Genomic DNA, 71,655 nt, shown 5'->3' on the forward strand with positions numbered 1-71,655 from the left:
CTAGACAGAGTGTTAACCTTTGTGATTCAGAGTGAGAACCAACTAGTCTGATAGGGTTAGACTGCAAGGGCAGTTCATACCAAGTCATTCCTCACCTGGCCAGGGTCAGAGATGATGCTAGAAACATGATCCAACAGCAATTCTGATGCTTCAGAGACCTACTGTTGGTGTTCAGACCAACGTGCAGGCATTTTGGCTTCACTGGTGGCAAGGTTAGCCCCTCTGCCCTCACCTCCAAGCACAAGTAAATCTAGTTGCAAGCACACACAATACCCCCATCACAAAGAGGGTCAACATGCACAGTAAGCAGTGTCCCAAGTAATCTACCCTAGAAGCTGAGGCTGAGCTTACGTCTCTCTTCATAACCCTGGGTCCACAGCCCAGGGCATTCACTTAAGTCATAGAAAGTAGAGTTGAAGGAAGCACAGGAGGTCACATCTAGTCCAACACCCTGCTCAAAGCAGGACCAGCCCCAACTACATCATCCCAATCAAGACTTTGTCTACCCGGGTCTTAAAAATCTCTATGCTGGTCATGATCTACTCCTCACCCAACCAAATCCTTAAAAAGCCACCAGCCATGAATACAGATAAATAAGTGTCCAGCACTGATGGCAGCTTAATGTACTTCAAGAATTTCTTCCTTCAGCATCTCAGGCATTTGTAAAAGCAAGCTAGACTGACTACCAGCCATCGTTGAATCTCAAATACTATAGAGTACCACCAAATAGGTTTAAAGCCATAGTTTCTTCCTCAACCTGCTCCAGAGTCACCAAGTTGGAAAGTCTTTATTCTGCAAAGATTAACAGTTCATTAGCAAATTGGCCCACAACTCCTTGTTTACCAAGGATGGGCTTTCAACATGCATATAGACAGCTTCATCCTCAGTTTTCCTCTCTGCTGTGATCAAGCATGGTGCAAAGATGGACCTGTTTTGAAGTCCAGTTCTCTTGGTGCAAATGCACAGAATTAGCAAATACCACTGAAGCAGAGAGCAGTTTCTAACAAGAGGTAAGTCCGTTCTAGTCCAAACTCTGTTCAGATTGCCATAAAAAGCCAGTGCAACCTGGAAGTGCAGCATCTTTCCTCTTACTTACGTTCAGGATCCAATCTCTGTGGGACTAGTTCCTAAAAAAATAAAAAATTGTGACATTTCCAGGATCATCTGAATTCGAAATTTCTATTCTACATTCTCAGATTGGCTGTAGCTCCAGATGCCTCCAGAGATCTTTTGAAAGTTAGATCTACCAATGACACAGGCAACATCACTAACCATTGAGGAACCTCAAGAAATGCAATTGGGCACCCAGGATCCTGGATGTCTACCTGAGCTAGCCAAGACTTTGATCTGCAAGATTGGGGTATGCAGTCTCAGTAGAAATCACCTTTGCTTCTGGAAGTTGCTTCTCGCATCAAAATGCAAGCCTCTCTGAAAGGGATTCAGCATGCCATCGGCAGAGCACTACACAGAAGCCAGAGCAGTCAGACAAAAGAGCCAGGACTTGCATACAACCCACCTTGGATAGCAGAGGGTTCTTGTTCATCCCGAGACCACGAGTCTCCCTGAAAACATTACAAGATAGAGTCAGAAAAAACAAAGTCTCTTCTGCATTCATCCCATTCATTGCATTTAAAAAGAAAAATGTTACACTCACCAGAGGTTCTTGTGGGTTGAAATAAGTCTCTTGAACCCTGGTAACAAATGCTCTCCCCTTTGACTGCAGCAGAAACTCGCACCTAAGGAGAAGGCAGCAAATAAATTCAACCTGGCACTCCCACCCCCACGCCCAACTGGCAGCAGAACTTGTCTGGGATCCAGCTAGGCTTCTGGATGCAGTGATCCATGCACATTGATGGGGGATGTTTTTGCATACACAGCTAAGAGGAACGTTTCACAGGAGTGGGAGGTTCCTCCATCTGCTTTACAAAGCCTTCCAGTTCTAGCAGGAAGAACAGCGGTGGTCTAAGATGCCCAATCCTCCCACAACAGCAAGCGTCATCTCACATTTCCCTAACAGCCTCAGTTGGAGAGCCTTTTGGCCCAAGATTGGCTCAGTGAAAGACAAATAAGCACAGTCCCATGGCTCCTGTAACACAAAACCGCTACACTATATCTTTCTGTTTACACAAGACCAAAAGAATCCAAGGGCTGCTCCACTTCCAGGGACGACTCAAGGGCAGTGTTAAGGTTAAAACTAAAACTAATAGTTTTATTTCTCAGAGAGGAAGCCAGACTTTGCCATCTGTCCACTCAACAGGGGTTCAGGTCTATTCGCTGCTCAGGCTCAACTAGTTTAAGTCAACAGACATGACATTTGAGAGCCGTGTCACTCGACGGGATCTACATCCACTAGGACTTTGCTCTAGAAGATCCCCGTGTCCCAGGTGAAGCACCAAGTGGAGATTCTGCATGCTATTGCCAGTTAAATATAGGATCCGGTTTCAATCCAGCCAGAAGCAATGGTGAACAGAAAGCGGTCTTTAGGATATAAGGCTATATAAAGGGAGTCTGGTGGTTTCAGTCTTAATATCCATGAACCGTCATTGAAATCTGCAGCTACCTTGGCATTGTGTAAGTGCCCAAGGGAGAAGGAGCTCTTCTGAAGACAACGGCACAAGTAGCAGTTCAAAATGTTTCAATGGCTGGAGGATTTCAGCTTGTAGGCAGATCATTTGATTGGGATAATCCTTTACAAGCACAACAGTACACATAAGAAAGATGACTGTTGGACTGGAGGAATAAACCCCCACTCCAAGGAACTGAACACATGCAAAAGGGTGCGGGCGCACACAGACCACAGTCTGCACGCCGACTTTCCTTTTGTGCTTTCAGGAGATGGAGGCCAAGCTGCTTGTGCTCAAAGCAAGAATCTGCATGCTTTTAAGAGCTGCCATCCCAACGTAACAGGTTGCACCGACACCGATGCAGGCCTTGTTATCCCTTTATGCAGAATTCAATGTAGGTCCTCCCACAAGGCCATAGTCAGTTAAGGCTTCATTATACTAGTCCTGCTACAAACAACTATTAGGATACCCTGAATTACCTTGGAAACCATTTAGCATGTTCCTTCCAGGGGTCATCTCCAAGCATCCAGTCCCTCATGGTACCATCACAGTAAAAACATTTTACAGTGTCACCGTGACCTGAAAAAAAAGTGAGGAGACCAGATGTTAAGCAGTAAATACACACGCAATTACTCACAAACCCAGGGGCAAGGATGTGGCTACTGGCAGAAGTGGGGGACGCACAATACATCACTCTCTCACCATAACTAGCCAACAGGACAAGTGGCAAAGCACCTGCACTGGAACAGTTCAACAGTTCTGGGTCATGAGGATTAGGACTTCTCGTCCAAAAGCAGGATGTCAAGTTAAGAGTTAGTGTTCATAAACATTGGGTCTGACTAGGTTGATCAACTGCAGCTGTTCCAGTAATGAGCCACCTGGATGGGAGTTTCCCCAAAGTCTTGACTGCGTGTTGGGTTGGGGGAAGCACATGTGTTCACACTCGCTCTTTCCACAGTTCTACATTCAAATTCTACCTGTGCATGACTTCTTATGAAGTTGTACTACACAAAGCACACACCTCTCTGCTTGTGGAAACAGTCAGATGCTCAACTTTTGAGCACAACTAAATCCCAGTGCATGATACTGTATCCTGTTCTGGCTTCCTTAGCAAGGAGGGTTGTCACCCCGAAGCATTCGGAGACAGAATAGCCCATGATCAATATATGCCCAATACAGTAGACACTTCTAGATAAAGGTCCACCCTCCTTTTCAGCAGAGCTGTCCATTCTAGACAAATTCCTGGGACTCTGTAGGATTTTTCACCCCCAAGTTTGGCCCTTTAAAGGAAACTAAAGCAATCTCCACTGAGCAGTCGCATCCAGAATCACTGAGCATTCAGATGCCGCCGAGTAAGGGAAATGTTTGGACCAGCTAGGCTGGGCTATTCTGGAGCATGACTGGTCAAATGACCTGTGGGTTTGCCACATTGTTGGATTGCTTCCTGACTGGTACCCTGCTGAAAGACCGGCACTTGGACTTTTCAACAGGGGCTCAGCAGGTGGATAATAAATCCCAAAGGGAAAGAAAAAAATACACAAAAGCTTTCAAACTACAGTCACTGCCTTCTAGTCTGTTCTGTTTTCTGGACCTGGCTGATTTAAAGAGAGACCAACAAAAGGAGACAAAAGCAGAGAAGAGCTTTGCACATCATGATTGAACTGGGACCTGTTTGTATGCATACATACCCAGACTTGTATACATGTGTGCAATTTGCATTATTTGTTGGATTTACAGCAAGATCCATTTCTCATTTGGCCAAGACCCCAGATGACTTCCTGTCCCTGGGGCAGGGGGCTGGACTTGATGATCTTCGAGATCCCTTCCAGCCCTAATGTCTATGAGATCTATGAAGACCTTGCACAGGTGAGAATAGAAGAGCAAGTGTGCAGAGGACCCAACTAGCCCTTTTAAAACTAACACATCTCATGAATGCAAGGCCAGCTATATAGACAGCCCCACAAATGCACAGGCCTCAGGGGTGAGCAGCAATACAGCTAAACCAGCACCAGCTTTGTAGGACAAGGATGCCTTTTCCACTTAGTTTCCTCTGCACACCATACTTAACAGAGCACAGGACACTGGTAGTCTGTTGTCAAATAATTTAGTGCAAGAGCACCAGGACTTCAGTGCTATTCTTATCTCTATTGCTAACTGGCTTTGGGCCTCAGTTATTGTGCAGACTGGCATTTGCCATTCAAGTGTGCTCCACTATCTAGGATTACAGAAGAGCTCGGTGGTTTTACAGCCAAGGAACACACTGCAGGGATGGTTTCATTTCAGACTTCTCAGCCGTAATAACGATCCTCTGCAACATATGCAACAAAGCCTTTCCAAAGAAAACAATAGATTAGAGTACATTCATGCTCACGTGCATGCCGTACATAAAGAACATCCCATGTTTGTTTGCACAAGGCTAACGTGCCTCTAGTTTCATATTAACAATCCAAATGCCTTTAGGGATACAAGCAGTAACAAACCAGCACCACTCAGTGCTCAAATTTGGGGTTTAACACACAGATTTAACTAGATCAATGGTTCTCGGCCTTTTTGGAGGCACCTCTCCATAAGTTGCGAGTTGAGTGGCACCCAATTTCAAGACCCTCCTTACACGGGGGCTGGGCAATAGGGATGGGGGATCATCCAGAAAGGGATAAGCCTGGTTTACCTGCTGATCTTCTCATTTCTTGCAGCATCCTTCAAACTTTCTGGTGCCCTGGCACCTTGGTTGAGAATCACTGAAGTGGATTTGGGGCAGGGGCAAGAGGATGTATAAAACTGTGCATAGAGCTTAAGTAAGGAAGTCTTAGAGCTAAGAGATCCTTTCAAGTGTGCCACTCATGTTAGTGTTAGGTGTGCAACACTTGCATACAATTCACAAGATAAATCCAGTGATTTCAAAAAGGAATCCACGGTGTCAAAAAAATCTTCTGGCCTGTTGTGGTCCAAGTTCCTTAGAGCACAAATAATTGCTGGACTGTTTTTCCATAGTCCAAAGACTGAAAGCCAAGAACTGGTATTTTCTAATGAGTACCTTGAATCCAAGAAGGCCAAGGACCCCTCTTGGACAAGTCCTTGTTTCTGGTCTGCCCTATAACTCCTTTAAGCACCCATAGCTTTTAGTTTAATGGAGTGATGAATAGAGATTCAGTGCATGTGCAAAGCATGGAGAAAAGCTCAGCCTGACCAGGAGACCCCACTAGCACCATGCAGCTGTGCAGTGTGCACTGGTTAGGAAAAATCAAGAATTAAAAAAGGATAGGTAGCAATCAATGACCTGAACAGAAGTCCCCTCCTCACCCTCCCTCCTGCTCCAAGGGCAATGTTTGCCCTTCAAGAGTACCTTTCTGTAGCCCCCTGGAAAGAAAGAAACCCACCATGCACTCAAAGCATCTAGGAGCATTCAAACACAGACAGGAATACTGAAGTGCAGAGCTGCTTTCAAAGTCTAGCTTGTGCCATTCGAGGAATAGTCTTGGAAACTCCTAAATTTTAACTTTAGTTGTTGAACCTCGGGAGGTTCCTTTGAATCACTGAGTCGGAGGCTGTTCCAGGGCACTTGCCTTCTCTATCCATGATTACAAAGCTAGCTCAGCTTCTGAAGAGACAATGGCCTTGGACGGTCAGCTCTCCTCAAAAGACATTCCCCACCTCATTTCTGCACATGCATTGGTTGGGGGCTGGGACATTGAACCACGGCCTCAGAGTACTGAAAACTCAGTACCATCCAACACATGCACATCGTCTACATAATGCCTCCCTCACCTTTACCCTTACCTGCACCTTGTTACACCCAATTGAAGTATGAACTGCAAACACTTCAGGACAGGGACTTTCCACCACAGCTTGGTACAGATTTGGTTGCAAACCATATTTGTGCAGCTGGGGCTCCCAGATACGAAAGCAATATAAACAAATCCATTGACTTATTTCAGGCTTTTGCAACTATGCTACACTTACAGGCACTAAATGCAAAGGGGGAAAACCTCAAAAGCCAAATTCAGGTGCTAATGGTTAACAGCTCCAGTTTCTCCGAGAGCCCGACATACCGTTCAGGAAGGTGCTCTGAACAGGTCGTGCTGGCATCTCATGTCCAGCAGGCGATAGTCACCTTCTGCCTCTGGTGGAGAGTTTTAATCTCCTAATCCTGCATTTAGCATCTGGATCAGGTGCAGTATAAAGACCTAGATAGCCCCACATAAAAGGAGGTCTTCCTTCCTCGACATACCTGTGTAAAAAAACCCTGCACGGGCCAGCTGCTCCGGGTACATCTCATTATAGGGTGGCCAGTTATGGAAAGTGGCCAGTCGCATCTCCTCCATCCTCATCTCTGGGTATTCTGGATGGCTGGGTAGGGCAGTCTCCTCTGTGTCCAGCCTCTGCAAGAGGCTGAAGATCTGCCCATCCACACAGTCCAAGATGTCCCGAATAGGGAGCATCTCCTGCTCCTGCAGAGATAACGCCTGCTCGTTCCCAACCTCTTTGCCACAGGCAAATCTGCAGGAAGGGAAGAACTTCAGGTGTTCGAGCATGGGGACGTCCCCAGCTTCCCAGCTTCTTAGGATCCCTCCACAGCAGAAGCACTGCACTCTGTCCCCAGGGCCCAGGAAGAAGAACCCAGCCTTGGCTAGGTCAGGGGCAGAGACAGGATTGCTGTCAGGCCAGTGCTGGAAAGTCCTCAATCTCCTCTCCTCACACCACATGCTGGATTTGAAGAGTGGCAAACTCCTTGGCTCAGCTTCAGTGTCCTCTGCTGGAAAGATGTCCTCCATGCTCCAGCACTGAAAGAGAAAAGGAGCCCCGAGGGGAGTGAGCCGAGCGCTGGATGTCAGGCAGCCCCCGATCGAACTGCCAGCCTGCATTTCTGCATCCCTGCCGCCAGTTCTGGAAAGCTCCTGGCCTCAACAAAGCCAAGTATGTTCCTGAATGGCAGCCAAACCAGAGATCCAGCTTTTCTAAGCCCTGCTGCTTTCCCCTGCCCTTTTGCAGAGTCCCCGCTGGTGTCCGCGGGGAAGAAAACAGCAGTTTCTCCCTCCTCCTGTCAAGTTACAGGAAACCCTAAGCGCTTTGCAAGGACAGAGGAAACAAGGCAAAGCCTGTTCAATGTGTTTGGCTAAGTCACCCCAGCTTCAGGCTCTCATCTAATTCTTAGTCATGTCCCTGGCCTTTAAACAAAAAGTTAAAAGATTCAGTCTTTCGGCATTTTTCTAAATTAAAAGGCAGCTATTTCAACATGCCAGAAGGCTGCAAAATAGAGAAGACCCAAGCACCCCTGTTTCTTCTTGATGTCCACTTAAAACAAAGAAAGCTTCCAGTTAGAAACTATTCACTCCTCTTCCAATTATACCTATACAATTTGGTACTTAATTAGCATTGTAGCCTGGGCCATCTGAAGAGGCAGCTTGCATCTTCTCTTCCCAATATCACAGCAGCAGTATTGCAAGAAACTGTCTAAAGTTTCACACACACTTCCCTGCGATGATTTTCTTGTGTCGTTGGCAATGAGACTAAAAATGTTCTGTTTTTCTGGTCCTAGAGGAGAGGAAGATTGAAGTGAAAGAAGGTGGAAGGGGGAGGGAGAGGAAAAGGCAATCACCCCAAATACCCCAGCTTTACCACCTTGCTGTAGAACGCGTTTCTTTCTTTAACCCTTGTGGACTGTATGGCACCATTATACCCATATAGCACCTTGTGTGCCACCCATTACAATTGGCATCACTGCTACAGAGATGCCAAAGAGAAAGAGTATTTGGAGACCTAGCTAGTCTAGTAAATCTTGCAGAGTAAGGGGTGCAAAAAAATATTGTTCCCACATAGACAAGTTGACCATGGCATTGCTAAGGAGTGAATGGGCTCAGTCTCCATTGTGAATCCAGGGTTTTGTGGATGCTAAGTACCCACTGATATTTAAAATGAAGGACAGTCTTGATCAGTGAGAGCCTGCTCAGCTCCCAGAGAAGGGAGACCAGGTACACCCAGTATTAGCAGGACAACTAGCATTTCCTTCCATAGCTATAGAGAGAGATGGAGAGCAAGAGAGATCCCCCATCTCTGTATTAAATAGGGTGTTTGTGCTTAACGTTTTATTTTTTTCAGACTGCTAAAGAACATATATTCAATCTGCCAAGCAAGATACCAAAGCAACTATTCAAGAACATCACCACAATTCGTGTAACCTATGCAGAACAGCTGGAGTCAGCAATAGGTAGAGGGGTTTAGAGAACAAGTGCTGCTTAGTGAAGTTAAGTGCCTGGGGCTGCTCTAACCTACTTCCTGGGCTTCTCTTGGGAGAGCTGCAGTGACTTGCTTGTATGGGGCAGTTCTGCAGCACTAGGGTTATTTTAGTCCTGGCAGAGCAAGACAATCATCCATGTCAAACTAACAAGTATTGTTATGCAGGAGAAACTCAATAAGACTCACCAGGTGCTTACCTAATGCACAGCAGAACAAGTTTGTCAGTAGAAGAGAGAGGAAAATGGTGCAAGATTACAGTCTTGTTATATTCTTATTTGTTGGGGGAAAAGGAGTTATTCACCTAGCAGGGGATGCATCGTATGCTTTTCATTGTTTGTTTAAGTCTAGGACAACAGGAACCACCCAGATCATGATTTCATGCTCACCTTGTCTCAGAATCACCACCTTTGTATTAGATAACTATTAGCTGCTAGCCTTCATAGGATCCAAATTCCCAAAACCAGATTGATATTTCAAGTGATCACATAGGGATTAGAAGCCAGGCCTCCTTCCCACCACCACCCAGCACACTTTACTGTGCTTTCTTGAAAGCAATTACCCAAGCCCAACTCACTGAAAGCTGAGGTTAAGCATCCTGTTTAGCAGGGTCCTTATTTTAAAGAGAGGCTCCAGTTACACTCAAAACTTCATCCTGCTCCACATACAATTCATTCAAGAAGGGGGAAAGCCACTTACCAGCCGTCAGACCCTACACTATGGGAGCATTTCAAAATGGATCCAAACCAGGACCTCCAAGACAAAACAACTTGCCTTTCCAACCCTTTTTAAGACTACAAGACTCAACTGCTTTGCCCTGTGGCTGAAGCAGGATAACCTCAGCCCTCTTTTTTTAAAGACAATACTGATGCCTTTCTGGAGAAGGTGGTCTTTCTAATAGCACTAGAGTGATTTCACCTGCTAGGAAGGTCCCTTCCTATTACTGCTTTTCCCCAGTGCTGAAGTCTTTATTAGTCATGCTGGCCTGTATCTGAGACTGCCCACCAGAGAAGGGAGCAGTATGTCTGTCCAGCTGTGTCTCCTAATATCCCATCAGTAAATACATGTTCAGGCAGCCAGCCTTGTGCTGTGGTATTTAATTCATCCCATCTGGACTCCCTTCAGGTAGGTGCTCATTAAGAGCCCCACTACTTTATCTAGTGGCTGGATCAAGGTTACTTGAAGGATGCTTTAACATTATTTTCTGGAGGATTTCTGCTGAAGAATGGTTATTAACCCCTGCTAGGAGGTCTCTTATTGGTTAGCAGGTATAACGAAGACGTGGATCATCTGACCTTATATTTATCTGCATGGAAAAATGCACTTGACAGAAAATATTAGAGAAGTGCAAGTAATTACCCAGAAAACCAAACTGATTCCTTAGTTCAGCTGAATATTTATGTGCAAGTAGTGCACTCCTCATACTAGGAGCTGGATTCATTTTATTTTATTTTTTCATGGAAATAAGGTCCAGATCCCACAGACACGACTGCTCCCAAAAACATTCCTTGGGTACATAAAGTTAAGCATAAGTGTTCATAGGTTCCCACCTATGAAAAATCCCTTTACATTGGTTGCCCAATCTAAAATGGTAAAATTAAACAGTTTTTGATTCATAGGCATGTTAGGAGAGTACGTTCTTTAGGGCCTAATTCTCCACTGTACAAAAGTCCCTGTAGATTGCTCTGGCAAGGTAAAGGGACTCAAAATTGAATGAAATAGCACGTTAATCCAATTTAAAACCACCTGGCACTGGTGTGAAGTGAACCTTGATGGAAATTGGAGTCAGGCCCATGTATCTGTGTTTCACTTGGATGCTTTGGTGAGGGGGGTGGCATGTACAGGTCAAAAGCATTTCTCCATAAGATACTGCACTGTTCCCTTTGGGTCAGCGTGAGAAATTTTGGCAGGCAGCATGATGCTGAAACTGTAACTATCTTTATTACATTGAACAAATGCAGGTTTCTCTGTAGGACCATTGTTTCTCTGGGTGGTTACGTTTCTGAAATTAGTACTTTCTTTCTTTTAATTTCTGCTGGTATGACCTCCTATTGCATACTTCTATTCTATGTCTTCTTGTTTCCTATTAAATGTATGGTAAAATAAACCTGTGATGAGAGAGGCAGAAACACAGGCTGACATGGTGAGGGCTTATTCAAAGAGATTTGAATGGTTTGCTTCAGCTATCTTTTAACAGAACGGAGCGACTCTAGCACCTCTGCGGTTTTTCACCTTTCTCTTCATTTTCCTCTGGTCACGAATCAAAAAGAATGATTTTAAGCTGGGTTTTCAATGGAGCAAGTCTATGAACACCTGTCTCTTCCCTGCTACATTTTTCTATATTGGAAAACAGAGCATGCTGCCACTCATCTTACAGCAAAAAAAGCTGTCGAAACATGCCTAGCCCCTCATTAACCCAACAATATGGCAAGTATTTAATGTCTTGTAAAAATAGTGTCTCGTTAGACTGCTTCTTTCCATAAGAGGGGGGAGAGGGAAAGAAAACTTGGCTTTCCTCTTTCCAAAGAAGTCCTATAAAACCAGTTGTATGTTTTTTAAAACCCAGAATATCTGTATAAACATTGGAGGTTATAATCTGTCATTGTGTGCTTTATTTTTTAAATATGCTTTAATTAAAACCTTGACATGAAAGCATAATGACACGCTATGAACGGTAGGGGACACTGTTTTATTTCCAATGCTGTCCACAGCATACTGATGAAAAATACCTCCTTTAAAAAAAAAAGAAATCCCAGGTTGATGCATATAACCTCTTCTGCTCCACCAGACCTCTTCTCTACAGGTTTGTGTGTTTTACAGAATGTAACTTAAAAATACAAGCAAAGCTACTCTGAACAATTCCCATTAAAGGGGTATTTGGGGGAGCTACTGGTGCCCAATAGCAAGGCACCTTCTATTAAATAACAGATTAGCAACAAAACTTCATTCACATGAAGCATCTTACAGCCAACCCTCTGGCTCAGCAACAGCTGGATTTAGTATATCTATTTCACAGAAGGGGAAACTGAGGCACAGGAAGATTAAGTGATGTGTCCAGGCTCATACAGCAACTTGGGCCAGAGCCAAGAACAGGCCCAGGTCTCATGATTTCTAGGTGCCCAATTTAACGAACAGATTTGTGAGAGAGGAGGAAAATATCCTCGAATGAGCTGGGAATCAGAGTTTAAGGGCCACAAAGCGAGGCTGTTTTTTATGTGAATAGTTGCTATATTCACATCTTCCTAATGGTACCTTATCTGTGTAACCCCCCTGCCACTGATTTCCCAACCTACCACCTCGCAGCCTCGTCCATCATCTCAGTAAATATCGAAGAGCAGAGAAGTCTCTAATTACCGAGGCTTTATTACTATTACAAAATGTGTTGTAATACATGTGTGCTAAAAAATGAAATCTATGAGAAGTGTTCACATGAATCATAAAACTGCTACCAGTGCTGTAAGCCACAACCATCCCAATATGGGAACAAAGTACATGCACTACCTTCCATTTTTGTCCAGTCTGCTGGTTGTAGCTATGGCTTCATTTCTCACTTTGTGTCATCTCTTCACTCTGGTGGTCCATGTTACTGGCTGCATTCACATTAATAATCAGGACTCACAGTAGAGGTGATACCTTTTAATAGACCAGCTAGATTTTTGCAAAAAAAAAAAATCACATTAATAATGTCCTTTAGCTGCCTCCAGTTCTGAGGCCAGGTGCTGCCCCTTGTACAGAGCACTTGTACTGTTCCTAGGGGTGCTACTGCAACCATCTCTCTTACAATCTTTGGAGGATGTCTGCCTCTTACAGTGCCAACAAAGCCTGTCAGCCAGGAGAGAGGGCCTAATGCACTTGGTTCTCTGATGGAAAACTCCAAGACATCCATGTAAGGTCTCTGCAGTGGAAAGTTACAGTCTTCACCAGAGTAGAGCTTTCTATTTACACTGCCCAAAGGATCTCTTCTTTTTTTAAAATGTCATTATAATGCATGTTGCCACACAGGTAAAGAGCTTTCCCCTTTGGCTATTAATGCTTCCCCTGGAACGCTTTCTCCCAGAAAGCTATTTTTTTTTAATTCCTCATTGAATTTGTCAATTATAATGAAATTGCAAAGCTAGCATATTACTAATGATTCACAAAAGAAAATCAATTGTCCAGCTCAGAATTTCACAGTCCTTTACAAATAATAATTAAACCTAAAATCTCCTCTCTGAAGCCGGAATATATTATGATAACCAATTTACAGGTAGGTAAACTGAGGCACAGATTTGTGATTTACAAAGGATTTGCGATTCTCAGCCTCTCGCGCTCACACTGCTTCTCAGACTTTCTTTTCTTTTGAGAGATTTATGGCTTGAATTAATGTAGCATCTGAATGGCCTGTAATTTTGAATGTAGTTAATGCATTTTTAATACCATATTTTCCTGTATACAATACACACCTGCCCCAAAACTAGCCCCCCAAATTGGAGTGCCTGTATTAAGCAGGGACGCTGATTTTCTGAATGGGATAGAAGCATCCTGCTCTGATTCCTGCTCCACAATGCATCACCTGCTGCATGACTATTCAGGTAGCTCACTGTTCTTCACTCCAGAGGTACTGAAGATTGTCTCTTCTTTTTAATGGTCTCAATGTCCCATTAATCAAGCTAACCTTTGCTAGGGTGATTTTGCTGCCTGCTAGCTCCTCCTGGTATCTCTCCACCTATTTCACAGCCTTGGAGACAATTTAGCTCTTTTCAAAATCATAGCTCCACCCATGGGGCGCATCTAGATGAGTGTGCATGTGCCTCTTGCCCCGCCTCAAACCCCTTTGAGGCGGGGAAAGAGGCACATGCAGGAACAAAAAAATGTTCCCCACACTGCAAACTTGCAGCGTGGGGAGAAAATTAGACCCCTGGTGTCTAAAATCCCACTTCGCAATAGAGCACAGCAAGGCATGGTTTGAGACCATGTCCGGAGCCAGCAAGGAGTCGGTCCTCCAAAAGAGACACTCTGGTTTTGGGTGTGCGTGGGTGAGGGGTGGCAGGGGGGTATGGGGGGGGTTGGGGAGTGGCAGGGGGGGTGTTCCCGGGGCTGTGGGGGGTGAGGACCTGGCCCAGATCCCTGCGGCTTGCTAGTCTGGCTTTGCACCGGAGCAGGTTGCACATCTCCGGGAGGCGCACGCAGGAGCCGTGCCACCCAGAGCCGTGTGACCTGCTTCGGTGCAAAGCCGGACTAGAGAGCCACGTGGTCCAGAGTGGGGCAGAGGCAGGAGCCAGCAGGAGCTGAGTGGCACGAGCAGCCCCAGGGCCAGCAGGACCCGACTGGGCTTGGTGCACGGTCCCCCCGCTGCTGCTGTGAAAGGTAGGTTACGGGCCCTGGGCGGGGGGGCTGGGGCCCTCCAGCGTGGAGCTGGGACCCTGGGCAGGGGGGCTGGGGCCCTCCAGGTGGGAGCTGGGACCCTGGGTGGGCAGGGGGGCATTCTATGTGCTGGGAGGGGGCTGTACCCTGTGGGGGCCAAGGGACCCACCCCTCCTGAGCAGCGCCTCCCCACACACCCACAGTCCCTCCAGCAATTGCCCCACACCTACCCACAGACCAACCCACATCCCTTCACACACACACACACCACCACCCACCTTCCCCCACACCCCTTCTAACCTTCTTCCTGCAAACACCACATCCCCCCATTACACACTCATCATGTGCAAAGAAAACCAAAAGCACACATCAACACAGGTAGGCATTTAGAACGTATTGTACCACGATGATAGAGACACTGGTAGGCTTCCACATTGCTTTAACATTGTAAATATACCAATAAAGCATTGCCCAACTGATCGCTGTCTCTCTCTCTCTCGGGGTGTGTGTGTGTGTGTGTGTGTGTGTGTAGAGTGGTTTTTTGTTTTAACTGTGGAAGAACATGGATTTTTGGGTATTTTTAAAAATGGATTTGGGATGCAGTAGTCCAGCTGGCACAAGGAGTAGTGTCCCAGGTTCCAAGTGGCTGGGCCCCAGAAGCTCCTGAGAGCAAGTAGCCCTGAGCTACTTGCCAGGGCAGCTTTTTGTACGGATAAGGCCAGGACAGGGCAGCTTTTTATACTGCTGGGGACAGCACAGGTGCTGCCCCGGGCTCTACCTTGGCTGCAGATCCGGGAGGAGCCAGGCAGGGTTATTTTGCCCTAAGTAGCACAATTTGCTCCACAACAAAGTACATGTCCTAGTACATGCGCTGAGGCAAAAAGCCCCTGCTCAGATTTGCACTGCTTCTAGTTGAGCTGCTGCAAGCACATGTGCTTGCATCTGTGGACACACCCATGGAGACCAGTCTTCAACAGCAGCTAGGGTTTAAGCTCTAGTTAATCGGGAAAGGGAGAGCGAGTTAGTTGAAGGTTAGGCTCAGTCACAGTGGTAACTCTAGAAAAAATCTCTTTTTCTTCATTCTGCCTTTCAAAAACAAGGTGCATATTAGCTTCCAGGATGAGCTGCATGCGACAAAATACAGTTTTTGCCATGGCAAAGATGTAGCAGATGGTGTTAACACTCAGGATCTGGTATTATTAGCTGCTACCTTATACACATGGAACACAGTATTTAACCGAGTGTGAAAACTGCACTACTATCAGAACCACTGATACAGGATCTGACTGTGACTTTGGAGAACAGGAAACAGGCATGCTCAATTCCAAAGACTAGGATAAGTCCAATAATAATAATCCCAAATCTTAACATTACCATACAGAAATAGAAGAGGAAGCGTGCCTAGATGTCTATCGCGTTGAAATCACAAGCATTTGTTGAATTGCAAGGACCTTTATTAAGAGTCTAGACCCTCCATTTTATCATGAGAAGAAAGCTGGTCAAATCCCTCATAAGTAGCAAAAGGAAATTTAGGGCATGAAAGTTCCCTGGACATTGCCTGGGAACAAATCCTCCCGGTTAATCGGCTTCAGGTTCAGATGCTATGAGAACAAGCCAGGGATTGTGCCCAGTCTGAACTTTGCACTTCTGTTCAAACACAGAGCCTCCTCCGATGGTAGAGCATGAGCTTTCGGTTGTTTCCTAGTGAGGTTCCTCATTCCCACTTCTATTTGTCCGGTACCCATATCTAAAAATGTTTATCAAGTTAAAGTAAATCGAGAAAAGAAAACTTTATCCTATGTGATCAGAAACTATGTCTTTCTTGAGGTTGAGCCAAAAGCTGATCTCCTTATCAATCTGAGTAGCTTTGTTTTTACTCAGAAGGATAGTTAATATTCAAATACAATTAATGAAATGGTTTAAAAAAATCAGAGGAAGAGCCCAAAGTCCCAGTATCCACCATGTACAAACACGTTTAATGGCTCAGAGCTTGGCACAGGGACCTTCTCTTCCTCAGAAGGTAGATCTCCTTTTATGAATGAAATTGTGATAGGATCAGAAGTATCATGGGAAAAAATGCACCTTCCTCTTCTTCACACTTACCTCCCTTTTAAAGAACATTTTTGTCACGTGGAAAACTTTAGAAAGACACAATGGGGTGTTAATCCTGGCCAGTTTCCATTTTGAGTAACTGCAATCTGTCTACCCTTTAATTCTTGGTATCTCTCAGCAACATATGGTACTTTTATCATTTCCTGTCCCTAAAGTATTGGGCTATGCTGATATGTAGAGATGAATGGCTACCATTTTTTATCCACCCTGGCCTATTGTCTACAATTTCTGCAAACAAGACCAAAATGGAAATATAAACATTGAGTTAGCTTCCAAACCTGGCAAAGTTGGGAGTTTCCTTTTATTGAATTTGGGGTTTTTTTGCATGCATCTTTCCTTGTTTGTTCTCCCTTCTTTTTACCCTGCAGCCCAGTTTTGCCATACAATATGAGGAAAGGAAAAAGAGAGAGAAAAATGGAGGGATTAGGGGAGGACCAAATTCCACAACTTAGTTTTTACCCCCCCTCAAATCTGCAATTTGTTTTCATGCAAAAAAATTCAGCCTCCTCAAGCTTTCAAAATGTTCCATGCAAGATGCTTAATGTTTTACAGGCAATTCAAAAAAGAAAAAAGAGAAAAACAGTACACAGAAAAAAACTGAAGAAACCCTGAGGTCTTCAAAGTTTTTCTTGAGACACCTTGACACTTGCAATGACAGCCTCCCCTCCCTGCTGCAATTCGGATGGCGAGAAGTGACAGCATGCCCGAGTCATTTAGCTTTAGGAGGTTTCATGTCAGCTAGGACTCGGTCAGTTTGGAAAAAGGGTTGAGAATAAGGATTGGGAATGACAGGTGGAGTGAGACGCTGGGGCCGGGCAGCTAAGAATGACTCTTGGAGCTAGCAACAAGGAGTGGTGGTTGAGAGAGACTTTCATCCTTTTTCCCCTCTCTGAGCAGGATTTGGTTGATGTCTTCATGGAGGAAGTTAACAAGACATCATAATCTCTCCCTAATCATCTCCTACTCCTGTCTCTGACATTGGGCTCTCTCACAGCTCCTCTGCTTCCGTCCCTCTATGTCCCCGTGTGCCTGATAGAGGGAAAATAGGGGGGAAATGAATTTTAGAAAATACACATGCTAGAATGGCATGCTCATAAGTATATATTACAGGGCAGAGTTAAGGCTGTGTTTGGGGCCCTTGCCTGTACAGTTAGCATGTTTAAGTGGCTTTAACTTGGAGTTCTCTGGGCTTGTAATATTTGAGTTTTTGAATGATTACAACATCCTTGAAATGGTTTTTGCCTGTAAGTTACTGAGACAAACTGTCATTCCATCTTAATGGAGGTTTGGGTTGGTTTTTTTTACTAGGATTAGCTAGAATAGGGCATTTGTGGAAAGGGGTAGCTGGGGAATTCTGGAACTGATGTGCACATGGTATTTTGAAGTGGACACGTGGTGGAGGGAGGAAGAAAGTCGCAGAGTGGATGGAGTAAGAGCAGCACAAACCTCTCAAGGCAGTGGCAGGCTAGGACTAGTCAGAGCTGAGAAGTTAATAGGGATAGCAGAGCAGGCCCCAGGATAAAGGCAGTCTTAGGGAAGCAAAAGAAACAAGAAGCAAAGAAAAGAGATGAAGCCAGAAAAAGGATCTGCTGCAGCAGGTTGGAGTGAGAGCAGAGGAAGAATATCAGAGACCACCATATCCCCCAGAACATAGCTCCTGGATCCCTCTCTCTCTGAGAGTATGCTTAGTATGAAAGGAGTAAGACGATGCATTTTGATTTTAGTATCAGAAAATAGGAATCGCTCATCTACATGAGTGCACAAAGCAAGAGAAAACGTAAGGGATGAATTCCTAGCTCCATGGAAGTCAGTGGGAATTGACTTTTCTGAAGTCAAAATTTCACCCAATCAATTTTCTTCATTCTTTGCTGAAGGGTTATCCATAAAGTCAGGGGTATGCCGATTTGGGATAGCAACCTTGATTTGCTAGAAAAGGGAATGCCATGCCGTCCACTGTTACTCCAATCAGTGCCTTTTTAAACAGATTTCTATAAAATGTATCCAGCCAAGAGAAAAATGCATATTTTGCTTTCTGATTTTTCTCTCTTCTGCCACACCTTAAACACATAGTGCATCTACTCTAGTCTAAATAGCATTTATTTAAACAAAAAATACCTAATGACATTCAACAGAACTGCCATTGTCTCATGGCTCACGTGAGCTCTATTACTCTGCCATTAATTTCTGTTAAAAAAGGATTTGTCAGGCATTGTGATAAATCTAATGGGGCTCATCCTGCTTTCTAATCGGTGGAAAATCGGTCATCAAGAAACATGGAACGTCCAATTTTCCAATTAAACCTTGCTGTAGCTTGGAGCTTGTTTATTTTTCGTGGAGATGTGTCCAGCTGCCTGAATGGCATTTGCATGAATGGCAAGGAGGCATATGCTTGGGCTGTTTAGATTAGCAGGTGTCTATTTTTTCTCCCAAATGAATTCAGAGCAAGTTTCATATGATAGAATAGATATTGGACAAGAGAGATGAGGATGAAAGAGAAAGTAATATAGAAGACCACCCTGAAGGACACGTGGAAAAATATATGGAAACAGATGGAAAATGACCGGCTCTGCCCTAAGACGTGAACAGAGATGAACGGTCCTCCCAATTTAATGGAAACAAGCAGATGATGGCAACAAAAACCACCAATAACAAACACGGAGAAACGGGGTGGTAATTTGTAGCGGTCATCCACCATCCAGCTGAGCATCTTCTGTTACGGCATCACGATGAGGCTGTCTTACCATGAGCAGCATGCGGGTGCTGGGGTGATTATATTTAACAGGTCACGCTTTTCATACGAGGTTTCAGTCCTTCCATGTGAATTCGCAGGACAGCATGACAATGCCATGTAGACAGGGGAGGGGAAAAGAAGAAAGGAAACCATGTAGCCATGTTCCCATGGAATTCACTTCTATTTCTTTTTGACATCAAGTTATGGATACCCAAGTCAGGCTCATTTCTTTGTCACATCCCATCAAAAAAAATGCAGAACAAAGTCTTCCGTGCAGTGCTGTTTGATTTCTGGGAATTTACACACAGACTCTCTGAGATAGAAGAGAGTTTTAATAGAGAAGGGGAAAATATCCTTAATCCTTGCTTAGGACATGTGTACTCCCTTGTTTCTCTATGCTGTTTTCTCAGAGAAACTGTGTTACTTCCCACCGTGCTGAAGCAGCTGAAGTGAAGACATATATCACTACTCTCCGTTCTGCATCTTGCTGGTATTTCCTTATCTGACAATGATCATGGTGCATGAATCATATTATTTTTAAAATTTATTTCCATCTTAGGCTGAACTTCCACCCTAGCTTTCCACAGTTTGATGGTTCCTTTGCACAAGGGCCTGTTTTTCTGCTGTGCTGCATAACCATCAGCCACACAGAGTATACTGAGAGAAAGGAGTGAAAGGGAGGATCCAATCCTGTTTGTCTACGTTGGTTGCAATAGTCTCCTGCTTATTCAAATCTGGATTTCTCCCCTAATAAAAAAAAAAAATCCTAAATTTACAGTACAGGTTTCCCTCATTTTATGCTGTACATGCACTCCTGGAAAATGGTGTATAATTCATATTTGCATAAAGGAAACCCACTTGACAATGTAACAAATAGGGATACGTTGCAAGACCTCGACTGTACTGACCCCCAGATCCATTTCTACCACTTTTACAACAGCAGACAGTGCACACAAGCACAAGGCGCTATCATAATGGGCATGGCAACTGCAGAAACACGTGTTACCGATCATGAGCGAGGAGCACAGATCTGTGCAGGAGACTATGTTGGTGCGTGTCACTCCCACCATGCACCGCACAAAGCAGCGGACTGCGGGCTTCCACCACATCGATCATATAAGAGTGAATTTACCTCTCATATGGCAAATTTTTTGGTATAAAAAGGGTCATCACATAAGAGCGAATTCTTACATAGAAAACCCGCATAAAGCAAGGGAAACTTGTAATCACCAATAACAGTGAAAAGTGGTATCTTTCATTACTGTATCTTGTAATCATTTTTTATGATTCATCCCCAAATTCATTTTTCAATTGCTCTTTTAGCCACAGTTTATTGAAGGAAGTGACATTCATGAACCCTAGAATAGGTTAAGGAAAAGGAAAGGGGCATTTTTCTTTCCTTTTGGGAAATTTTTGGGCCTATTGCTTTCTTTATTTTCCGCAATTAGATTTTTTTCTCCCAACTACTAGCTTTAATCTCACAATTCTGTCCTTTTTGCCTTGTACTTTTGGGTCGTATTCCTTCTGTTTAATTCCAGAGATTATCCAGGGCATAGACTGACAACTAATAATAATAGGCATCTGTCTGTCTCATGAGACAATAGATTTGTGCCAAGTGAGGCATCAGCTCGTTGAACGTCTGTAAGCATGGCTCTAAAGCCCAATCCTTGAATGGCAGTCCTTTCTGCACTTATCATATGTGAAGTTTGTATCTAAAGGTAGTGAAGGTAGTCCTGAATGAGATGCGGGGTTCTTTCAGAGGCTTTTCTATAGACTTAGTGCCAACTATGTTGTATGTTAAGGACAAAGACAAAGGGAATTGGGATGGACCAATTCTTACTTGCAAACCAATTGTTACTTGGAAACTAAGACAGAATTAGAGCTCAGACATCCACAAGTGACAAGCTGTTGCACTGATCCCCTACCTTTCTCATCTCTCCTTTGATTACTGGTGGAAAAGAGGACATGAAAAGACTGGATCATTCAACTTGGAGGAACAGAGGATTCATTTTGATCTCTAGCAGCAGACAAATCCAACTACCTGATCATAACCAAAACCTAGCCCTAAGTGGGTTGCAACTTTTAAGGATAGGGAAACTGTCACTATTGCTGTCTGCATCATAATTGTAGCTGATCTAAGGACAAGGTTATTAATATTTAGCCCGTCACTCTTCCTAAGCATTGATATATACTACTTCTAAAAAATCTAACAATAGAGTGCATGCATATAAGATTTACAGTAACTATCTGCCGATACACAGAAAGCTTGACCGGTGTTACCAGAACGCTGAACATCCGTGTTACATAACGGTGAGACTGATTACTGACACCACACGGTTTGGTTCTTGGCAGAGCTTGTGCACATCTCAGGTGACAGAAGTCCTCTGCCACCCCGTTGCTCTGAGCAGCAAAATATCCTGTTGCAAAATATTAGAAATCAGTTCCATGAGCGAATTCTTCCCTAAAGCAGGACTGTGATATAACTTGGAGATCCCCAACCAGCAGCCCCAGCTTTCTTTTGGAGAAATATGCAGCACTGTGGCAATCATTTCTTTTGTTGTTTTCAAATAAAACAATGGGCTAATATAAAACGTAGTGCGGTATTCTGTAGCAGATTATAAGCCATGTGTTAGCTCCAGCAGTTGCACATTATGTTAAATAGGCCTCAACAGTCTGTTCTTTTTATTTTCTTTAGTGCTTTGTTGTATCACTCATATCCTATAACAGCAGATGCTGTATGTGTGTGTCAGGGAACCAATCAAAAAGAGTCAGGTTCAAGCTAAAAAAGAGACTATGGTCATAGAAAAACCCTGAGTGCTGTATGATACCTCTGAAGGGAAGTCAGGTTTCTGGGCATGCATAGCCATGCATTATACAGATGCTCTTTTCAAATATAAGCCTCCTTTATTCCCATTCTCCAGGCAGATGACGGGCACTTGTATTAGGTGATAAGCTACGTGGACCACTGAGCTACCAGAGCATTTGTGGTGCATATTCGACAGCTATGCAATATGCCTGCTTTAGACAGGAGTGGGAGAGAAGAGTCTACGAGCTTTGTACGGTCAACCTCACCGTTTGTTTGCGTGCACAGGGACCAGCAGGTTTTGTCATGGTGTTACAGGCTCCCAGGGCAGTAGAGTATTTGGGTTCTATATTTGGATAGACTTTCTGACCTGCAAGCACATTGCCACTGTTGGAAGCGCCGCATGACTTTAGATTGGCAGTTTCTGCCCAGAAAAGCTTGCATTCACTGGTTGCACAGTGGGGCCTCTGACCCAGCGGAGGTCTTTGAGCACTAACACCAAATAAATGTTAATATAACAATGGCACATGCAGATTCTTCACCGTCATATCAACAAAGAGCATGGTTTGGCTCTGAAATTTTAAAATAAAAACATTAGGATATATCCTATTAGGACAGAAAACATATTAACTTAGACCTTTTGCATTATAATAATAAGCAATTAAAAGTCTGTAAGCTGTCTGGGACAGGGATTGTTTTTGTTCTTTGTGCAGCACCTATCACAGCGTAGCCCTAATCCATGATCGGGGCTCTGCTCTGGGGCATTGCTGCAATACAAATAACAATGAATCTGGTTGCTAAACACTCTACCCATTCCTAAAGCACCGTTATCTACAGGGAGAAGCAGAGCTACAGCGGCTAACAAGTTGGGATTCAGCTGCTAGGACTAAAAGGGCACTGCTTTCAATAATTTTGATCTCATTAGAGAAATGCCAGGCCTTTCTCTAAAGCTACAGGGCTTCAACTCTGACATGGTTTCAGCAGGAACAGACACCTTGCTCCAGCAATATCGGTTTGATTTCTCCACGTACCAGTACTACACACAGGTGAATGACGACGCTCCCTGAAATGTATAGGTTGAAAACCTGGTCCTACTGAAATCAATGGTAGCTTTGCTAATGGGGCTAGTTTTTCCAAGCTAGGAATTTGCATATTATTGTGCCGGAAAACAAAATACATGAGTCAGATCAAAAATTGTCACCATGGTGCTAATGACTGGTCATAAAGGGGTCTCTACAAAGCAAAGGGAAAGGGCGAGATCTGCTAGGCCACAATATCACCTGACATTTATATTCTGTTAAACAGTAAGGTCAGGATTTTTTTGGGTGCTCTCTTTTACTGGACCAGTAACGTCGTTGGGTTAGAGTTAGACAAGCTTTCGACTGCAAGACGTTCTTCGTAGGGTCAAATGACGGCGAGCGGAGCGAGAGAGAAAAGAAAGGAAGCTACTGCTTATGGATCAATAAAGTTCCTGATGCGAGGTTTGCCTAAGGCAGGTAAAATACATCACCGAAGAGATGCATGACAAGCAATCTGATCCCAAAGTGGGTGGCGCTCGCTGAGAACTGCAGCGGCTGCATTTCACTGCAAGGGTAGAGGCTGCATGGACAGCATCCAATCCCAGGGGTGGGGGAACCAGTTTGACCCTTGCAAAAACCTCCCCCCAAAAAAAGGATTGCAAAATTTTAGGGCCCCCAAAAGCTACTCTTCAGCCCAGTTAAAAAAGGATTAAATCAGCCCTAAAAAAAAAAGGATTGCAAAAGTTTAGGGCCCCCAAAAGCTGCTCTTCAGCCCAGTTGAAAAAGGATTAAATCAGCCCTTAAAAAAAAAAAAAAAGGATTGCAAAAGTTTAGGGCCCCCAAAAGCTGCTCTTCAGCCCAGTTGAAAAAGGATTAAATCAGCCCTTAAAAAAAAAAAAAAAGGATTGCAAAAGTTTAGGGCCCCCAAAAGCTGCTCTTCAGCCCAGTTAAAAAAGGATTAAATCAGCCCTAAAAAAAAAAGGATTGCAAAAGTTTAGGGCCCCCAAAAGCTACTCTTCAGCCCAGTTAAAAAAAGGATTAAATCAGCCCTAAAAAAAAAAGGATTGCAAAAGTTTAGGGCCCCCAAAAGCTGCTCTTCAGCCCAGTTGAAAAAGGATTAAATCAGCCCTTAAAAAAAAAAAAAATTGCAAAATGTTAAGGCCCCCAAAAGCATCAGGCATTTGCCCTCCCAAGAGCCACTACTGCTATCCTGGGCTGTGTCATCCCCATGCATGGGGGGCACTGGGACGCATGCGCAGAGCCCAACCCCGTGCGCCCCCTGTCGGGCCGCGAGCGCCTGCAGCCTCCTCCCCCCGCCTGCCCACTAGAGAGTCGCGCATGCGCGCCAGGTTCTGCACTCCCCCACCTCCCAGCCCGGCCCGGCCATATTTTCCCGGCCTGCCCCGCGCGCGCTCCGGCGTTGACGTCACCGCAGCCCGGTCCCCGCCGCCATTGGACTTGGAGGCTCGCGCTGCATCGCGGCCGCGGGCCCCGCACCTCCCCGCGCCCCCCCCCGCACCCCCCCGCCCGGCCTCAGGGGGCGCCTCTCCCCCCCGCACGGGCCCCGCGCCCGCCGCCCGCCCCCCCCGGGCCCTACATGAAGTATGTCTGCCACCAGCGTCGACCCTCAGGTGAGCCCCCCTCCCCCACCCTCCTCCCGTCTGTGTCCGTCCATCCCTCCCTCTCCTTCCCTGTATTCCCACCCCAACACCAGCTCCAGGTAAGGCCAAATCAGCCCCCCCCCCCCCCCACACACACACACACGTGTCTGTGCGTGGTATGAAATCTCAAACCTAATAGGGTGGGGGGAGGAGGGGGGGGGGTCATTCTCCACCTCAAACTTTTGGGTTGTGCAAAAACATTTCACAAAATTGATTAGTTTTCTTCTCTTTCTCCCCCCCTCCCCCGCCACCTCCTCTTCTCCGGGCATCGCAGAGACCGAAAGGACAGGAAAATAAAGGTATGAAGGGGGGGGGGGGGGAATTTTAAGGGGGGGGTATGCATCTTTCTATTTGCATCTTATTTAAATGTCGGAGCAAGCAGGTCGGTGATACGGTGGTTTCTCATCATCGGGAGCTGAGCTTGGTGTCTTGCACGCACGCTGTGTAAAGGATGGGATTCCTGGCACGCGGGTGTTTTGAGCGTTTTTGTTTCGATGTTTCATCCCTGTGAGGCTGCTTGATTACAAACACACACTCCTCTCTTGTAAAGATGCCTTCAATAAGGCTACAAATGCAGCGTGGAAGAGTCTTTAAAAGACCAATTAAAAACACAAACGCGCACCCAAGGTTGCTTCTGTTATATCATTATTTTTCTGTCGTTGGGCTGGATTTGGCCGGTGTGTTACAACTCTTTTCCTACAAGTCGTTTTAATCGAACGATACAAATACCCGTAATAAGCCGGTATGACAACGCGTATGACCTCCTTTATCAAATATTTAACTTTGCCAGCAAGTTGTCTCGTGAGTTAACTAGCCTAGTTGTAAGTCAGTTATGTTACTGTAATATTATTGGTGAATAATTACATACTCGTTAGCATGGAAGCAGGTCCCCTATTAGTTTACATAGGCGTAGGTCTGCCATACAAATGTCTTTCAGATTTCATTTTTCATGGTTTTTCAAACTGCTGTAGTCTTAACAAGTTTCAGATTATTTCCTCTGCTCTATAAATGCATTAATTTATGTTACAGGGGTGTCGGTTGTAGCCATGTTGGTCTAAGGACATAGGCAGACAAGGTTCCTTGCGTGAATTTGATATCTTTTATTAGACCAACCCAAATAGTTGGAGAATAGTTATTAAGAAAGCTTTTGGGTTCAAAAAACCTTTCGTCAGGCTAAGGAAGTTTTAGCAGTTGGTATGTGCTCTTCCTGGTATCTCTCCACTTGTGTATATATATAACATAACTTATGTTATGCATACTACATTTCCTGGAGATATATATATATATATATATATATATATATATATATATAACTTATGTTATGCATATATCTCCAGGAAATGCAGTATGCATAACATAAGTTATGTTTATATATATGTTATACATACTGTTCTATTTTCCTTGACAGCTTTTCCTGAACTTATTTTACTTTTGCATACCCATTTTAAGTCACTATTTTTGTCATCTTTGAAAAGAATTGTATTTGCATTTTTCTTTTCTCTGGCATTGTTTTTAGTTTAGCCTTTCTATGAAACTGCTGGATTACTTAGCAAAGACTTAATGCATGCTGCTTGCTTTATGCTTCACAATAACTGGCAGAAATAAAGTGTGATGCAATTTAAATAACCATTTTGCATTTTTTATATAGCACCTTCTCAATGTGCCTTTTAGAGAGCTTTGCTGATGTTTAGCCTGAAATGTCCCTTTGTTTTAGCTAGGTATTTCCATTTTACAGGTGAGGGAAGTGAAGCTTAAGATAGCATTTTGTTGGCTTTTCCAAGCAATACACACCCAACAGCCATTATTTTATCACTGCTGACACAACTTTTTAAAGAACTCAGTATGAACAGCAGATGTTTGCTATTTGTATTGTCATAGGCATGGAGTAGGGACACCTGTTATTGCTATGTCCTCTAGTCATATTCACACATTCTTCTCAAGAAATGCCTTTCTGTGATTCTAACATTTCCTGGAGATAACGTGCATGTTCACCCTTGTTAAAATTGCAGGTTCTTCATTTGACTATAACTTGCAAGCTGTAGGAAAAAATTGAGTATAAGATGTTCTGAAATTGTCATTCAAATTAGTTTTGGAAGCAGTAATGATTTTCAGAGTGCACTGGGAAACTTTCATTTTAGAGAAATTTGACCCCTTTCCTTGTCAAGGATTAATGACAATGTCACAAGAAGGATTTACTGTACTCTATTTTTTTCTACAGTTAATTTAGGATGAGGTTCTTCATTGAAATGTTATTAAACAATGTAATAACATGTTGCAATGTTTTGTTTTAGTACAAAATGGTTCATTACATCAGAAGGATACAGTTCATGATAACGACTTTGAACCTTACCTTTCTGGACAGTCAAATCAGGTTAGTGTATCTTTTGTTAATTTACCTTTGTTTCTAAGGTATAGATTGGGCATAGTAAGGTATATGGCAAACACTACTATGACTCTCCTATGCTCATAGCTCCCAAAGTCTGTGAGGCTTTAAAAGGGAAATAGCCAAAGAAACAGCTCCAGTGCATTAAGTATTACTGAGTACTGTTACTAGCACTTTAGCTCAGCTTTGTCACAAGTGAAAATGAAGATAATGGTCCAGGTCTAGCTTGTATACTTTCCACATCAAAGTATTATTGTAAAATCTCACATAGTTGCTTCTTGGTAAGGCCTTGGTTTTGCAGTTCTTCAGTAGTCAGAGCACCTGTTACAGTCACTGAGAGATTCTGCTTTTAGATGGACTTGGTAACGATTGTGATTTGAAGTTTGCACAGTAGCTCTATTTGCTTACTACCTTTCAGCAAATATCATTTCTTCACATACATAATCTGATTTTTTGTTAGAGTTCATGTTTTTATTTATTCAGTTAATGTGCCACTGTTCCCAACAAAGGCTCAGGATGGCTTACAAAAAGAAAACAGAAACAGCTTAGCATGGAAATATAATTTAAAATACTAAATTAAACATGTGCACCAGAGTAAGGCAATGTGATGTAAGACTCAAATATTACTGCTTCCTGCTAATATGTATTGATACAGTGCCTATGACTTGTAGAATACTTTCCAGGAGAATGTTCTTTTATTTTAAACAGAAGCAGTGCTGCTTAAGATGGTTTTAAATGAGAGCAGAGAAAATGAGATGCATCAGAACTAGAGGTGTGAAAATTATTGGATTAGATCCTTCCCTATATTCCTCAAATGCAGAGCAGTGTGCCTCTTGGTCCATAATTGTTCTGTTGCTCCTTTATGAGAAGGGCTGAACAGATATTTAAGGAGAGCATAATACAGTGGTCTCTGTAACTGATGTACAGTATACACTAGCTAAATATCTCCAACATCTTGGATTGGGTTCTCTTATTCTTGTTTAAAGAACCTTCTTTAAAACTATGCATAGCAACATACTAGTATTCTTACAAGTGAAAGTAGCTATTTAATCTTAATGTTTGGCTTGTTTTGAAGCTTGCAAAATGAATTTTGCATTTTTGTGTCTAAAAGTGTTGTTTTTCACTGGCCAATTAAACAGGCTGATCTTCAGTGAGATCAGGTAGGACAGATAAGGTCTGTAGCAGCAACCTGTTGCAGGGTTGTGCTGGCACTGCAGAATTCAGCATAGAGTAGAGGTACCTGAACTAGCTCAGGTACTGGAAGCAGTTTGGTTGCAGCAGCAAATTAATGAGTCCTTACTGTTCACTGAGTTGTTGTAGCTTACCTTGCTGTTGCAGATTATTCCATCATAGTATGTGATCTAGATAAAGAGTAGAATTTACTTAAAAATATGCCTGAATAACTAAAACATATTGTGAAATTAAAGTATATTAGACTATATGAACAATATTAAATAGTGAGTAAAACCTTGGTGACTTAGAAATGCAGTTTATCATTGTTTTGATACAAATTTACGGATTTAGAAAATGAAGTATAACTTCAGTATCTTTTCCTAACTTTTTTTGTATGTTGGAGAACCCCCAATCCCATATTATTAGATCTGTCCATTTTTCCTTTTTTTTAAAGGTAGGTTGGGAGCAGCAGGTTTAGAATAATAGTAGCTGTTCCAAATGGAAATTGAGCGTATGGTATCAGACTGTGCTGCTTATAGGGTTCCTAAGCACTAGGAACATTTCTTACAACACTTCAGACTGCTAGGAATTAATATTGAATGCGGTACAACATCCAAGGTAAAAAAAAAAAATAAAGTTGTAGCAAAAATCCTAGTTCAGATATACAACTAATCAGAACCAAAAGATCTTGCATAAATAGTACACTGTATGACAATGAAGCAAAGCACTCAGGCGGATAAAAGGATCCATTCCCAATTAACTCAAAGGGTTAGTAAACAGCGAACTAGAGAAGAGGCTCTGAAAGGTCAAGGATAAGTCTGTTGAGATAAATTACTGCTGTTGCACTAAAGAACTTCTGTCAGGGTTTCTCCTAAACTCTGTGGCACAAAGCCAAACAAAATAGATTGAATGTTTTGCAAATACATCTGGTGAAACTTTTTTATCCTGTTAGGGTGCTTGTGGAAACTTTCCAAGCTGGGTGGCTAGACAGTGACAGTTCAAGGAATCCTGGTAGGATGGCTCAGAGAACAGAAATATTTTTGGGGACAAAGCACCTGCTAATCTCAATCACTTGCAGTCTAGGTTTCTTTTAGCTGGGCCTATGTAAAATCTAACTGTCAAAAGCATACAAAGATAGATGAGCTAAGAACAAGAGTTAATTCTTCGTGGTAAGAAACCACTTCCACTTCTGTATTTTTCTTATGGGTGCTTACATTTTGAAGATAGCATTTGCTGATGCTGTTGTATTCCAATCGAGCTATTCTGCAGAGAATGTGGAAATTCCATAGACATGCCTTTCCTAAGGATTTCTCTTTTCTGTCCAATCGAGTCTGGCATTCTACACAATTTACGTGGCATTAATTGGCCTTCCTGGTGGTTAGAAGACTAGGCATTTAATATTCAGAATAAAATAGACCAGGTTAACTATGAAAGCTAGCTTTAAATAGGTAAGCATGATTTAACTCTGCAGAGTCCAGGATGTGGAATCTGCTTTCCTGTGGAATCAGTCAATTTATCTTTCTCTGCCCCTCCCCAACTGTAAAACAATGTGCATGAAACGTCTAAAATATGTTTCTCTTAACATATGTGTATGTTAAATGAACTCATTTGTATTGTGGGGGGGGGGAATATGGGCAGTGACATGCTTTGATTTTCAGTTGATAGTTGAAACAAATGAACTTGCTATGGCTCAAAAATTTCCAGAAAATATTTTGGCTACAAGTTTAAGAAAAACACACAAGCAAAGAAAAAAAATATGTCTGTAACCTGGACAAAATAGTATTTTAAGGAATCACTTGATGTTCAGGAGTGCCAAGGGGCCTCCCAACTTGACTGGAAATGCTAGAATTTTGCACTCTGTCACTACCCTTGTCCCCCCATGTAAAGGATCAGGTACAGAACATTTTTGTTTGCAATATCGGGGGTAGAGATGAAATAAGGAAACATTCTGTTGAGTTTTGACCAGTATCTTACTTTTTTCATGCTGTTCCTTTTGTCTTTCTCTGGCTTAACGTCTTGCCATCATTTTGCATGTCAGTGTTTGTTTTGTTGTTTTGGTTTTTTTTCGCTTGTCATATTGTAGGAGTGGCTTGTTTCTAATCAGAGGTGCCTCTGCTTTTGTTGCTCTTGATATTATTATTATTTTTTTTAATGGCTGCAGTTGAAGCCCTGACTTCTGACTGAAGCCACTGACTTTCAGACCAAAGTGACTAGTTCATGCAGTAGTTTACCATGCCTAGAATGTCTTTGGGAAAGGTAGGTTCACAACTAGTAAATACTGGACAAGATGCAAGATATTATTTAAACATATTACATAGTGTTAATCTTAAGATTTATTTTTCATGTAAACTTTACCAATAACCTCATCTTAAACGTGTCACATAATGTTTAGTATGCATTTGTACTTGGATACTATTGCGTATAAAGAAGGCAATGGAGAAAATGGACGTTAGTTGAATATTTGTACGAGTGTAGAGGAAAAAGTCTTGATAATCTGACCCTAAAAAGCAGTTGAAAAGGGAAGGAGGAGCCAGGAAGTGTTTAATGATGGAACTGTTTGGCTGTCTTTACATGGACCTCCATCCAGTCTTGAACCCAAGTTCTTTAAGGAGACCTATGGCATAGGTTCTCTATATGTATATAGTGCTGCTGTAGAAGGAGAAAGTTAAAGGTACATTACAGAACCCAAACTCTGAATTTTTAGATGCTTTTTCTTTTCAGAGTCTTATTTCATGTCTCTCAAGTTCTGTGTCTTATTAAAACATTCAGACTGTGTATGTGATATAATACAGCTACTCCCTGCTTAATGTCATAGTTATGTTCTTGAAAAATGCAACTTTAAGCAAAACCACGTTAAGCAAATCCAGTTACGTCACGGTATTTACCTACTAGCAGGCGGCGACCAAACAACGTTATAACCGAACATTGTGCGACTTTAAACAAGCATATTCTCTAATAGATCAGCAACATAATAATGAAACAACATTAACCGGGATGATGTTAAGTGAGGAGTACCTGTAGTCATCTGTATAATACTAACTCAATCTAAAGAATGGCTTCTGTCAGTGGAAAAAATGAGAGCAAGAAATTAGGTTTTATTTTACTTATATAGAGATGCTTTTTCAATGGAGGAAAATTATTTTTGATGTGGTGTTCTATTTTCTACTGCATCCCTAAATAAAATGATGATTTCTAACTTCCTTTCTGACATAAAAAGCATTCTGAGAAGACAGATGCCTCTTCTTTATACTGTGTGTGTGTGTGTGTGTGTGTGTGTGTGTGTGTGTGTGTGTATATATATATATACACACACACACAGACCAAGTTATGAATTCTCCAAAAACAAACTCTTTTGCTAGTCCGTTATGGATAACTGGTTGCCTGTATTGAATATATTAATATAATGCTTAGTAAAAACACATGACAAAAATAAATAATCTGTTTTACATCTCTTAGGGTTGTGAGCCTGCCCATTTTTTCATCTTTCATTTGATGGTTTGGGGGTTGCATTAATTTTGTTTTTTTGCATCTTGCTATGATATTTGTGTAGCTATAACATCAATTTCAATGCTGAGTCTGATGGAATTCTTTCTAGTCTTGTTCCTGGTGGATCTTAGTAGCATTTTTTTTTTGGCTTTGCATTTTTCAAAATTGTTTTAAATAGTCTTTGCATAACACATGGGTAAACAAAATATCATAACCTTTGAACAGCATACAAGTTCAAAGTATGTATATTGGAATCATACTTGTCAACTAAATATTTCTGAATTACAAAAATTGCACGGTCTCATGATTTTTAGGCTATAAAATTAAGATAATTTTTTTCTGCGGGGCAGTAAAAGGGATTTTGCAAGTCATGGCTGTACTAGCTTTCATCTGAGACTGGTGTTCAAAGCTCATTAGTAAGTGAAGAAAGAAAATGCCTCTCCACTTCAGAAACGTGAGAGAGACACTGCCATCAACTTAGACTGTTCATTGGAATAAGAAATTACAAAAATTTGAGGCTGAAACGAAGGAATTTGGAATAGTGTTATTGCTTACATTTTGAGCCCAGAAATGTCTGTTTTGCTTATATGCCGTGCTGTTTTTGTAAACAACTTCTTATATCTGAAATTCCCTCCCGTTTTTTTTTTTCTTCTTTAACAGAATAATAGCTATCCGTCAATGACTGATCCCTATTTGTCCAGTTATTATCCGCCATCTATTGGGTTTCCCTATTCTCTCAGTGAAGCACCATGGTCTACTGGAGGAGATCCTCCTATTCCATACCTCACCACCTATGGACAACTCAGTAATGGAGATCATCATTTTATGCACGATGCTGTATTTGGACAGCCTGGGGGCCTGGGAAACAACATCTACCAACACAGATTTAATTTTTTCCCGGAAAATCCTGCTTTCTCAGCTTGGGGAACAAGTGGATCGCAAGGACAGCAGACTCAAAGTTCAGCCTACGGGAGCAGTTATAGCTACCCACCCAGTTCACTGGGCGGCACTATTGTGGATGGACAGACAGGATTTCATAATGATACATTAAATAAAGCCCCTGGAATGAATAGTATTGAACAGGGAATGGTTGGACTTAAGATTGGTGGAGATGTTACAACTTCTGCTGTGAAAACAGTAGGTTCTGTTGTCAACAGTGCTGGAATGACAGGTGCTCTTTCTGGGAATGGTGGATCAAGTGTAAATTTGCCAGTGTCTAAACCAACCTCTTGGGCTGCTATTGCCAGCAAGCCCGCAAAACCACAACCTAAAATGAAAACAAAAACTGGACCAGTAATTGGAGGAGCTTTGCCTCCACCACCTATAAAACATAATATGGACATAGGTACTTGGGACAATAAGGGTCCTGTGGCAAAAGTCCCTGCCCCTCAGCAGATCCCATCTCCTCAATCTGTCCCACAGCCACAGCAGCAAATTATTCAGCCTGTTCCAGCTCAGCCTCCACCATTGACCCAACCACAGTATCAAAGCCCTCAGCAACCACCCCAAAATCGCTGGGTGGCTCCTCGCAACAGAAATGCAGCTTTTGGCCAAAGTGGAGGAACTAGTAATGATAGCAACTCAACTGGTAATACCCAGCCTAACTCTGTCCCAAGTGGTGAATCCCATCCTGTTCTTGAAAAACTGAAGGCTGCTCATAGCTATAACCCTAAAGATTTTGAATGGAACCTTAAAAATGGGCGTGTGTTCATAATAAAGAGCTATTCTGAGGATGATATTCATCGTTCCATTAAATATTCCATTTGGTGTAGCACAGAACATGGCAACAAACGCTTGGACAGTGCTTTCCGTTCCATGAATAGTAAGGGTCCAGTATACTTGCTGTTCAGTGTCAATGGCAGCGGACATTTCTGTGGAGTAGCAGAAATGAAATCACCTGTGGACTATGGCACCAGTGCAGGTGTCTGGTCTCAGGACAAATGGAAGGGGAAATTTGATGTCAAGTGGATCTTTGTGAAGGACGTGCCCAACAACCAGCTCAGACACATCAGGCTGGAGAACAATGACAACAAACCGGTTACAAACTCCCGTGACACACAGGAGGTGCCCTTAGAAAAAGCGAAACAAGTGCTTAAAATTATTGCTACGTACAAGCATACAACCTCCATCTTTGATGACTTTTCTCATTATGAAAAGCGCCAAGAGGAAGAAGAGGTAGTGCGGAAGGTAAGCTTGTTTTTCTTTCTTTCTTTTTTTCATACGTGCATACATTTTAAATATTGCTGTGGTGGAACATAAGTAGGGCTCGCATCTTTAGGGTGTGCGTAAATGGTCTTGCATATGTTTGACATTACAAAGAAGGGGATGGGGAAAACTTTCAGCCTCAGCTTTTTCTGGTTGTCAGGCAAAAAGTTAGCTTACTTTTAATGCTTACATCCTATTCCATTTGGAATTTGAAAACTAATTTTAGGAGGATAGTGGGATACAGAGATTGCTAGTTTCAAAGTTAGACCAAGTCAGTGTCACTTAGAGTATTTTCGCTTCTGTATATGAGGTATCACTCTAGTTACTGGTTGAATAATAATGCAGATCACAACTGATTTCCTTTGACATCCCCAGCAGTAAGTCCAAACTATTGTCCTTTCAGCTGGTATTTTGAGAACAGAGTCGAGGAAACCTGTGTAGTGAAGCTTGTATTGTTGCTGCTTGAGTTGCACCTGTTTAGATAAATGAAGAACTTGATCTTTAGGACTTGTGCCTTCTGCCAGGTCTGAAAAAACACAGGACTTTGAATTGGTTCAGGGTGGGGTAGTGGTAAGCAGGAAACCTCCAAAAGCAGGGGGATATATATAGGTGGCATGTGTATTTAATGTTTTTATACGAATGTGTCATAAAATATTAGTCACCTTCATAGCCCTTATATCAGCCAGGGCCAAGAATGGGGTCCAGGTGCTGTAACATCAGTCATTCCTATTCTGTAAAGCCATAGCATGTATAATATGGGTTTCAAGAGATGAGGTATATGGGCTGAATCCAGCTCACAAAATCCTACCATCTAATCCCTAGTGCTGTCTGTGGGTCTTGGACCAGCCCCGACCCTGTACACTGCATATGGTTCAGAGGGCAGGAGCTGGTATATAAGCTGCACACAGCTCATAGGGCTGGTTCAGGGCACACAGTATATGATGATCTCACTGAACCACCCCTACATGCTGGATCCGGGGCCAGTTTGGACTGGTCCCACAGACCAGCCCAAGGTGCTGGAGATAGTGTCCAGGGCTGATCTAGCATAGGTACCATATGCGTCACGCATCCTGGGCTGGCCCTGTGTGCTGCCTGCAGTGTGTAGGACTGGCATTCATGGTGCATGCAGCACCCACATTACACTGGCCCTGCACACTGGTTCCAGCATGTGGTACTGGACTGTGGACCTGATCCCATCCTGCATCCCTCACCTGATCCTTGGGTCCTTATGAGTTTGACACCCCTGATATATAGGGTTGTTAGGCTGAACTCTGACTGGTACTATGTACTACTTCCTGTACTTTGGTTAAAGGGAACTGTTTGTTTGCCAACTTTGTATTACTTAAATGCACTTCAAAATTTGTTTTGAAGCACAGTGCAAGTTCTGGAGGTAAAATGGAAGTTGCTGTACTAAAGGCTTTTATCTTATTGCCACTTAAACAAACAGACAACCCTCTCTCCCACCCTAAAATGCTTTAACTATCTGGGTATAGCTTCCCCCAGAAACACAAAAACACCCAGGGTTAAGAGAGCCATTCAGACTTCAGCTCTGCTCTTTCTGTCTAGCCACCTGCAGTTTTAGGTCTGTTGTTACCTAGTCATGGTGGGAAGAAGCCTCAGTTCCCTGAATTCACAGCTTTTAACATGCTGTTCATGGTGTCCATGAAACAAAAAATGCCCTATTAGCAAATCTTTTTTTACTGAGAATTACTTGTTAACATGATTGCCACCTTCAGAAGGGGCAGTTTGATCCAGTGGGGCGGAGCCCTGGACTAGAAATCAGGAAGCTTAACTTGTGTTTCTTTGCCAAATACTCGGTGCATAAACTTAAGGAAGTCACTTATCCTTTCTGTGAATCCATGCCAGGTTTAAATAAAAAAACCAAAACAAAATTTGAAATGCCTCTTGCGTCAGGCAGTGGAAGTGATTGGAGGCTGCCTGTTCGCAGGATTAAACACGTTTCTTCTTGAATGCTTAACCCTTGTTGGTCCTATGCTCCTCAGGCCATATGCTGAGATCTGAATTCGGTTCTCATTGGTAGTAGCTGATTATACTGGCACCAGACCCAATACTGAGCTGATCTCACCTCTGTATTACTTTCATGTGGACTTCTGTTTTCCACATCAGTTTAAATATGTAATAAATTGTGCCTGAACAGACCATTGCTTTCTAACAAGATTAGTTTCTCAACAATTATTGCATCTTATTTTCCACTTCACTTAATACTGAGGAAACTTTAGAACTCAGTTTAATGAATGATGCATTCAGGAAAAACCCCCACGAAGTCTAATTAAATATTTTTTAGGCAATTCTTAACAGCTTACAAAACAAAGCTATGTGTAGGCCATTGGGGTAGACTGAGAAAGATAACAGATGCTACAGCAATAAAATATACCAGTAATGAATGATGCAGTGAAAGATAAATGATACTCTGACTGTATTGCAGTCTGTGTAAAATTATATTCTGAGAAGAAGAAAACATCTATTTTGACCTTCTGCATGTGAACAAATTTCATCAGTCAGTAGCTTGCTGTAAAACTTTCCAATCAAAGTTTTCTTTTTGGAGAACACTTTCTGTTTAAATTCACATAGCTGAGATCTAGATTTTTTACCATTCTTTGGACCTTGGAGCAAATATGAAATAAAGGAATCTTAGTGCCAATTAATAGCTTTCATTATGGTCTAAAGGATTTGTTTTGTCTGTTTAATGTATATGTACCTATACAATTTTGCCATGTTTTCAAAATGTTGTATCCTTTTAGTCATCTTACTTGGTTTGAGTCAAATTGTTATTCAAATAGGTCTACAGTTCCTTTTTAAAACATAGTAAGTACATGAAGATAGGAATTTTAAAAGTCCTAAATTGGAAAAAATACTGAAATAGTTCATTTATTGCTGATGAAATCATTTTTTATTACAAGAAACAAAGAAGCTAAATTAATTTTTAGATAATTTTGCTGATGGGCAGTGTGGCTGTAACAGATTGATTATTAAGGTCATGCACAGACTATATTCTTTAGGAATAAAAAAGCCATTTACTGCTTATATTCCATCTGAAGTTAATCTAATTACTTTTCATGTTAACTTCAAAATGTCGAAGATTGACCTCAAGTGGGACCTGTACAGCTATAGTGGAATCTGCTTGGAAGAAATTTATTCAGAAGTGCAGAAGATTCACTTAGTGCCCTCTGCATTGCTTAAGATAAGCAATTGGTCTCTGTGGAATGGAGGAAAGGTGCAGTGTTTTATGCATTAATACATGTTAGGAGGACAAGCTAAGCGCAGGTCCAGTAGCCCAAAATCCTGCTAAGAAGAAATGGAGAGTTGATTTATTCCAGAATATATAAGTATCTGGAAAAGTTGGCCAGTTTTCTGTTCAGAGCCAATATACCATTGGTAATTGTGCCCAGTAAATGCGATGGTCGTGTCCTATATGATGATAAATTGTAATGCCAAAATATGGGATCAGGTTTCTTTAAATAAAAGATACAGTAAACTTTACTGAGTCATAATTAGCTCCTGAGTCATACCTAAGAAATAAGTTGGTATATAATTTACAAAACTTTTCTTCATTATCAAAATAGATCACGATAGGAAAAGAATCTTGTTGCCTGTTGCATTGGTTATGTATTTCTTTTTTCTTGGAACAAATTTGGGGCACAGATTTTATAACACGAAATCTTTATAGATCAGCCCATTAATGATTCTAGTTAGTCTGAATCTCTAGTAACACAGTATGCTGCTGTCGTGAGGATCGGAGATCAGTGGTTCAAACGCTCTAGAACAGTGGTTCTCAACCTTTTTTGTACCAGTACCCATTTTTAAACATGGACCCAGTGCCCCTCACTCCTGACCCACTGCCCCCAGATCCTGGCCTCCCAGTGGTGTGGGGCATGGGGGGGTCCCCAGGCAGCCCCTTGCAGGCTGGAGCTCTGCCAGCCTGCAAGAGAAAAGCTAGTTTCCCTCATTTTTTTCCTTTAAAGGAGAATCCATTTTTCAAGTTTGTTTGCAACCCTTTCATATATTCATATATTCTTGTGACCCACGGGTTGAGAAACACTAATCTAGGCTAGAGAGTGTGACTATTTCATCCAGGAAGGTTATAGGTCCAGTGTCTCCAGACTGCCCAGTTGTCTACTTGAGCATCATTGAGACTAGGATTTGAAAAACATTAGTTAGCCTCTACAGCAACTGAATGCAGGCTAGTCAGCATGTTCGAGACCTTCTGAAAGCACATCAGCTTGTCTGTATTAGGCCGTTTGTCCGCTGAGCTACTGCTTGATTTAGGAGCAGGTTGCATGCAATCTTCCTTTTTTGATGGGCTCACCGTTTTAGAGCTTTTTTAGAATCGAGCAGTTTTGCCCTTCTCACAAAAATGCAGCTTGGTGCAGTTGCATTTTATAAGACAGGTGCTTCTGATGGTGTGCGTTTCTTGATTAAAGATGCTGTGTAAAGGTTTCTGTAGTGGTGCTATAGCAGAGAAGAGTACACCTAGAGATTTAATAGACTTTTATCCCACTGACCTTGGCAAATAATGTTTAGCAAGAGGGTTTTATGATGCTTTCTGTGCGCAGTAAGGGCAGAACCACATCTGGTTCTTCTGTGGGGACGAAGGCTCCATCCTGCAACATAAGTCTTCCTTCTTTTCTGCAACATTTCACGAACTCTGGGCTAGAGATTAGTTGGTGTCTGTCCAAGTTGTCTAGCAGTGGGGAACGCATCTCCTCCATCCTTCCCAGCTTCCATTATTAACTCAGTGCCACATTTTGCCATTTGCCCTGGGCAAAGAGCACTAGGTGTGAGAAAAGGTGAGTTGGAATTTCTTAGGGCAACGTGGCTTACTGGCTTGAGGGATAACTTGAGCTCTGATGTATTGGTGGTACCTCAGGCTGCCTGGGGTCCAGGTCTCCTTCCTAGAAGAGACTTCAGGTTACTGTGTAGGTAATAGCAATAAATCCAAGTTCTGCAACACATCTGTCCTGTTTCTGTGTGTGCACTTTTTGGCTACTGGCAGAACCTCTTAAAACCATCTGCCTCCTATCTGCGTCCTTCAAATATAGGACTGAAAGCTTCTGGAACAGTCTCTTCTCAGCTCCTATAATACTTGAGAGTAAGAGTTTAGGAAGGCTAGCCTTTCCAAAGCACCACTGTATGCCATTGCTTTCTGAAATGTGTAGAAGCTGCTGGGTGAATAGAAACAAAATAAATGCAATACAGCAAAAAACATTAGAAAGGAGGTGGGTAAAGAACAGCCATAGTATTAACTGCTAGGGCAGTGCAATGGAGAAGGGCACCTGCCATCATAAGATGGAGACCCTAATATACAGGCTGAGAACCAGTGCCTAGACTTGTTGGATAGGGTTGGAAAATTGAGACAATGATGTATTATTCCAGGGTTGGCAAATAGCCATAACTTGTTTAAATCAAGTATATAAACACTGGTTATAGCTGCTGTCCTTAAGAAACAAACGTTGCTTCATTGACAGTTGATAAATAACCTAGTTAATTTAGAATCATAGAAAATGAGGCTTGGAAGGGATATCAGGAAGTTGTCTAAGTCCAACCGCCTGCTCAAAGCAGGACCAGGACCAGCCCCAGCTACATCGTCCCAACCAAGGCTTTGTCTAGCTGGGTCTTTAAAAACTTTAAAAGCTTCTACCACCTCTCTGGGTAACCTGTTTCCATGCTTTACTTACTTTCCTGGTGAGGAAGTTTCTTCTAATATCTAACCTAAACTTCCCTTGCTGCACCTTGAGCCCATTGCTCCTTGTCATCTGCCGCCACTGAGAACAGTCCAGCTCCATCCTCTGCAACCCCCCTGCAGGGAGGTGAAGGCTGCTATTAAATCCCCCCTCACTCTTCTCTTCCACAGACTAAATAAGCCCGGTTCCCTTATCCTCTCCTCACAAGTCATATGCCCTAGACCCCAAACCATTTTTGTTGCCCTCCACTGGACTCTCTCCAACTTGTCCACCTCGTTTCTGTAGTGGGCAGGGGGACCAAAACGACACAAGACTCCAGATGTGGCCTCACCAGTGCCAAAGAAGGGCATAATCACTTCCCTCCATCTGCTGGCAACGATTCTACCAGTGCAGCCCCAGGATGCCGGTAGCCTTCTTAGCAACAAGGGCACACTGCTGGCTCCTATTCAGCTTATTGTCCCCTGTAACCCCCAGTAGTGCTTTTCTGTAGTGCTCCTGTCCAGCCAGTCAGTCCCCACCTGTCTCAGTGCATGAGATTGTTCCCTCCTAAGTGCAGGACTTTGCCCTTGTCATTGTTGAACTTCATGAAATTTTTTTTTTTGGCCCAACCCTCCAATTTTCTAGGTCTCTGAATCCTAGCTCTACCCTCCAGTATATCTATGACTCCCCCCAGGTTGGTGAATTTGTGAAAGAAGGGTTGTTGTAGGTGTTAAAATGACTTGTTGATCCTACAAACCACCTGTGTTTTAACTTGCCTCTTGGTTCTGTCTGTTCGTTATATAAATATACAATAAAAATGAACCATTATAAATGGCCAGCTTGTTTAAAAATAGGTTGTTGCCTAAAGACTGAAACCTGCTTTTAAATGAGTTATAAATTCAGTTTGCTGGCCATGACAGTTGTTAAAATCGGAACAGATTTTAACTAAGACTGAAGGCTCTGAGTAGACAAGGTTTTTTTGTGTTAGGGTGCACCAATAAAAATTCTTTTTGGCCTATACCAATGGCCAATTATTAACCAGCCATATTAGCCAATACTGATGTGATTGCCGATATGCCCCCCAGCAGCTTGGAGAGCAGCTTCTAGCCAGTACATCTGTGCAGTAGAAGGGGGCACTGTAGACTGAGGCCCCCACAGTGAAGGCAGGAGTGGGGCTGGGGCTGCCCAACCGGATCAGCACACAGGACAGAGATGTCAGCAGCTTGTCTGGGGGAGTGAGGGGGTGGCTCCCATCGCTGCGTGTACCCCAGGGGAGTCATGGGCATGTGCCCACCAGATTAGTGCATGGGGTGAGGGCGGGCTGCCTGCTAGGGGGCTGGGCTGGGGCCCCCCACCCCAAAATTTGCTGCATCTCCCCCCTCCCCCAGCCCCACCGCCTGGAAGAGGCCAGTGCAGCCCCCAGCTCCGACCCTGCAGCGGCAGCCCGCCCTTGCCCTGTGCGCAGATCCAGGGCGCATGTGGTCCCATGCTTCCCCCAGGGGTACATGCAGCAGCGGGAGGCGCTGCCCACGGTTCTGTCCCACACCTGGCCTTGCCATGGCTAGGCAGCCCCTACACCAGCCCCACTCCCCCCTCACTGTAGGGGTCTCTGTCTGCCCCCCACCCCTTTCCTCCCCACAGACTTTCCAGCCAGACAGTGGTCTCCATGCTGTTGGCCTGCATTCCTGGCCACGTGCGTGCTGTGGCTGCGCGCATGCACGCAGCATTTATCAGTGACATTATCGGCCACATCAGCCAGAAAAAAGCCGATTGCCAATTATGTCATTTTTCTTGTCATCGGTGCCAATATGACATGGACCAATGTCTTGGTGCATGTCTGTTTGTGTGTGTTGGTAAGAAATAGCACTGCATGAATACAGGTAGATAGAAGGGGATGAGGTCATTAATATGTGTAACTTTTGCTTGGAATATTTGCAGGCCTATTGCACATATTTAAAAAGAGGTTTAACATGCATAAAAGTAGAAATCAGATTCTGGATGCCAGGTGGGAGCTCAGCCACTCATGTCATGCAATATAAATGCTCTTAAACCCAGTAGGCATTTTAGTACAAAGCCATTGGTTGGACGTGGCATTTATCTGCTTCTCCTCAGTGCCCACAGCAGTTTTCATAGTCATTCAAATATAATGCAAAGGCATGTAATCTGCCTTAGGAAGGTTAGTGGTGTGAAAAGGAAACAGTTATAAAGTAAGATATAGCAGTTCTGTCTTAGCAAGGAAGGAAGAGCAGATAGCAAACTGTTAGCATTTAGTTGTTAAAGACAGTCATGTTGACCCAGTAACAGGGTAATTGGGAACTTCACATTGTAAATATCTGAATTTACACCCCAAAAAAACCCATTTGCTAGGATGCCCTCCACTTTTTTTTCTGTTAAGGCAGGTAATACAAAGCCCCTCCTCGCTTTCCTTGCTGCTGCCTAATAGTAGTCCCTGGCCTACTCTTTCTACTGAAGAAAACGGGAGAATGCGGTTGCTTCTTTATCTGTGAAAGGGTCTCAGCTTCAAAGACTGTCTTCTGCTTTTGGGTAGGTGAGGATTGCCCATACTAGATCTGAGGGCTGTCTCGGTGTTTCCCTTGACTTGGTGAATAACCAAAGCTTGGAGTGGGACTTCAAAGAGCCACTGTCTTTCCCGTCTTCTGCTGTACAGTGCCAGTGCTAGACGTTCTTGTTGAGCGTATTAAGCCAGACCCGTTTCACAAGGGCAGAAAAACGCTGCTTGCGTGTGTGTTTCCAGCCTTTTTTTCCTGACTTTGAAGTCTCGAGATTCCTTTCCAAGCAGAGTAGTCAGAGGTAGAAATGGTTTGCAATAAAACTTTCAAGGAGCCAAAGTGCTCTTTTGCTTTCAGTGAAACTTAGGCTACTAAATCGCCTATGCACTGGAGGAAAATTTGAGCCTTTGATTGTAGAGTCTTTTAATCTACTGACTTTTATCCACCCCTTACCAACCCAGCTGCTGTTAGCAATAGCTAACATGATCCAGAAATCTCAAAATGTTGCAGATCTTTAGCTATTGATTGTAATATCCTGCACTTGGAGTCCTTCGTTGTGACCCTCGTCTGAAGCCCCTTTTGAGCCTCGGTGACTAATGTAGCAGCTATGCCTCGCTGCCTGTGTTTTGCTCGCATTCGGCCCCTCCGCTTGAAATGTTGATGTGTTCTTTTGATTTGTGTGTCATGTGACATAATTGGTGTTGTAATTTTATAAGCAGAATATAGATGTCATTTGGAGACAAAGGGATTGCATTTTTCCCAAACTCTTAGCTGCTGTGTCACTGAACTCCTTCATATGATTAAACTATCTTGTTTTTGTGCTTTTCTCTTCGCAGGAACGTCAGAATCGAAACAAACAATAAGAATAAACCCAGTTTGCTATATATACTAGAACTGATATTAAATTCGACTCTGAAAAATCAAAAAGTATTCTGGTGCTGTATCCTGGCATCAGGACAAACTAAAGCTTTCAGCTCCAATATATATTCTCGTGCAGGGGAAATGTTGTTGCATCTTTAAGTACATTGTAGTTTATTTTTGCCCATGTGGATCTGCATTCATTTGTATCTTTTCTATGTACAATGCTGTAGAAACCATTAATAAAGATGCATCTGGTTTTGTTTTTTTTAAGTTGGTAACCAATTATACTGACCTAATATGGAACTATAAATGAGCGTCCTAAAATGTTAATGTTTCCCAAAGACTTTTTGACACAAATTATGTTCCAAGTCAGATATTCATAATTTTTACATGTGACGCATCCTTTCTCTTCACCCCATGCCCTGTTTCTTCATGGCAAGTATAAGAAACCATGCGTTGTTTTCTTTTTCTTTGTTTTCTTTTGTGGTCACTTTAACAATTTTGTTTGAGATACTGCACTTCAGAATATTAAAATCAAAACGTTCCGATCACTTTGTGCAATTACTATACCTTTTTATTTTAAGTGTACAATTATACTTTTTAAATGAAAACATGTCATTTTGGTTTTTTTCTGTCTAGTAGGAAATCAAATTGTCGGTGAAATTTCTATCTCTGAAAATATTTCCCTTCCACATTCTGTTAACCAGTGCTTCAGTGTGCATTTGTTAAACCATATCCTGCAGAGAGTGAGATGCCTTCTCTCAGCCATAATTCTGCTTTATTGTTTCTGTAGCTTAATTATTAAATAATAACGTGATGCTATCAACATTGCAGGGTTTTTGGACAATGTGTTTAAACCTGTTTGGGCTTTCAGGTGTTATTAGTTAATTGCAGATCATTTTTAATCTTTCCCTTTCCTCTTCCCCAAAATCCTAATGCCATTTAAAGTTTTTTTTGTTTTGTTTTGTTTTGTTTTTTATACCAATAATGCTGAGCTTTAACGTAGGAACTAATAGTACGGACAATATGATGGATGATGCCTCAGATGTTTAAAATTGACAGTGTGTATGTCTAATTTTTTTCTGTTGGATGAGTAAAAAAACTGTTTTAAGAAACTGAATTTGCTGTCATGTTTTTGTGGAATGAGGGAACCGTCGAAGAACTCGTCACCAACTGGAGTTTCTATTAAGCATGAAAATGGTGCTCATGCCTGTTGCTCTAGCACACTGAATCTGCACGTGTTTATTGTAGAGGATCTTTTACTATATTAGAAAGCAGATATCTTCTTCTGAAAACTATTTACTCCGAAAGGACCTCCAATTTAAATAAAGTTTAAGCTGTATCATTTAGACTTGTATTTAGAACGTATAACTCTGTCTCTGGACTGTTACTGCCTGTACGGAGTAATGGACAGCATCAGATTAACTTTTTCCTCTAGGAGAATACAAGCCTTAATAAACAATACATATTTAGCAAGTTTGATGTCATTTTCATTTTTTCCCCCCTATATTCAAATGTCTGCCTGTATTATAACAGTATTCTACAAACTTATGAGCCAGAGGACCAATTAGAGTAGTTAATATATGGATCGAATGGGAACATCTAACACTCTGGCAGGGATCTTTTCTGGGAATCTCATTAAAACATCTAAGTTACTCTGAATATCTCTCTTGAGTACGTAGTGTGCATTTGCATTTCTGGCAAATTTTTCATTCTGCTTGTTTGCTAGAGAAACTCAAGGAATTGAAAACTGGTTTACAGGATTCACTGCTTATGGAAGGTAGTCAGCAGGTTTCTTAGCCTGCTGGCTTCTGCAGCTGGGCTTTGCTCCCTGAGGTGCTTCTCAGCCAGTCCTCAAGTAAAACACGAACAAAATCCACCCAAGCCAACTGGCCATAGAGTGGGGTGAAGACCAAGAGCAGGACTTCTACCCAAAGGCCTGTCTCGGTTTGAGTCCAGCATGGTACTTCTCATGTTCAAGTTCAGCCTCAAGGCAGTTCCTGATGAGACTGCCAACCTGGTGTCTACCACCCCACACCTGGAGTCCCACAGACAGTGTCTAGTGAAGCTGCTCCAAGGCTGTTGCCAACGGTTGGACTATGGTTTCAACCGTTGCATACAGAAGTCCTTAAGGTGCTTGGCACTGGCTCAGGGCTGGGAGTTTGAGTTAAATGGCTCTTCCCAGAACCAGTGCCAGTATGGCTCTTCCACAAGATCAGTGCAATCTAAAACAGCAGCCTTGAGGGTGCCATAATCCCATGTGGCCTTGGTCCCTAGGACTCGGTATGTAGTGTGATCTTCCCTTGTCAGGTAAGAGTCTATCTTAAAGGTTCACCGCTTCCAGTGCCGCTGGTATGTTCCAGCCACCTGCTCGAAGTTTTGTAGAAAGGCTTTAGGATCATTATTTGGCTCCATCTTTGTGAGGTCCCCCTACACTCCACCACCTTTTTGGTTGGGCTAGGGTCATAGCACCTACCAGTGCTTCTGGTCCAATAGCCAAAGCATAAGGCACTGCTGGTCCTTTTGCAACGTCTGTTGAGGCCAGAGCTGCTGTTGCTGCTGCCGTTGCAGTGGCTAGAGGGGCTACGCAAAGGCTTTGCTATCCATTTCAGTTGCTGCCTGAGGCTGTCCACGTTCTCCACACCCTATCAGCAGGTTCTCTAGCCCACTGGTTTGTGTAGGTGGGTTCTGCTCCCTGAGGAGCTCCTCAGCCAGTCTCCCAAATTAAACACACTTTTTTAAACTAGCAAAACAATTATCTGGTTCTATCCTGGAAACTGGGAAGTGAGCCCCTTTGCTCTGGCCCTTCCACGTAGCAAACTGTTCAGCTTGGCCTGCTTCCTTTCTCTGGGAAATTTGTTCCCTCACTGCTTATCTGCTGTCGTCTCTGGGGTTTTAAGCTCCCAGTAGTATGCTCCCTCATTATCCAAATGCCCCATAGCTGCTTCCTCAACAGGGCAGACTGTTGCCATTTAAAGGGACAAGTCATCCCACTACAGAAGGATATTACAAAACTGGATTGGTGTAAAGAGATGAACTTTCAAAATTAGAAATACATCCAAATAATACTCTGTGGCTGTGGTCTCCTTGTACTTGCTGTCTCTCAATTTCTAATCCTCTAGAATTTAACCTGGTCTTACTTAGAAGTCTGCTTTTTCTGAAAATGAAGGGTCCCTATAGGTTTTAGTGGCATCTTGCAGTGCAGCAACATTATCCTCACCCCATCAGATGGACTCCAACAACCAGTTGTTGCACAGGTGGAGTGCAGTTCTGTTTAGTTTTTAGCAATCAGACTTCATAGTATTACATATCTTTAATTTCCCATAAAAATTACACGTTATGACTTGGACTCTGTTGCTGATCTGTTATCTGCCAAAACCAATAACAGTAGCCTGGTTTGTGACACAAGTAGAAAAGCCTTTGCACTCTATCCCATTCATGGGCATCACAAAAGTTGCACTCTGCAATGTGGTATGACAGGTTTATCTCTCTGATATTGCAAAGGACTGCAATAAGGAGCATTGGGGACTGCATTGTACAGGACTAGCTAGCTAAGAATGGGAAGAGCAAACTTCAAAAGTGTAAAGTTCAAGGCATCACCTCAATGCCAACTTTACTGTGTGCAGCACTTAATTAGCTCTGATTCTAGAGAAGTGAATTTGTAAATGCTGATCAAGCTGTGTGCGTGCATCTTCTGGTTATAGATGTATTCTGTTAGGCATTTGTTTCAGTTTTGGTTTCCCCAGTTTCAGTAAGTGCAAGGGAAATACCAACCACTTGAATATCTACAGTAACCTACTGTCATGCTTTTCTGGTTAACTTGCATTAAAAGGAACCGTGCATACTTATTTTGAGATTTGCACTTTGAAGTGACTCCCCTTTGAAAGGATTAATTTTAACCAGGTCCTGTGGAATAAGCAGACACAGCATTTGCCTGCAGGGTGTTCGACTTCAAGCACAGCCAATGATTCAACTTTAACCTGGCTCATTGTTTTAAATAGTTCTGAAAGGTGTGGAAAGAATGAGGGAAAGTTTCCAGGTCTCTGCTGTAGCAAGGGGAAATCACGGCAGCATACCTTGCATGTTCACAGTCGATGTGTTTGTATGTAGACAGAAAAAGCTAGAAGAAAAGTAAACTTTCTTTGAATGTAACTGTACCAGATGGAGCATTACCATCCTTTCAGCTATTTTAGTAGTGGTGACGCTTGATTTTGATGGGGGATCGCTTGATGTGATAGGGACTTACACGACAAATAACAAACCCACGCTGTTCCCATTGTAACATAACCCAAACAGATGAGTGAAGTGGAGAGTGACAATTATGCCATTCGTCACACAATGTATGTACTTGTAAGCTATGTATGGTGACAGTTTTGTTGCCCCAAGCTTTTTCTTTTCAAGGATGGGTGGGAAGCTCCTGAATGTCCAAGGGCCCCCCTGTCCTCACGAGCTCCCCATTTAAAACTTGCGATTGTAGCTTTCCAGCAGCCTACATTTTAATTTCACCTAAAGGTTTTTTTTTTAAAGCAGCCATATTACTGAAGTTTATTCTGCTAAATATAACGCTTTCCTGTCAATATTGGCTGCTTCGATGTGTCCCACTGACTTCTTTCAGAGAGATGCAATGGGATGGGGCATTTTTGGATTAAGCTAAACACACTGCAGCAGGGAGGAGTTCCTTTACGTGAAGCACCATGCCTTTTCCCTGCCAATGTAATTGTACAGGAGTTATCTTCCAGATTAACTGCAGGAGAGAAAAGGAAAATTTCAGCTACTGCAGTCATTAAAGCAATCTTGTATGTCTGGGTTAGTGCATGAAATGCTAGAAAATGGTCAGTTCTCCTTGTTCTGCCAAAAAAGAAAAAATGCCTCTTGTCCAGTGATAGTGCCGGCTTCTAGTACAGAAGTTAAGGAAAAGAGCAGCAGGAAAGGGTACATTCAGGTACAAATAAAATTGCTGATGCGATTTTGAAGCCACACATGAAAAACAGAGCGATTGCAGCGAATCCCATTGAACTAGTTTCATATATATTTCCTATATCGTGCAATCTGTTTAGTTTAGAAAAATCTCTGGTTTCTAAGACTCCCCGCAGCAGCGTGCTGTTTGTGGCCTGGTTAGGGAAAAGGGTGTTGCCATTTTTGGAAAAGTGCAGGATTATAATTGGGGACACCAGGGCTTTCCAGCAATGCTCCACAGCTGCGTGGTTTGATATACCGATGACATCAACTTGCTCCTTGATGTTGGTGCTTTGTAATATGTTGCTCTTAACTAGCGCTTCTCGTATATACGTTCCTTTACGAAGAAGTTGCTTGTTATTATTTTCCTCTCTTTTGGGGGCAGGAGGAAAAGGGAAATTAAGGATGAGGGTTACAGAGGGGTGTAGTGACTTGACAAGAGGTGATTCAGCTCCCGTGGGCTATGGAACGGCGCTCTGCCCATTGAAATGTTTTGTAGTTATCCATTTCCAGAGATTCTTCCAGTTAGTCCATCTGTCTTCAGAAATCTCCCACTGAAACCCCCTCCAGCCAAAAATGTATTATGTGACCTTTGCATCTCCTCTGAGAACTTTGATTGCGCCCAAAAGCTTGCAAAGAACTTTTTTCCAACTAAGTTGGTTTAGTAAAAGATATCTCATCTACCCGAAGAGCCTTGTCTGCCTGTGTCATTAGACCAACACAGCTACAGCCAAAAACCCAGTAATTTATTTTTTAATTTTTTACTAGGATAGACTAGACATTGGAGTAGGATTTTTAAAATTCATAATGTGGATTTTGTCCCATAGGCTCACCTTTGGATGTTTTAAATAGTAATTCGAGTGCACCGTTGTGGACCTCTTTGAGGGACATTGGGGGAGACTCCCTTTAAAGTATGTTGCCGCCTCTTTGGGTTTTTTTCTTAATTTCCCAGCTTTTCCTCCTATCTGACTACTGCAGTGAATGTCTGACCATCTGTGGTAGACCCTGAGGTTTTAATAGGCGGTTTGTTCAGCAAATGGAAGTTTTCAGAGCTGGTATTTAAACAACCCTAGCCACATCTTGTTTAGTTTTTTAATCCATTTTATTGCTGTCTGTCATCTTGCGATGACTTGGCTCATAACTTACCAAAGGAATTCTTTTTTACCTGGAATGTTACCATGGCAATAGACTGTTGGTAATGCTTTCACTAAATACATTCTTAATTGCTGTGCAACTACAGCTAATGTTAGATGTTGGTTGCAGCAGGGAAGACAGCCCTGATGGCAGGCAAACGCTTGTCTTGACGATTGATTTTCCCCAGGCACCGTTAAAATATGAAGTACTGTTAAAAGACTAAATGCTGTTAAAAAAAACTCCAGCTATTACCAAGTGCAAGGTATGCTTTGCAAGCTTACAGGCAGCTTACCTTATTTTTGGTTTTCTTGTCATAGGGAGGGAGGAACAGGAGGAAGTTAAGCAGATCAGTGATAAAAATAATTTCTTTGTATATATGCTAGTAAGCTTTTCAAGGTCCTTTGCATATTTTGCTTAGTCCCCATTACTCTACCTGTAAGCATTACAAGGCGAATGGGCATATACAGCATACACCCTCAACATTATTGAGTTGGTGATGGGATTCAGTGTAGCAAGTATTTTTGTTGCTCTCAGGTTGGCAGTGTTGACATCTCTTCTGTCATCCGTCTTCAGGCATCATCACCGACTACAGCTAAAAGGAGCTGAAAGCACCCTGCAAATCTAGAATCATTGAACGTAATTATGGTGCTGTTGCAATAACCCTTCTTCAGAAGAAAAATTTATATTTGACCTGTTGTTGGTTATAAATGAATTTTTGACGAATGAAATGAGCAAGCAGATTACCACATGCACCCTAGCTAAAGGCATGTAATTATGTTGAAGGTAAGGACTAATCTTAGACAATGGATTTATATAGTTTCAGATGGGGGGGTTGGACTAGATGACCTATAGAGGTCCCTCCCAGCCCCACTTCTCTATGATTTGATGACTATGCATAGGTTGCAAAAGAGAACAGCCAGTGTACATTTAGTAATACAAATTTGCAAAGGTAGAACAAAGATTTACAAACTTAAGATTTTAAAATTAGATTCAGAAGTCCATATAAAGGTACCCTCCTGATCCCCTTGACACCATGGTTATTGTTGGACGCTCAGAAACAAACTACAAATGAAAAAAGCAACCGTCCGCTCCATAAACTTCCTACGGGCATGTGTCCCGCTCTCAAGTCCCGCATGTTCTGCAGAACCTTTCCTGAGCTGTGTAGAGCTGAGACCACTTTAATGTTCAATGTCCCTGTAAGCACATTTTGAGATGTGGCAGACTGGAAGGTGACTGCCAATTATTCTCAAGACGCACACGAAAAGTAGCGATGAAAATCCTGTGATCAGGTTTTTCAGCTTCTTGGTAGGGCTGGGCATCCTGTAAGCAAATGAACAGGGGTTGCAGCCTACACGAGCCATATTGTAGCTTACAGTTAATTAATTATTATCACAAAGAAGCCTGTGGTAACCTAATGGCTGCAACTCTCTTAAGTGAACAGAGCTGCATCTACAAATGAATCCTGCCAGCAGGATTTGAGGTTGCTTATATGTGTTATTGTTTCCACATGCAGCAAGGCATTCATGTGAAAGTCGGAGTTACCAGCGGGCCACAGACTCTAGAATCCAAGCAATTTCTGAGATACCGTGATACCTTTGCTAAGCCAGTGCTAAGTATCACTTAACCTTTTCCTCTGTACAAAATGAAAAGCTCTTTCTCAGTGACCAACCGGAGCTCACTTGGTCTCCGAATATTGGTAGCAAAATCTGTTGAAAGAAAGAAAGAAAGAAAGACTTAGCTGACAGACTCATTTTTTTTTATAGAGAGACAGAGTGGATTGGTTTGCACGAAAGAATTGGTTTTCTTGTGATTTGTTTGCAGTGGTGTTTAATATTTACACTGGTTTGTTTTACAAAGCTGTTGAAATAGAAAAGATATAGCAAGAAACCCCTATTTACTGTCTACCATCAGTAATCCTCACTGGTTTGTTTACCATTTATAAGGAAAACATCATTCAACGCAGCTTGTCACAGAGACTCATCTACAATAACTGGTCTTCGTGCCAGCCGAAAGAAAGAAAGAGTTGTGTATCTCCCTAAATGTTTGTTATTTAAAAAAAAAAGAGGATAAGATTCCTTGTCCTCTAGTTTCATGATTTGACCTCTGTAAAACATATGACTAAGACACCGCAGCAAAACCATTTCCTTGTTTGGTCTGGCAAGAGTCCCTGTGTCTAACCTTACTATCCAGTAAGCGTATAAGTTTCTGGCCCTTTGATGTACATTTGGTTCATATAAGTCACATACTCAAGAGATCTCCAAAGACTTTGTGCCCATAAACATTACTTTTCTAGACAACCTGCCTCAAAATTAATAGAGGGGAAAAGATATTAGGCAAAAGCAATTTTATCAGCTGGGATTGAAGCGAACCTCCAAAACATTTCATGTTGCTAAATAAGGAAGATTCTTAATGAGCTCCTACGGGAAATTAAACCTACCGGCAATGAGTGAAGAACTTGATGGGTGATGAACAGTGAATCCATGAATGAGTTATCAAAACATTTTCATTCATGAGCCAGACAGATTTTCAGATTTCTTCTTGGCGTACCGAGTCTGCTGGGGGTGACACCCTACATATTAGCAAATGCAAGGGTTTGAAAGCATGAGAGTACCGGAAGCAAGTCCTAGGAGAAGTGTGTGAATAAGGAGATAAGAAGACCCTTTAGACTAGGTTTTAATTAATCTTTGTGACTTAATTTTGAATAAATGTATCTGAGAGACTGAAGCTACAAGAGGTACAGTTACAAGTATGTTCCTTCCTTCTGTCAAATTTGGTGTATGGAAAAAAACCTGTGTTTGGAAACCTGTACAAAACATCTCCTGATCTGGAGGCAAATTACTTGGAGAGAAGATGCTGACCAGCCTGCCTTTATGTGCCTGCTAATGCTTGCTGAATAATAACTGAAAGCACAATTATGGTAGCTTAATCCAGTTTCATTAAGGTGTAAACCACGGAAAAAAAGAGTGGGCATACCAACAGTTATCATGGAGCAGCTGATGTATGGTAAGTCCCTTTCTCTTTTTAATTTGCTTTAATTTGTTCATTTGTCCAAAGGAATGGGGATGCCAAGGGGTATGTGTTCCTAAATATCTTACTTTAGGCATTCCTCAGGCAGCTGTGGTGTATAGCCTGATATAGGACACTTGCTGAAATGGATTTTTGGATCCTTTTATATATATTGTTATTAATACATGTGCCTGCATTGAAGTCATCATTAGCCAAAGTTGCAGAGAAGGAGGTGCCTTGCAAGTAGAGTACTTAGAAGGCAATTCCTGTCCCAGTGATGTTATGCTCGACGATAGCTACACAGACGGACAGAGGGAAAGGATATTACACACAAGTAGAGTGGACCAAGTCATGGAGGTCAATGGCGTACAAGTTTTGTGGGTTTTATTCCATTTGGTCTTGTTATAATGATTTGAGCTTGGTTATGTTAGTTGAAGATTAGCTAAATGGAAAGACAGAGGGAGGGAATTTCAGCAGAGGGTTAGATGCTGGGGGCGAGGGCAATGAAGTTGCATGTTCCAGCACGTTATCTATTTTTGTCTACCTGGAACAAAGTTATGCATAAGTTCATAATAGTTACAGGAAAAAGTCTTACTGGATCATCCTTCAAGTCTACCCTTTGCCAAGGGTAGGTTGTAATTACTGAGGAAACCTGAATTAAAAGAACGAGAAGAGAGTGATACCTTGCAATGGAATTTTTCTGCAGTAGTCCCCTGCAGGGATTCCACCTCCGTCCTGAAAGCCTCGATGTAAAAAGGACTGGATTAAAACTAGTCTGGCACTGACACTTCTCTGGGACTTCAAATCCATGTCTGTTTTGGACAGCTAATCATATTTTTGCCTCCAGATGTATCACGTTGGAGCCTGATCCAAGAAAACTCTTAATTGGGGATCAATGAGTCACACTTGGAAGGTTACAAATCACTGGAGTGAACTGACAGCAGTTGAGGCGCAAGGAATTGTCTTTGTCTGCGTAGTGCGGTGTTGTACAACTTGTAAAAGACTAATGTACCAGTAGTGCAAGCCTGGGCACACTATCCTCAATGGCCAGTGTTTATCAATGAAAAAGAAGGATTGCTGCGGTTGTCACTCCTGTAATGATAAAGAAATCATTAGAGTTATTGCAAGGTGACCAATTGTTCCATTAGTCACTCTGGCACAGTTTGTCCAGAGGCAGAAGCCGTCTCGAGACCTTGGATCAGTTTAAAAAATGACTTACAAGAGCCATCAAGTCACAAAGAAAGTGGGATTTATAGGCGGTACATCTCTGTCTGTGCTGTTCCTACAGCTCACAGAGACCTGTAGGAGCGATTTATTATACAAGCAAAGGCAGAAACCCACAGACTTGGCCAATTAAAATGGATGTTTTTGGTGATCTAATTGCAGCACTACTAACACAGTTAAATCTGCAACCTGCGTAGGTTTAATAACACCACAGAGCATCTATCCTCCTTAGTAAAACTGAAGTAAGCTGCTACTCCTTTCGAAGAGATCAGATCCTGGGAATAAACACCAGACAGTCTCCACGTGGATAATACTATATATGTGCGTGTGTGTCTCTCTTCAAAATGTGTATATGCTTTTACATTTTGAAGACACAGGAAAGGTAACAAATAGCACCAGCTTTGGCTGTGTACAAATGAAGACATGAGTAATGTTATCAATATGCACACTGTGAGTCATATCCTCAGCTGCTATAAATTGACTTAGCTTCAAGACTTACGTTGATTTACATCACCTAGAGATCTGGTCCTTAGTCTACAAGGGGCATACATTCCTACCTATGTCCCCTTCATTATCAACCATACGCCCAACTATTGTTAGGAGTTACATTAAAAGAACAAAAGAGCAACTAAAAGAACATGATGACAATAGTTTAAAAAAAACAACCATGCAATGTAGACAAAAAGCCAGGAGGAGGAAGTCTGAAAAGCTTATCATAAATAAAGTATCATTGGTGAAACAAAGCAAGGAAAGTTTTTCATGTTTTTAAAGTTTTCATTCGGGAGCTTATGGATTAGATGATGTGCAGTTGTCCACACTATAAAGTAAACCAAAAATGGTGAATTAGAAACCATCCATAGAAGAACAGTTGTGCAGTTATCTGTTGTCATACGCTGGGACTTGCAGAAGGTTTGAAGGAACAAGTTTCAAGGCTTCCCTAGTGTTTTGGTTGGTTAAAGCTATCGATAAAAGTGAGGGCACCCCACCAACCCTCCAGCCAGGCGTATAGAAATCAGATGCTTCTGATGAACTGGTCACCGTTAAAACAATTAACATTGACAGTGGAGTATGATCACTGGGGCCCGTGAGACCATCATTGTGTTGAGCCTGAGGGGAACTGGTCACACCTCTCCTGGCTGTTGTTTCAGTAGGTTTTCTCCAGGCAGTTTGCACGGATGCAAACCTTGTTGCACTGATGTAAGAAGATCTACGTCCATGTGATGCAGTTCCTCACGCTGATGTAACTGAGGAGTCATTTCACATTGGAGTAAGCCGCATCATAGTCAAGTTTGGAGCAGTTTGGCCGCCCTCCAGCTGCCTTCCCATATTGCTTTGTAGTCTGCCCGTGACCAGCTGATCTCCATCCACATGACCTCTGCTTCTCTGGGGTCGGTGACAGGATGTCCTCTCTTTATTTAAATACTGACATGCATTCATGTTCTGCCCCAGTGCTCATACATGCTCTAGGAGTCAAAATGCCCAACCCGCACACCCAGCATATGTTGTAGGTAGCCCTGAACCATCCCTGGTCTTTAAGTTTCCATCTGGGCCCATGCTGAAGTTGCTGTATGGGGAGGAGCAAAGATACAGGAAATCTGGCATCCCGACAGAGAAACTGATGTAGTTGAGAGATCTACCATGGTGGCAGTGGAGCACAGTCACAAATGGGATGTTGTTCAGTGCTCTTCCAAAGCCAAGGATATGAAGACGGCTTACAAAAGGATCAAGGACAGAAAACCTATCTGTTCAAAGAGCTGGGCAGGATTTTGGCATGCGTAGACTCGTGCTTCATCTCGAATGTGGCTAATAGAGATGAAAGTGTTGAGTGAAGGATGGGCAACTCCTTACACATCCATGTGCCTGACAGCCAGGAGTTCTTCCAAACACAGGTCCTTGGCCAAGACGCACCCGAATACTCTTTTCAATTACCAGGAAACCTTCTGGCTCTGACACCACCCAGTGCTATGAAGCACTGCAGAAGAGCTCGGTAAGTCTCAATACATGTGCCTTTTTGTGAGCGATTGAAACAGTGTGCTTTTACACAGTGTTAGAATGATGTTGTAGCCACAGTGGGGTAGAAATTATGAGAAAGGCAAGGATTTTTTTGGTTGACCTCTTTTATTGGACCAACTGCCCAGCTGGGGATGTACTTAGACAAACTTTTGAACTCATCTGAAGAATGCTTTGAATGAATAATTTTTAAAGTAGAAACTTATCAGGGCATTTATTTTTTCAATCTACATTTTAGAAAGGCTTTTTATAGTTCATTTTTAATCTACTAAAAACTACAGTATGCAAACCACATATAGGCAGTACATCATACGGTGCAATCTATGAGGCTCCAGCACAGTGGCAGGAATATAAGATGCCTTCTTTCCACTTAACATCATGGTGAACTAAGGGTTTGCACAACCATTCTGAAAATCAGGTCATTTTCCTTTAATCGAAAGAAAGCTGAGAGTCTGTAGCAGTGGGCTGAGACATCAGAGAAGAGCAAATGTAGGGAACCTCCATATCTTGACTCAATCCAGCCTCTGCCTACATCACTGCCAAACAACAGTCTTGTATGAAATCATCAGTTGATTTGCATGTTGATCCAAGTCTGAAACCGAAGACTTTGCTAAAAAAAAAAAAAAAGGTTAAAAAGTAGCATTAATGCATTTTGGCTTTGTATTTACTGAGGCTTTGTCTAGTCCCAGGAAGAAACTGTGATACCTCACAGCTTTATATTAAGATTGGTGTCAGAGGATGTAATTACATGTCATGGGGACAGAAGGAATGATCTCTCACTGCTGCTTACATGTAACCCTACTTTTTTCTTCTTTGCAACTTTCCAGCAGAGCTGCTAATAATATCATAATAGCAGATTTCAGTGGTATGTTGGATTTGATAAAAGGATTGTAGATTTAGATAGGCAATGTTGACTGTTAAAGACCTTCTGAACTACTTTGAGTCATGACCCGTGCGCTTTATCCCAGAACCAGACCCTTTATGGACACTTTTGTCTTCTATCAAAAGTTCTCCTTGCTCTAGTTTTGTTTCAGGTGGCAGGCCTCACACGTGCATTAAGACTTGCTGCTGCCTTTTGTGTAATAAAGACTGTGCTGCATCTTGGAGAATTCCCTAAGAAACTAATTATCTGGCATTTCTTTCCAGTTAGACATTTTGATGCAGATTTTCTTAAACCAAATCCAAATATCAAGTTCTATCCCCTTCTTAGGGCTCCCAACACATCCTTGAAAATATTTCCATGAGTAATCGCTGAGCAGAGGGGTTCTGCAGCTGTGCAACTTGAATGCAATTGAGGGAACAGAAGCAGAAATGACCCAGCTCACTTTCACAGCTGTGTCCTGTCCTTGCCACTCTCAGTCATAACCACTGGCAATATTCAACCTGTTTGCTAGCCTGCTGGACTTCATCCTTCTGCTTGTTCCTGGATGAGTTGTTTGACTTGGGTGATCTCACGTTTTTCTGTTCCAAATTGAGATTTCTTATAGGAGCCTGATTTTCTGAAAGTGCTTAGCCCCCACTCTCTGAGAATTAGCTTTCTTCAAGGTGTCTCCAATTGGGAGTGCAATGTCATTAATTGCATTTTAAGATTTCAGCCCATAAATATATGCAGAGCTAAAAAAAAGTCACTCATTCTGTGATTCAGTAGCTCTTGTTGAGCTAGGCTGTGAGTTCAACAAGAGAGAGGGAGTAGTTGTTGGTTTTAGGCAAATGGTGAGTAAGAAATCATGGAGAAAAGCTCAGATAACTCTTTTCATACCACAAAAGAAGGTTTAATGAATCAAAGGAATAAGAGAAAACAAAACCAAGAAGAATAATTTTGAAACTGTTTGGCCCCGTGGCTTTGGACCTAGTGTGTATCTGCAATCACAGTACGTGCACAAAATCAACTGCAAACGGCCAAGTGAAGGACTCCATTTTTGTGCTGATGCATCCAAACTAAACATGCATTTGCACACATGTTTTTCACACCGATGTGCTTACCTTGGGTTTATGAAAATCAGATCCTTGGTAATAAAATAATGTTTCAAACTTCCCCACCCAGTGTAACATTGACATGAAACTGTCCCACCATTAGAAACTGCTCTCAGTTGAGTCAGACCGAGATTCTCAAAGCTGCCTCAAGGATTTGGACTTCTGGGTGCTCTAACGCAGGCCATTTCCCTACGTGCTACATTGGGCAGTGTGGAGCTAGTCCTGTTGCATGGCTTGATAGAGCTGGCATGGAGCCCGCAGGTCCCAATCCTGGCATGCAGGTGTGGTGGGAGGTGTACTGAGGCCACTGCAAGGCCTGTTCTGCACCTGAGGGCCTGACCTTGGCACGTGGTGTCCAATCCAGTCCATGGACCAGCTCCATAGCATTCATCTGGCCTGTGAGACAGAATCACAGACAATGAGGGTTGGAAAGGACCTCAGGAGGTCACATCTAGTCCAACCGCCTGCTCAAAGCAGGACCAACTAGATCATCCCAGCCAAGGCTTTGTCTAGCTGGTTTTTGCAAACCTCCAAGGATGAGCACAAACTTCCATGGTTGAGATTAAAAGGTTGAACACCACTGGCCTAGTCAAGTCTGGAAAAATTCTCAGCTTCAGTGCCCAGTACAATGCACCCATTCTGCAGGACTGGCAAGCAAGGCAGGTCCACCCAGTCCTCCCAGCTGATAACTTTGGATCTGCTCCACTTAGCAGAATGCCCATTGAAGTTGGTTGGAACAGCATCAGGCCTCTCTCTTACCCTGACACAGTTCCCTGTGTTTATATTCCTGTTAGTTCTGAAAAGGAGTTTTAAAAACTCATTAAAAACAGAACAATGTGAGAAACAAGAGTGCAGATGTGTACCAGTCTGTGGATGGTCTTGTTTAGACAGGGCCATGATAATTGAGGCCTAAGTGATAACTCCTTACTGGAGAGAGCTCTGTCATAATCCCCCCTTGCAGTGCTGTAGATGAATCGTCTGGGTTGTTGCATCGCAGGGATCCCAGGAATAATCTCTCTCTGCCATACAAAGGCTCCATTAGTAGCTTCCCACTTGTTCCCTTTCCTTTGGCCAATTTCCAGTGCATTAAGCAACGGCACATTCACCTCCTCTTGGACTCCCCACCTTGGTCATTAACCTTCTCTATGAAGCTTTGTCTGGTGCTCTCTGCACCTCTAAATAGGCAGTGCCTGCTTTGCCCACTCTGACTGCTCTAGCAATCATAGCCTCAAAGACTTCCATCAAATTAGTCACGCAAGCTGCCTTTACCCAAACCACGTGGGTCCTCATTACTCAAGCTGTGTCTTTGCATTTGATCCCTGAAATGCTTTGTAACATTCCCCCCATAGCTGGTGTGAAACTAATTGGCCTGTAGTTTCTTACAGAATCTCCTGATCCCTTTCTATATGGACTGTGTCAGCAACTTGCTTGTCTTTGGGGACTTCACCTGAATTTAGCAGGAAGGTGATTGGATTCAATGAAGCACAGTTTGGCATCAGGACTCTAGGGCCACGTCCACACGAGTGTGAATGTTTGTTTCCCCGAGGACAAGAAACTTCACCTTCAGTTCCCAGTATGATGCACTCATTCCGCAGAACTGGCAAGCTAGGCAGGTCCACCCAGTCCTCCCAGTTGATAACCTTGAATCGTCTCCACTTAGCAGAATGCCCATAGAAATTGATTGGAATGGGATCAGCACCCCTCCTCCCACCCTATCGGAACAGGATCAGGCCTCCCTCAAACGTTTGTTTCCACGGGAATGCATGTGCTACGCACCCTCTGGCACATGGCAAGTTATCCTGGGTGGGGTAGGGAGGTTGGGACCAGCAACTGTGTTGGCCCCAGCAGCCTTACCTGGGGCCCTGGGGCTGTGGGGAGCTGTAGCCACAATGCTCCTGCCAGCCAGGCTCCCACCTGCAGCTGGAGAATGGCTCCGGCAAGCCAGGCTCCAGTTTTGAACAGCGCGCACTGCCGTCATGTGCACTGCCCTGCTTTTTTAAGTCAGAGGGGGAGGAAAAAAAACTATGCTGCAAGGTAGTAGCGTGGGGAACACCTGCATGTGCGATGTGCGATGCCACAGACAGGACCGCACATCCACGCTCGTCTGGACGTGGCCTCGCTGTGCAAACCTGTTGACTCGCTGGCTTGTATCTAGCCTTTAGGCCCTGCGTGAGCAGAAACAATCTTGAGCAAATGGCCTGGGAGCCAGCGAAAGCATCGCAGTTGTGAAAGCCTTGCAGAAATGCACGTCAGGTATGTAGCCCAGAGGTGCCTGGAATCTGCCAGTGTTCAGAGCATGCAGAAGAAGATTGTCAAGGGTGCAGTCGGACAGCCCCCGTGAGGAGACTGCCAGGTTGGCTGCCTTCGCCACGTGGACTCACTGCACCCACTTAGCTCAGGTGCACGGGGTGTATTATCACTCCTGATTTAAAGTTGCTACTGGGAAGAGATGGAACCGCTCCAGATTGGTAGGTAATAGGCTAGGAGGGCCCTACTAGGCAATGCTCGAAGCAGGCTTTACAGGGAGCAGAGTCTGTGCATGCTACCATGTTGAGGGGAAGACATCGCATGTGCCGCTCTATTTATATTTATCATTTGATTTGTACTTGGTTTTTAAAGTATTATGTTTGTTTTCAGCTCACTTGGGTTACTTTATTTATTCTTGTGTTTCCTTAAAAAACTCAAATCCGCAGTTCTTACCATTGCAACGTTTCCTATAAATCCAGGAAACCCTATTTGAAAAAAACTTCCACGCTTGTATTTGGGCAGCGAGCCCCAGTTTTCTTGTCCCCTGATGCTCTATTGTTACTGTCTGAGCCCATGTCTGAGAAAGTGTATGATTTAAGCTTGGGTCAAAGGCTGACAGAAAATTCTGCTCTAAGGATTGAAACCATGTGAAAATAATTCCTGTAACATAGGGCAAAAGCTTTTATGCAGGAAGCTGTGCTACCTGCTCCTTGCTTGTGTGCATGCAAAATACAGCTCATAGCTGATATTGGCTGATGGATAGAAAGAAATGCAGGGGATGGTTTTGAGACAAGCTTTGCTAAAGCCATTCAAACATACGTCAGCAATGATGGATTTTGATTTTTTTTTGTCTGCAAAACCATGGCAATGTTAGATGGATATTCAGTGTCATGGTGTGGTTGCAGATATTTCAAAGGAATGTTCTCTTCTTCGAGATTCATGCTCCAGTCGCCTTTTGTTTAATACTCTTCTGAGATGTGTATGTATTTAATGAAGGGGGTCGGATAAATTGTGAATGAACAAGCCAGTGAATGTAGCCTTGTTTTATTCAGGTCTAGAATCACTTGTGATTTTGCCAAATATCTCTGTTGTTGGTTAAAACTCTGGTGAATCCTTACAAATTCTTTTAATTCATGAACTGATCACTTTGCACAGCTGGTGTTTGTGGGGTGGGACTGCTGGTGGGGGCTAGAAATCTAGATACTGCAGCTTCTCCTTGATCCCAAACTTTCAAATAGCGGGACAAAAAACTAACAAAAAATAATTAGTGAACAATACATTGAAGTGCCATTTGGAACGTTAATAATTTCTAAAAACTTGCTTCATAAGTAATCAGCCAGTGGTCGTCTTCATTTATTAATAAGGTCCCAGCCTAGCAACGACCAACTCTCATTAAGTACTATGGAAACTTTTCCCATTGAGAACAATGCGGATGGCTAGATAGTAGGCAATTTCTAATAGGAGTGGCTTATTGAAGGCAAAAGGAGTGGTCCCTTCTGGCCCTGGTTAGTGTCTCAATCTCTGCTACCTCTATTGTCATTTGTCACCATCTGACCTTGTAATATCACAGGGCCATTGCGAGGTTCTGTTCATGTTTGTGCAAAACTTTGAATGTTAGAAGTCTTTCATAAACTGGAAGTTGTTATCCTGGTATATACCATGCCAGCCCACTCTGTTTGCCAGAGGGAGGTTTACTGCTCATTAAAAAGCCTTACAAACTGAAATCTCAGGCAATTAAACACCGTGGATGGGACATCAGTCTGTGCTGCACTGCTCCTGTGCGATCTCTCTGAGGCTCAGAGAAACTCTTGTTCCAGCTGTAAAATGGGGACAACAGCATGGCCCTACTTTGTAAGAGCACTGCAAGGATAAATATATACATATTACAGGGTACTCAGATGTTAGGGTAACAGGCGCCATTGGTAGGAGTTTGGGAATAAAATATTGTTTCCAAAACCTGCATGTAATAGCTGTGCTGTCCTTCCTCACTTCATTGGCCACAGTGGGTTCATTTTCTAAAGTGAATCTGGGCCAGACTGTCTGGAATCACTGGAATTATATTGATTTCCACCATCATAAAAGTGAGATCCTATTCACCCAAGCCAGTCTTCATAGATTCATAGATGTTGGATTGGAAGGGACCTAAGTAGATCATCAAATCTGACCCCCTGCCCTGGGCTCATATGACCCCATCTAGGTAGTTATCAAGCCTCCTCTTAAAGCCCCCCAAGGTAGGAGCGAGCACCACTTCCCTTGGAAGTTGGTTCCAGATCCTAGCCGCCCTGACTGTGAAGTAGCGCCTCCTGATATCCAGCCTGAACCTACTCTCAGTCAACTTATGGCTATTATTCCTTGTTACTCTGGGAGGTGCACGGGGGAACAGGGACTCTCCCATTGCCTGCTGGTCCCCCCCAGTAAGTTTATAGATGGCCACCAGATCTCCTCTCAGCCTTCTCTTGTGGAGGCTGAACAGGTTCAGGTCCCGTAGCCTCTCCTCATAGGGTCTGCCCTGCTGCCCCTGGACCATGCGAGTGGCCTCCTCTGGACCCTCTCCATGTTGTCCACATCCCTCCTGAAGTGCGGCGCCCAGACCTGGACGCAGTACTCCAGCTGCGGCCTGACCAGTGCCGCGTAGAGGGGGAGGATCACCTCCTTGGCCCTGCTCGTGATGCATCTGTGGATGCACGACAAGGTGCGGTTGAACTTCCTGACCACGTCCTCACATTGGCGGCTCATGCTCATCTTGGAATCGAAAATGACTCCAAGATCCTTTTCTGCCTGTGCTGAAGAGAAGGGAGTTCCCCAGCCTGTAGGTCTGCTGCTGGGTCTTCCTCCCCAGGTGCAGCACCTTGCACTTGTCCGTATTGAATCCCATCCTATTCTCATTTGCCCACCCTTGTAACCTGTCCAGGTGCAGCTGTATCCTGTCCCTCCCTTCTTGCTGACAACACCTCGCCCCAAATCTTGGTGTTGTCAGCAAATTTGAACAAGGTGCTTTTCACCCCCTCGTCCAAGTTGCTAATAAAGAGATTAAACAGTGCGGGCCCAAGGACCGAGCCCTGGGGGACCCCACTGCCCACCTCCCTCCAGGTCGAATATGACCCGTCCACCACCACCCTCTGGTTGCAGCCCCTCAGCCAATTTGTGACCCATCTGACTGTGTAGGCATCCATGCCACAGTTGCCTGGCTTTTTAGTGAGAATGGGGTGGGAGACAGTGTCGAAGGCCTTGCTGAAGTCCAGAAAGACTACGTCCACCACGACACCTGCGTCCAATGATTTTGTGACCTGATTGTAGAAGGCAATCAGGTTGATCTGACAGGACCTGCCTCTAATGAACCCATGCTGGTTGCCCCTGAGCATCATCCCTGCTGCTGGCCCATCACAGTTGTGCTCCTTGATAATCTTCTCAAAGAGTTTCCCCAGGACCGAAGTAAGACTAACAGGCCTATAGTTGCCCGGGTCCTCCCTCCTCCCTTTTTTGAAAATGGGGACCACTTTGGCCCTCTTCCAGTTGTCTGGCACTTCGCCAGAGCACCACGAGTGCTCGTAAAGCCATGCCAGGGTCCCTGCGGTGACCCCTGCCGGTTCCCTCAGCACCCTGGGGTGGAGATCATCTGAGCCCGCTGATTTGAACACATCCAGCCCCTCCAGAAGTTCCCTACCTCTGTCCTTCCTAAGTCTAAACGTACCCAGTCTACAGTCCTACAATGAGCCACCAACTGTGCGTCCTAAGTGCATCAACGTGAATCGGATCCAACGATTATATCTGCATCAGTCACCTGGCAGAATAAAAATGAAGTTAGTGTAGTTAGTGTGAGAGAATATTATCACTCAATCAGTCTTTTTTTTCCCCTCAGCAAGGGGCCTGTGGCAAAGTTTATTCCATTGGCAGTTCAAATTAAGAGATAAAATGTCACTGTGCTCTTTGAAGATTAGAATCACGTTTAAAATTATCGGTGGATTTAAAAGAAAATAGTGCAATTATTCTATCATCACCAAGTCTGCTGCCTGGTCGTTTCCCTTGACATCCATTGTGCTTTTGACTATAAATGATCTGTTGATAGATACTAATGAAGGGATTGTTCCTTAAGTAACCAACAGACTTTATCACCAACTGTATTTCGGCATATAATAAATCAGCAGTCCACGCTTTCATTGTAAAACTCTTCTCTTAGTGGGTTTTGCATAGCTCTCATTCCTCCTCATTGATAGGTATCTGAAGCCAAACTGTTTGCTTGTAGTCAAGCGGGCAGAAAAGCAAGAAATGGGGGTGGACAGAAGCAGAGTTGAGGCAACTCAGAGCAAAGCCACTTTATGGCTGGACACCCCCTTAAGAGTCAAAAGGGAGCCTTTAATACAAAATACTTCTTGTTTGGAGCTGGAAACGCATTGATTCCTTACCTTACCTTAAACTTCTGATTTAAAAAATTGCAAACCCAAGGACTAAACTTTAGGCATCTAAGTCCATATTTAGGCTTCTAAATAAATGGCTTCCATTCCCACTTGGTCAATAGACGACAGGAGAGTTTAGACTCAGGCTTTCAAAGGTAGTTAGGTACCTGGAGACCATAGTGTATTTAAAAACCAAGCAGCATGTGTTGGGGCTTATATATGGAGTCATTTTCACAGAAAAGTGCTGGTCTTTATTTTATCACATTGCAGATCCCAACCTGCAATGCACTGGGAAAGACACGTGGCCTGAGTTAAATCTCACTTTGCTCCTGTGATTTCCAGGCACATTTTCTGGATTATTATTCAGCGTCTCCATGTTGCTGTCTGAAAAATGTATGGCATTGGCATGGCAACCTACACTTACTGCTATGCTGATTTGTTCCTACCTTTGCCATGGATGTATACCTGCTAAAGGCTGTGACATGGACGTATGTAACTCAGCCCCAGCAAAGTAACCTATTATTTGTTTTGCATCTTGTTTGGGCCTTGCTACATGTTAATTTTGGGTGGCTCCTGGAGCTCTTAACACCTGGATTGCCTGCACATTAACACCTTTAAGTGGCTTAAGGCACTTGTGTGACTCAAAGTTACGCCACTCCAGGGCAGGATTGTCTCTTGATCTGCATAACCCATAAGGTATAATTCCCCACAGATGTGCTGCTCAAATTGAAGGTGTGCCTAAGCAGATCAACATTTGCTCTGCTCACCGGGTAACGGGTACCAAGGCCCTGAAGACGCAGATTGCTCCCTGATTTAAAAAATGGAGAATGAGCCCCACCTTGTGGATAGCCCAGGCATTTCTCTCCAGCTCTGTGCTGGTTTATTCAGGGCACATCTACACAAGACGCTAAAAGTGCAGCAGATTACTTCTACTGCACATTAACACGTCACGGCGAAAGCTGTGCTAATGCGCAGTAGAGTTAGTCTCATGCTAATGTGCATTAGAGTCATGTAAAAGATGTGCACTGGCACTACTGCACAGTAGCGCTGATTACAGTTCATTTAGGGCCTGTTATTACAGGTATTAAACTTAATGTGCCGTAATTACAGTGCATTAATGCACATATAGATGTGCCCTCAGGGACCTAATTCTTTGCTCTCTTGCAATTTAGGTAGCTATTTTCAACTGGGCATGGCAAATGCCAGACATTAGGAAACAGTGGAATATCTGGCTGATGCGGTGTTTGTTCAGCAAAGGAACAAAGGAGATCTTGGGGGGGGGGTCACATGATTTGTTTCTTATTTTCTCAGGTCTTGCAATTTAAGAAACACCTGATTAGTAGAGGAATACAGTGGTTTCCTGGCCTACCACAGGTTTCAAAAGCAAAATTATACTTTGGAAAATGGGAAGGGAAAATCATTGAATCCAATGCTGAGGAGGAAAGACTATCACATTGTGCACACTGGCTGCGTTTTATCCCATAAACAACACAGATAAAAAGCAAAGTTATTTACTCTGCTGACAGAGAGTGAAATTGGGCAGGAGAAAGGAAGCAAAATGAGTTCCAACCACATCCCCACTGCAGAGTAAAACCTAATGCAAGCCTTCACCTCAATGCTAAATTCATGCCTCAGCATCTGAATACGTGGAGGGTGGCTGAATCCTTCAGTGGTGGTGAAGTGACAGATACCACCTGGGAGGTTTGAACGCTGTTTCCTGGATTCTCTTTCAAGCTCCAGCAGGATTTTATCAACACACAAAGCACTGTCTGCAGCGGAGCCTCCTAATAGTTGTTTCCAGTTTCTGGCCTGGGTTATAGAATAAAACTCCAGATTTAGCAAATGCAGAATAACGCCCTCGTGTGGTTATGTGCATCTCCTGCAGGAAAAAGACAGGCCTTTTGCAAAAATGTATACATCTTTTGGGTTAAAAGAATTGGTTTTTATTTTTAAAAATAAAAATGAAAATCTTTGCTCTTTTTGATGGGAAAAAAGTACTTTCATAGCTTTACTGTTTTTCAAAAGGGTAAAAAATAAATACATCCCTTGGTGAGTAAAAAGTTGAAAAAGAACAAGTTTTCCCTCCTACCAATATTATACAGTTTTCAGTGGGGAAAAAAAAGAACCTGTAGAATAAATATCCATTGGAATGAGAAGTTTTCATTCTGTATATATTTTTCATGCAATAAACTTCCTTTTTTTAGCTATTTCTGCTGAGGTCCTCACATAACTGTAGTTATAATTGCACTATCCTTTGAGAAGTTTTTCCTTTCCTTTAGGTACACTGTTGTGTCTTGATTGAGGTGACTTTACTAGCTAAGGCAGTTATAGTTTTGTCACTCCTAGCTAACACTTAGTCTGTGATGAGGAGGAGGCTGACTTGTGCTACTTTTCATAGATTTCATAGACATTAGGGCTGGAAGGGACCTTGGAAGATCATCGAGTCCAGCCCCCTGCCCCAGGGGCACGAGCTCAGCTGGGGTCAAAGGATCCCTACTGATGACCAACAGTAAAGTTATTCTTCATTGGAATAAAGCTCACTACTGGTGTGCGACTTTCCAGCACTGCCCATATAGAAGCCACCAGGCAATCTGTTAGGATGTGTCTTGGAATAAGCTGACTTTTGGTGACTGAATTAATGGATGGGAATAAAGGGATTTGATAGAGAGAAGAGGCAGATACGGAAGGGAGGCAGGCTGTCGCTGTTACACATCAAGATGAACGTAGCAAGAACAGCCATCAAGAAGAAGACACAAAATGAAGAAGGGCTGCTTGAACCGATCTCTTACATACTCCTGGTGGCTGTTCTTCCTAATCCCATCCTTCCACCTCCTGGGAGCATAAATTAATTTGTACCACTGTTCATAGTCACATTATATTTAAAGTTACTGTATAGCATACATAATTGAACCCTTGTCTACACACCATTGTGCACCGCTTTAATTAAAACAGCTTAGCCCTTGTCTATATAAGGAAGCTGATAAACTTAAATCAGTTTTAAATTAAACTAGTTTCTGCCCCTCTGTGGACACTCATAATTCACTGTAAGGGTGGTTTACTTTTGGCTTCGCTTGGATCCACACCTGATTGTCCTAACCTTAGTCAAAGTAAATCTAGTGAAGCAAAACAGGGGGGGGTCCACTTTGCATGTAAGATCTGTTGAGCAGGCAGGGATCGAGTGCTTATGGCAATGAGCTCAACCAGGGTGCACCCTGGGGTGCCTCTGAGATCCTTTCAAGGGTGCCATGGGGTGCCACACAATGTTAGCACGGCTAGGTGGGAAACATGATTCACAAGATGAAACCAGAGATTGCAGATAGAAAATCTATAGTGTCAGACATCATTCTGAGCTTTGTGGCCTTGCAACAGAATTGCTGTTACTTTTTCTCGTATCAAAAAATGAGTGTAAACTAAGGGATTGCATTTTCCAAGGTGGGCCTCAAGTCTATTGAGGGGTGCCATGTGTCTATCGAGAGATGCTTCGAGTCTAAAACAGGGTGGGAAGCACTGGTTCAGGGCTGCTAGAAGAAGTGTGTTATTACCTATGGGCAGGAGTGCAGAGTCTGGGTGAAAGACACCTAGTAATTAAAATTCTTTGTAGTAAGGTCCTAAGCCAGGCTGGGGCCTTATTCGGGTAGGTATGACCTTTCCAGTGATCCTGCTTGTGGCCACAGCTATATCCTCACCTCCTTTTCCTATAAGCAGTTTCTTTCCCTGTGCAGTAATGGGCAATGACATGGTACTCCAATTCCCCCGGGGGCAGAGGGAGACATTTGGGGACTGCTGGCTTTTCCCCATCCAAAAGCAACCAAGTCCTCAAGGTCCTTCAGGAGAGACCCTGGAAAAGGTGTTTGCCTGGGATCCAGGTTGGAAGCAGAATCCACCAAGTTCATAACAGTTTGGAGGGACTTGCTTTCCCTGAGTTAGTAATAAGCCCTCAAGTAAATCAGCCTAACAAAGTGCTTTATTGTATGTTGTGTAGCAGCATAAACGTTTCTGTACAATGCCATGGTTGAAGAGAAGAGCTGGGATTTTTTTTTTAAAGCCTAAGGGATTTATGCACCTAAGTCGTTGCTCAAATGTCAATAGCCATCGTCCAACCCCAGAAGCTCACAAGAAAATGACAGCTAATCCGTCTATCCAATCTACCTTTAAATGGATGTTGGAAGATAGGAATTGTCATAGCGGGTCAGACCGATGGTCCAACTTATGTGATGGCCTCCTTTCTCTGGAAGTGTCGGGCACCAGAAGTGTGCTAGACATCCCGTAGTGGAAAGGGAAAGGGACGTTTCTGTCTTTCTCAGTTAAAAGAGCGTGTGCAGACTTCGTTTCATCAATAGACCGTCTCCTAACAAAGGAGAGCAGTTACTGAAATGGAGTAGCAGTCTATCTTGGTGTATGTCATAGCATGACGGTGAAATGCCTTAGGGACGTTACATCAGACATCACCGATGCGCTGAGTGATTTAGTCATTCTGCATCCCTAATTCCCCTCTCACATGCACCTGGTGCCTCTTTGGTGTAAACTCTGTTGCTATCAATGGAACAACTCCTGATTTACACCAGCGCAGGTTTGAAGCCATATATATAGACTGTCTCTTCCTCCCCCTATTGTGGACTAGGACATGGGAACAAACCTTTGCTACTGCTTGGTGAAGTCTTGCAAGTTCTTTGTTGTAAGGAGGTAGATGACCTGGTGGCAGGGGTGCTAGCTTGGATGCGTTGCTTGCCCCACGGACTGCCTGTCTGACCTTGGACGAGTCCCTGATGTATGAAGGGAGCCGGGTACGTCGAGGTGCCTGGCTCCCTGCATGGAAGCTACGGCCCTGTGTTAGACACAGAGTGATTTAGGTGTCTCCGAAAAGCCCAGAGATGAGATCATTCATGGAAGAGGGGAGATGTTGGAAGGGATGCTCCAAGGGTTGCTTATGCATGTTGCATTAAACAGCCATGGGATAAAATACATGTGCAGTCCTTGCAGAAAAAGAGTAAGAACATCGGCTCTCCTCTCCCGAGTGAGCGGTTTGGAAAAGTCACATTTTGCTTTCTTTCTCAGGCTCAAACTCTGTGTTGGTTTTCTGCTTTCTGCCAAGCAGCAACTACAACAGGAGTGTTAGAAAGTGCACCCATGAGCTAAGTGATTAGGGTATTGCCCGTGGTCATGGACCCCCTGCCCCCCCAAGACTGAGGAGAGCCCTTGAGGTCCTGGGTGAGTGCTCCCAACACAGCTCTTGTACGAGGGTTGGGGGATACAGCATTACCTCCTCTGACTGCGGTTTGCAATGAAAGTATCCGTGGCTGTCATGTTTTGTGCCCAGGTCACTCCTGTAGGTATACATTGCACATGCGCTGAGCCCACCTACCTGATCGTACCCTTCAGGCAAGGGAACAACGAGTGTGAAGACGCCGGTCACGCTTCAGCATGAGATAGGAACTGAGATGTTGTGGACATGCCCAGAAGCAAAACATTAGGTGCTTAGGAAACATGACAGGCAGCGGGTTCGGTGCCTGGAGACTTTGAGCACCTACCGGGTTCAGCGTAGGGTTTGAGGATCCCACTCTTGGAAGTAAGGGCCTAACTGATGTGTAAGTCCTTTGCTGGATCTGTGCCGTGGCCTCTCCCCATGTGTTAAACAGGAATAACCACACACTGGTCTGCTGGAAAGTGATGTACGTGAATGCATGATGACCACAGAGATCCTATTGTTTTCAGGCCAGAGAAGTGCCGTAGATAAGTGCCCTTGCTCTCCTCAGGTATCAAGACCCAGTTCCTCATTGCTAGTACTCAGGAGTCTAATTCCTATTGATTTCAGTAGGAATCCGGCACTTAAATACCAGACCCAAGTAAGTCTCTACAGGTTTGCCTGGGCTCGTTAAAGCTGAGATGAGGTTTATTTGCTGACTATATGTTAGAGTATCTCTATGTCTTCTAAAGCGTCTCCAGTGAAACCAGAGTCAAGGGCACTATGGGGAAAAAAATGACTAAATAAATGGCTGAATCAGCCCACATTTCAGCTCAAGTGACAAACACAGGTTTATTTTTCCCCTCCCGTGCCAATTCTGTTGATATCCCTTATGAATTGCTATTGGATCCCTGTACATTTTTCTTATTTGCTGGAGGAGGGCTCTGTGGTTTTAGGCAGACAACCCAAAAAGAGGATGATAGAGCGAATACTGGTTTAATCGTTCTCTCCCCAGAAAGGTCATTCAGACACATGTTCCCTGAGCAGAACAGTATCACTAAGTACTAACACGCGTGAAAGGGAAGGTAGTCTTGCGCTGAAAACAATGGACTGGAAATTGGAAGCTTTGGGTTCATTTTCCCACTTCTGCCACAGAAATCCTGCATGACATCAGGCAAGTTATGCCCAGATCAGTAAAGCTTTTTTAAGTGCCTCATTCAAAATCCATGGGAGGTAGGTGAATGCGATGAATAGCACCCTCCTTTCCAGAGGAGCTTCAGGGGGTGCCCATATAGCTCTGAGGATCTGGGCCTTTATTTCTTATCTCCCTGCCTTTAAAAATGTTGTCATTTTGGGGGGCAGAGACGCCCTTTTCCAACGCGTGCATAGGCTGCACAGCGTGATGGCTCCTGCTTTCTATGGGGGCTGTCAGTGCTGCCGTGACGCACATGAATAATACGAACACGGTAATGGCCGACTGATCCGCTCTCCCTCCCGCACCTTCCCCCCCCCCCACTCCCCCAGTGTCATTCGGAGGAGCCAAAGCACGGCTGGAAGTGCTGAGGAAAAGGATTCCCCATCAGAAATTCTCCTCGTCTTCCATATCATCTCTATTCCCTCCCAGCTAAATATTAGCACAGGTGTTTGCCGTGTGGATCAGAAAACCGCAAGGAAGGTGCAGTGCAAAAAAAGCTGGACCCTCGTTTCCAGGGCTCCCTTTCTGAGCCAGCGAAAATCCTTGACACGCGCTCCAGCCGCTTGACTTTGACCTACATCTGCCAGTTGCCACTGGGATGGCTTTGAGACACCTCTCGTTGCCCCCAGGGATGTAGCAGAAGCTTCCCGAGCCCTGCCGCTTCGCGGGACCGCCTGCACGGCCGTCCTTGGGTCTACCTGAGATGTTGATACAGGCCCACGGCTTTTCTATGCACAGCTTGAGGGGTTAGTCCATGACCACCGTTTCTCTCCAGGTTTGGACACCGGAGGGAAGTGTAGAGATACTGCAGGAACGGGGTAGTTACTGGAACTGCAAGGGAACAGCCTGTGAGCCACTGAGCGCCTTAGCTGTTTCGGGGGGAGGGCTGAAGATGGTTGAAAGCCCATGTCCCCTTTCTCAGGGCAACCAGGGACATAATACTCCATCAGCAGGTCTCTCTTGGCTTTACAGGAGGCCTCTGGGTGCAGTAGATGCGGACAGGGAGGAGGAAGCTTGTGTCCTCCATCAGCGTCCAGATGTTTCACCTTACCCTGAGGGTCCACAGTGGTTTGAAACGCAAGGGTCAATCAGAACGGACCGATTCCCTAAACAGCAGCCCTGGGAGCAGCTGCAGACTGGGGGGAAGGACAGGGTCCTGTTCCTGAGTGACCGCTGCCAAATAAAGCTGTGGAAGCAAGATGCAGCCGTGGCCTTTGCAGCGGGTTCAACGCGCAAGGCCCAGCCCTGGCTCGCTACTGGTTTCCTCCAGTCCCTTCCAGCAAGGCGGGCGTTCTAGTTGCGCCGCTGCTGCAGGCTGGGCTTTTTGGGCACCATCGGGACCTTGGCGCTGAGCAGCTGGCAATGCAGCAGTGCAACCAAACGCCCTGCGTTGCTCTGAATGCACCTGCAGCAGCGGGCGGGGAGCCCCCAGGCCCTCCCTGCTGTGACCGAGGGGAGACAGGAGGGCGGGAAGGGCTGTTCTGCGGGGGGCCGAGGCTGTGGGCTCCCTCCCGGGCCCTGCTGGCATCAGCTCCGCTGCGGGGCTAATTGCCCTCAGCTGCGGAGGCTT

General features: G+C 43.5%; 2 protein-coding genes across 5 annotated transcripts in view; one reads left to right on the forward strand and one right to left on the reverse strand.

Annotated features, from left to right (window-relative positions):
* Positions 1–9,705, reverse strand: part of BIRC7 (baculoviral IAP repeat containing 7) — a 13,144-nt gene extending 3,439 nt beyond the window's left edge. The window contains exons 1-5 of one of the 3 annotated variants that reach the window (XM_014609739.3): positions 9,495–9,705; positions 6,793–7,345; positions 3,044–3,143; positions 1,655–1,736; positions 1,517–1,562 (exon numbers count right to left, since the gene is read on the reverse strand). In XM_014609739.3, coding sequence (XP_014465225.2) covers positions 1,517–1,562; positions 1,655–1,736; positions 3,044–3,143; positions 6,793–7,336 — 772 coding nt within the window. In that variant the 5' untranslated portion in view covers positions 7,337–7,345; positions 9,495–9,705. Of the gene's footprint in view, positions 1–1,096; positions 1,128–1,516; positions 1,563–1,654; positions 1,737–3,043; positions 3,144–6,792; positions 7,346–9,494 lie in introns of those variants that run through there. The other 2 variants (XM_014609742.3, XM_059713202.1) reach the window with 2 other exon arrangements.
* Positions 9,706–24,253: 14,548 nt separating this feature from the next.
* Positions 24,254–44,239, forward strand: YTHDF1 (YTH N6-methyladenosine RNA binding protein F1). Of its 2 annotated transcripts, XM_059713203.1 has the most exons (5): positions 24,254–24,434; positions 24,739–24,763; positions 26,756–26,835; positions 32,167–33,693; positions 42,739–44,239. In XM_059713203.1, the coding sequence occupies exons 1-5, from the start codon at positions 24,408–24,410 to the stop codon at positions 42,763–42,765; spliced, it is 1,686 nt and encodes a 561-aa protein (XP_059569186.1). In that variant the 5' UTR covers positions 24,254–24,407; the 3' UTR covers positions 42,766–44,239. The 2 variants fall into 2 exon arrangements, with proteins under 2 accessions (XP_059569186.1, XP_059569187.1); XM_059713204.1 differs by lacking the exons at positions 24,254–24,434; positions 24,739–24,763 and adding an exon at positions 30,182–30,276 and having other exon boundaries at positions 26,754–26,835.
* Positions 44,240–71,655: the final 27,416 nt, after the last annotated feature.

Source organism: Alligator mississippiensis, chromosome 9, assembly GCF_030867095.1.
Source record: "Alligator mississippiensis isolate rAllMis1 chromosome 9, rAllMis1, whole genome shotgun sequence".
In the NCBI taxonomy this organism is placed as follows: Eukaryota; Metazoa; Chordata; order Crocodylia; family Alligatoridae; genus Alligator; species Alligator mississippiensis.

Excerpts from the sequence above, each read along its gene's own strand:
- YTHDF1 (XM_059713203.1), top strand. The coding sequence starts at position 24,408 with ATGTCTGCCACCAGCGTCGACCCTCAG. Across the intron at positions 26,836-32,166 it reads TTTCTGGACAGTCAAATCAG|AATAATAGCTATCCGTCAAT; the intron begins GTTAGTGTATCT and ends CTTCTTTAACAG. Across the intron at positions 33,694-42,738 it reads AAGAAGAGGTAGTGCGGAAG|GAACGTCAGAATCGAAACAA; the intron begins GTAAGCTTGTTT and ends TTCTCTTCGCAG.